We start from the raw sequence: 55,310 nt of genomic DNA, 5'->3' as shown, positions 1-55,310 counted from the left end.
GACAAGATGGGTCAATAGCAGGAACTGAATTACTGAGTGAAAGGCTGTCTGAGATTTCGATATTGATAGCTCACCAATAGCCTCCCACAAAGGCCAGGCCTGGTGACTCTCAGGCAGAGTGCCCGTTTCCCCACAGCCCTGCTGATACAGCGGTACCAAACGCAGAGTTCTTTGCCCATCTGATATGTGGTTTTAATTTGCACTTCACTTACTGTATTTCATCGAATGTATGATGTCACAAGAACTAGGATGAACCCTGATTATGTGGATGTTTGAATTAAATCTTTTGTGACTGGGTGTCACGCTGAGTTTAAAGAGTTTATGAGCCAGGCACTGGTGGTTCACGCCTGTAATCCTAGCTACTCAGGAGGCAGAGATCCATGTCACAGCCAGGTGTGGGGGTGCACTGTAGGCCCAGCCACTCTAGGCTGTAGTTGAAGGGTAATTTGAACCCACAAGTTCAAGATTAACCCAGGCAGCATACAGAGACCCAATGAAAGAAAGACAGAGAGAGAGAGGGAGAGAGAGATGGAGGGAAGGAGGGAAGGAAGGAAGGAAGAAAAGAAAGCGAGAAAGAAGAAACAAAAAGAAAGAAAGGAAGGAAGGAAGAAAGCAACCCAAATGCCAGTGGCTCACACCTTAATCCTAGCTACTCAGGAGGCAGAGATCCATGTCACAGCCAGGTGTGGGGGTGCACTGTAGGCCCAGCCACTCTAGGCTGTAGTTGAAGGGTAATTTGAACCCACAAGTTCAAGATTAACCCAGGCAGCATACAGAGACCCAATGAAAGAAAGACAGAGAGAGAGAGGGAGAGAGAGATGGAGGGAAGGAGGGAAGGAAGGAAGGAAGAAAAGAAAGCGAGAAAGAAGAAACAAAAAGAAAGAAAGGAAGGAAGGAAGAAAGCAACCCAAATGCCAGTGGCTCACACCTTAATCCTAGCTACTCAGGAGGCAGAGATCAGGAGGATCACGGTTCAAAGCCAGCCCAGGCAAATTGTTTCTGAGACCCTATTTCAAAAAAGTCCATCACAAAAAACGATTGGTGGAGTGGCTCAAGGAGTAGGCCCTGAGTTCAAGCCCCAGCACTGCAATAAATACATAAATAAATAGCTTAGGAAGTTCTCTAATTTTCTGGATGCCAGGGCAGTGGTGCTGTGCTGACAAATCTTGATTGTTACCTTGACTGGATTGAAGAGCCCAGGAGATGAGCAGAGCTCAGCTCTGGCTGTGTCTGAGGATGAGTCCAAAGGATTAACTAAGGGGGGAGGACCCGCCTGGATGTGGCCAGCACCTTCCCATAGGATGGGGGCCCACATGGAATAAAAGGGGAAATGGAGAAAACCCCAGGAGCACGGGCATATTCTCATTTATTCTTTCTCTCTCTCCCACTCCCTCCTGGCCACCATGCTCTTGTCAGGCACTCTGTCACAGTGACAAGGAGCTAATTAACACAAGTTAAGAGCTGGGGGTTAAATCCCAAATGTACTACTTATAAGCTTGTGACTTTGGGCAAGCTACTTAACCTGTGCTATGGTTATCTATCTTTTCGGTTTCCTCCCCCTCCTCCTCCATCTTTGGTTTTGAACTCAGGGCTTCATGCTTGCAAAGCAGTGCTTGAGCCACACGTCCAAAAGTAAGATGATACAAAACCCAGACAATGCAGAAATAAGTTGTACAGGAAGAAAGGCTGCAGTGTAGCTCAGTGGTAGCTGGAGTTCCATCCCTGAAATAAAAAATAAAAACATATACGGATGCCCATCCATAAAGAAGTGAATGAAATCTGCTATGAGTCCCTCCTGGGCTGTACATTTTAGCAATAAAAGCACATAGCCAGACACCGGTGGCTCACGTCTGTAATCTCAGCTACTTAGAAGGATTTAGTTTGAGGCTGAGGATGTAGTTTGAGGCTGACCCCAGCAAATAGTTCGTGAGAGCCCATCTCCAAAATAACCAGAGCAAAGGACTGAAGGTAAGAGAGCCTGCTTAACAGGAGCAAAAGCCCAAGTTCAAAGCTCAGTCCCACCAATAAAAGAAATTATAATCTTTTCCTAATAAACTCTGCTATCATCTTACTTATTTTGGCAGCACTAGGATTTGAACTCAGGGCGTCACACTTGCTAGGCAGGCCCTCTACCACTTGAGCCACTCCATCAGCCCTTTTATGTGGTGGATTTTTTCAAGATAGGGTCTCAAGAACTATTTGGCCAGGGTGATTTTGAACCTTGATCCTCCTGATTCTGCCTCCTGAACAGTTTAGGATTACAGGTGTGAGCCACCGGTACCGGCTTCATTAAAAAAAAAAAAATAGCAGCACACATTAAAATGTCTCAATTTTATGCTCAGACACATGTTGGGGGGGATGTGACTCCACATATGTGCCATAAAATGCTAGAAGCAAATGTGTCACACAGGCCATTAGCCACAGACCCCTTTTCCCTGCCGTGGATTTGTTCTGGGTGTCCACGGCCCTTGTTGAAATAGCCATCAGCTGGGCTTTCTGTACTTTGTACTGTGGAGGCTACTGAGGTTGGCTTTTCCCCTTAACTATAAACTGAGATCATCAGCGTGAAAGTATTGTCAATGAATAATTTTGTGTTTTGACATTTTGAATGTAACTTTTCAAATGACTTATATCTTTCATATCCAGAGATTCCTAAACAGCCCTCAGGAGTGTTTCCACCTTGTTAGAACAGAGGTCTTTTCTTTTCACCAGGGAAGCACTCTGTCACTGAGCTCCATCCCCAGTCCCAGAACAGTTTTTGGATGAATGCTGAATGCGGGGGAAGAGTCAAGTCTATACATCACCGGACTGACAGTCCCGGGTCTGTCAGCCATGCTTTTTTGGCTTGAGATAACAGAAACCTACCTTTGAGAGACACTCCCCATGTCATGTCTTAAGTGTGTAGAATCTGGGCTTGGTGGTGCACACCTATAATCCCAAAGCTAGGGAGGCTAAAGCAGGAGGATTGATGAAAGTTCGAGGTCAGCCTGGACTATATAATGAGACCCTGTCTCATTAAAAAAAAAAAAAAGTTTGTAGCTAAATGGTCCCAGAATTTCTTCTGCTGTACAACCACATCTCCCAGGACCCTATTGCTATCTTTCTGTGTTTGCATCTTGGAGTATAACCTGTGGGCCTCAGGCTTTGTGCCTCATGGTCTCATTGTGGTTACACAGTTCCAACCATCACTTCATTTGTACAAAGGAAACAAGACCAAAAAAAAAAGGCTTTCTTTCCCAGCTTTTAACAGGGAGGGAAATGATTTCCCCATGTGGGGATAGGTGACTACCTGGCATTCAACAGTATCTAACACACCTCTTCTCTGGACCCCACTTCCAATAGCTGCCCAATTCGGATCCACGTCCAGTCTCCTGGAGGCAGCCTGGCTACATTCCGCCTGAAACCTCCGAGGCTCCACCTCCCTCACCGCAGGGGGACCAGCAGGTGCCCAAAACTTGAAAGAAGTGGATTCCAAACCTGATTTTGTCCTTCCTCGTGGCGTGACCCTGGAAAGGCCATCTGTCTCCTCCGAGCTTCAGATTCCTTATCTGAGATGGTAATAGCCACTTTGCAAAGGTCAGAGGATTAAATAGCAATGTCAACTAATAACTATAGCACCTTCTCACTGCCAGACCTTCTTCTAAATTCTCTCGTTCTTTTAACCATTTTAATCTTAGGATTCTCTTATCCCATCAGCCGAATTGACCTGCTCTAGCGCAGAGCTGGATGAGGCTGAGACCGGGAGGAAGACGGCGCTGGGGACTGGCTATGACATCTGGGGAGGGGGCGGAGTCTCTTCAGGGGAGCGTGAGCGCGGGAGCACTACAACTCCCAGCAGGCCCCGCGACACAGCTGGACTACAATGCCCAGCATACTTCCGCCTCGCTTAACCTCCTCCTCTTGTGTTGCGCTCCGCACGGAAATTCGCATTCCCAGATTTGCCTGCAAGGTATTTCCAGTGAGAACCAAAGAATCTATGGAAGCAAAGATTTTATAAGCATGGGGAAAAAAGGCTGGTGTTTTAGCCCTCACTCTGAGTCTCTTTTGTCATCTTTGAAGTACATTATATACATGTAGGGAAATATCACAATAAACCACTTTGTACAATTGATTTGTTTATGAAAATAAAATAAAATGGGAATATTCCTAGGAGTGGCCGCATCGAGTTGTGAGCTGCAAAAAGCAGGATGTAATGACCTTGTAAAAGTCATCTCTTCCGGAGGCCTTTCCTCCCTATGCCATGGAGTGTTGTTAAAGTGTTTGCCTCCAGGGCAGTCTTATGGGGCCATACTATCTTCCCTCTTCAGAAAGGGGAAACTAGGACTGGAGCTTGGCTCAAGTGGTAGAGCGCCTGCCAGCAAGTGCAAAGCCCTGAGTTCAAACCCCAGTAACCACCAATAAAAATGGGGAGGGGGGAGGGGGGAGGGGGGAGGGGGGAGGGGGGAGGGGGAGCATGCCAGACAGAAAAGTGAGTAGTATAAAGATTCGAACCTAGAAGATTTTACTTGAAGTGAATCTACCTCAACAGCCCAAACACAAAAAGAAAAATATAAATGAATAAAAAAAAAGGAGCCCAAACGTTTCCACTTGCTGCTGATGCTTTAGTGACCCAAAGTCCAGAGAAGTATTTTCTGTGCTCCACAAGTCAAATTTGTATCTCATGACACACAAAATAAAGTCAAGTTGCATCACCTCAGAAACAATTGGAACACCTAGCACTTTGAGTCAATTACAGTTTCAGATGACCTGCTTGGAGAAATCATGGAAGACTTTCCTGAGGAGGTGATGGATGCTAGATCTGAGAATTGATGCGTGAGAACAATACAGCAGGCAACGGCCCTGAAAAGGAAAGTTATGTTCCAGAGCTTTGAAAAGAGCCAGTGTCTGCACTGGAGAGGTGCAGCATGTCAACCGAGCAAAGACTAGGGTGAGGCACACACTTTGAATCAGGACCTAAAGGAAAGCCCAGCCATGGGCGCAGGGTCTTGGAGTAAGGCAGCCATCATCCTAGTTTGCCTTGGGGAGACTTGGTTTCCACCCTTTGTCCTGGAGATTATAATAGGCTCCCCACAGTGTGATGCACACCCTCATTGGATAATGGTTCTATGGTTACTCAATTTGTGTATCTACTTTGTCCTGAAGCAATGGGGAGCTACTGAAGATGTTAGCTGGAGGGTGTTCCCATCTGGCCTATGGGGTGAAAACGAGGCAGCCAAGGTCATCCAGTGGAAGACAAGGCAGCCTCAAGTGGATGGAGAGATGCTTAGTTATCACTGCTGTCAGTTCTAGGTGAGGGCATCCAGCTTCCTTGGTCCTCTGTACTGAAAGTACTGATCCTCCTCTGCTGGGGTTTAGCACTGTGACCTTGAGTCAGTTCCTTGTCTTTCCCAGCCTCAGCTTCCCTACATATAAGGGCTTCATGAGAAAGGCGGTGCTTGTCAGGTTTATCGCTTATTTGGAAATATCTACGCAGGGCCTTTGCACATGCTGTTCCCGCTACCTCCTTTGCAACATTTAGGTTTCTGTTGAAATGCGACCACCTTAGGGGACTCTTCCCGACCATCCCCTGGTTTATTCTCTATCCTATACGTTCTCTGTCCTATTTGTCTGCTTGCTCCCTGTCTCCAACTAGTTTGCGAGCGGGGCCTTGTTTCTTCGGGGATGTATGTCCATCTCCAGCACATAGTGTGTGCACCCTGTCCCAAGCCTGTCTTGGCCAGGCAGCATCGATCCTGGGAAGCAAGACCATCTGGCCTGGGTTCAAAACCTGACTCAGCCACAAAACAGCTGAGTTTACATTAATAGCTTAATCCGTCTCAGTTTCATTTTCCAAATGAAGCCCGACCTGGTGGAGACGGTACGAAGACCCAACAGAGAGGAAATGGCCGAGGCCAAACAGGAGCTTTTGGCTCGGCAGCTCTTTGCTCCTGGTACGCGCCCTCGCAAGCCCAGTCACCCTGCCCCCGACGCCAAGCACCTCGATACGTCCCTGGCACCCGGGCGGGGGTGCCTTGCCGGTTGCTGGGCCCTCGCGCACGCAAACGCTTCCTGTCTCCGCAAGGGAAGAGCTGCCCTTCCCGGCCCAGGTCGCGGGCCCCGGGCGAGCGTCAGTGACGGCGTCTGCGCATGCGCGCGCCTGCGCGGTGCGGCCCGGGGACGCCGGGGGGGTGAAGAAGGGGCAGGCCTTCGAGCGACAGCGACGCAAGATGGCAGCCACCACGGGCTCGGGTGAGCGGGGGCGCCGGGTCCGGCGGGCAGAGGGTGTGCAGGCTGGGTCGGGGCCGGGAACCCACCGAGGTCTTTGCAGCGGGGCCGGCGTTTCCGAGCCACCTCCGGCCGCTGGGCTCCGCGGCCGCGACTCGCATGGCCCGGCGGGGGAGGAGGAGCAGGCGGTGGCCGGAAGCACGGGCGGGGGCCTGAGGGGCCCGTGGGCGGCGCGGCCGGGCCTGAAGGCTCCCCCGGCGGCCGAGCGCCCCGCGGAGGGGAGGAGCAGGGCGCCGCTGGGTCCCGGCTGGGCGAGGGCGAGGCCGGGGGTGCCTGGGGAGCCAAGGGCCCGGGGTCCCCTGAAAGAGGAGCAGACGTCCCGGGGCGGGTGAAGATTCCCCTGAGGGGCTGGGCCCGGGCGAGGGGGAGCTTGGGGATGCCTGTTAGAGGGGACACGGGAGACGCCTCGGCGTGGATTGGGGGTGGGGGGAGCGGGATCCGAGGGGCGACGGCTGGAGACCCCCGGGGCCCCGGGCTGTGTTGATTGCAGAGCAGGATGGTCGCAAGGTGGCCGAACCGGGGGGCATCTTTATACGAGGAGCGAGGGCAAAGGAGTCTTGCAGAGGCATCTGGCCGGGGCCACCGAGGAATGGGGTTGTGGGTGGGGGCGGTGGCGACGGATAGCTAGTGACCCCAACATTGCCAGGCCGTATCCGAGGTGTAAGATTGATTTCTCCACATTAGGTCCGAGGAGGCTGCTGGGAGTGGACAGAATACGGTGTGAGGAAGAGCCGGTGGACTGGAGCCCGGGCTGGGTGTTGGGGGGCGGTGTCCATTGGAGGGGAACCCGTACGTGGGGGAGACCCGGAGAGGTCAGGGGCCACAGATGCTTCTTTTAGAGCGAAAACTACCTCCTTTGCATTGTATGAGGGAAGCAGGCCCCCAAAGAGTCTGTGGTGTGGAGGCCACCCCTCCCTTCCAGTCCTTCTGACATGTGTGGTCCAGGCTCAGAATGAGTACCCTGGGGGTGATGGGGGGGACCTGCAAGAGGGAAAGGAGGGGTTCTCTTGGGGAGGGTCTCTTCCAGATCCCAGTAGGCAGAGCTCTGCCCCCAAAATGGGCAGAACCTGCAGGGTGCGTTTTAAGGATTGCACCTTGCAGTTGGAGGTCAGAGGAAAGATGGTCTGGAGCAGGTGGGGTGGACGTTGGCCAGGGAAGATCCCTCTGAGGGGCTGATGAGGACAGAGTCTGAGTCTGGAAGCACAGGATGTGAGAGAGACATGGGCCCCCTTTTAATGTGGAGGCTCTTAGGTGGGGTTCTCACAGTTCCCCACTATGGCCGCAGGGACACCAGTGCTGAAGTCCTGAGTCTATTTAAGACCACAGGAGGGGGCGAGAGGCAGTGGGGGAGAGATGGCCCAAACAATGTGTGCACATATGAATAAATGAATGAATTTTAAAAAAGCCACAGCGCAGCAGTGTTAGGTGGGGAACAGGGTGAGGGTTGAGATGTTGCTCCTCTGCTATCCCAGGGAGCCCTTCATGTCTGACGGGTGAGAATGAAAGAATTGGATACAGGGGACCTGTCTGAAGTGACCAGTCACAAACTGCCTTTTGCGTGTAAAGCCAGGGTCTTCCTGGAGCTAAGTGGAGTCCACACTTCCCTTACATGGATTTTGGTTCCAGCCAGCACAGTGCTGAGTCAGTTGTCTACACAACCCTGCCACTGGCACTCCCAGCAGGCCAGGCTGCTGAGGGAACCTCTCACCAGAGTGCCAGGGTGCTGTGAAGTAGGGTGCACAGTGTGCCTGTGGCACCAGTGTTGGGGTGGTGGGGTAGCTCAGTCGTGTTTGCAGTCACTTGAGATGGACTCCCTCCGGTCAGGTTTGACAGTTATTTAATTCTTAGTTGAAGAGTGCTTCACAGATGCTGGGCTGGTTGGCCAAAATGTTAGCAGCTGCTGTCTAGAGGACAGGAGCCTTTGGCATGGTTTAAATAGCACAGGACAGAGTTTGAGGTCCCCTAAAACAGGCTTCTCAAAACTTTTTGTCTTTATCCAACAGGTATTTATTGAGGGACTGTTTTGTCCTCTTGTGAATAGCAAACAAGACAGATGTGGCCCCTGTCCTTAAAATTCCCTTCAAGTCAAGGAGAGGCTATTGAGGGTGTGAAAAAGATGATTCCAGACAGCAGTAAGTGCTAGGAGGGAAATTGTGCGATGTGATAATGTCTGGAGATGAAATGGCTGTCAGGGTAGACTTCTGAGAAGGGAACCGTTGAACTGAGACATGATGGAAAGAGCCAGTCCTACAGCATATGTCATAAGCAGGAAGTAGGGCTAGGGGTGTGGCTCAAGTGGTATCACCCCAAAAAACATGCTAGGAGATGGGGGCGTGACTCAGTGGTAAAGTGCATGCTTAGTGTGCTGGGGATCCTGGCTTCAATCTCCAACACTAAAACAAATAAGGAGGAAGTGGGAGAGGATTGTCAGTGCAAAGGCCCTGTGGTATGACTGAGCTTGGCATGTTGAGCAGAATAAAAGCTGAGTGCCAGTTACTCACCTGTGATAATCCTAGCCACTTGGGAAACTGAGATCTGGAGGATCATGGTTTGAGGTCAGCCCATGCAAATAGTTTGTGAGATCCCTGTCCCAAAATAACCACAGCAAAATGGACTAGAGTATGGCTCAAGTGGTGGATACCAGCTTTACAAGTGCAAAGCTCTGAGTTCAAATTCTAGTCCCACCAAAAAAAAAAAATCCCCAGAAGTTCTTAGTGCATAAGGTAGACACACTTTTAAGGAGATGAGTTGGAGAGATTGAGCTTTGGATCTTATCAAGGGCAAGGGCAAATCATCGGATCAGTGTCTGGTTTGAAGTAGGTACTCAATAAATATTTGTTGAGTGAATGAATGAATGTCTTTAAAAGAGGGGAATAATAGAATCTAACCTGTGCCCAGAGGTAGTGTCAGGAATGCAGAGTGGACACAGAAAGACCTTAGTGGCTTAAACTGGAGGAAGTAGACAGGCCTCAGCTTCTCACCTTGAGGAGCGTTTCAGGTGTGTTCACGGGCCTGGACTCGGCTTTAGATGGAGCCTCTGGATGAATCTGTTCCCTTGTTGCCAGGAAGCAACCTTTGAGTTCCTGTAAGGCTGAACCGAGCTTGTGGTCACTGCTGTCAGCACTTGCTGATGCATTTTACCACTTCCCACGGTTCTACAGCGTGCAGTTCCTGCACAGGTCACAGAGAGTGAAACTGAAAAGCCCCATAGTCCCCAGGATGGCTTCATGGTGACAGGCGACTTCCTTCTGCCTTGTCCAGGATTCCTGGACCTCAGACAGTACCCTTAGCTGCCAGGTCCTTCCTCTCACAGCAGCCATGGCAGTTAACCATAAACCAAGTGGCAGCCAGTTGCCCTGCTGGGTGTGGTGCAAATTTGCATACATAGGAGTGGCCTTGCATACAGCCAGTTTATCAAAACAACTTCTGGGTGGTAGAGATTAGGTGGTCTTCTCTTCCATGCAAGGGTGTTCCCCAGAGAAAACTAGACCCTCTGTTCCTGTGGGAGCCATCCTGGGTGATTCACTAGATGCCTCATGTACCCCATGGGCCCTGCGTTCACGAGAGCGGTTCATATTGCGTCAGCCAAGGAGCCAGCAGTCAGCTGGTGGTGGAGCAGGACTGGCTTTGCTGGGCTAGCACGTGCTGTTGTGATGTTAAGGGGTGCCTAGGTTCATTGTGCTCATGATCCACCCCTTCACATGAACTTGAAAATCACCCTCCTTCCCCTCCATGTTCTGTTTCCTTCCTTATTCCTCCTCCCCCCACCCCAAACTACTGCAGTAGTTTGATGACAGTGGGGTACAAATGTCAGGAATCCTCTGCTCAGTCCAGAGGGCCCCAGTGAAGTACCGAGCAGTACTTATTGCTATTTTTACAGTATCTCTAGTGCTTCCCACTGTCCCAAGCTGACTACTTTGCCTGACTTCCTGGGCCAGCCCATCCAGCATTCCACAGCCCAGTGAGCTGCCCAGAGGAGGTGGCAGCCCCCCAGATTCTCCAGAGAAGAGCTACTTCAGGGAGATGAGTGGCTGGCTGAGGAATGCTGATGTTCACACGGGAGCCAGGTGCTTTGTCTCTAATGTCCCATCTCTGTCCCCGTTTCCCATCCCCAGAACCTTATAGGAAGAGAAGGCATGGATTTTGGCATAGCTCTTCCTGAGTCTTAGAGTGTTTCATCTTGGTGAGAGAAGCAGCTCTAGTGAGAACTGCCTGCCCCTCACTTCCAGAATTCTTTTTATAGCATCATTGGCCACTGTTACCCTTCTAGGTGATGTGCTATCCAGTGAGGGTGAGGTCTTTTTCCCCCATACTTTTTTTTTTTTTTTTTTTTTTGGTGTTACTGGGGTTTGAACTCAGGGCCTCACACTTATTAAGGCAGGCACTCTACTGCTTGAGCTGCTCCACCAGGCCTGTTTTTTTATGTTGGGTATTTTCAGGATAAGATCTCAGGAGCTATTTACCTGGGCTGGCTTCATACTGCAGTCCTCCTGATCTCTGCATCCCAAGTAGCTAGGATTATAGGCATGAGCCACTTGTGGCCTGGCCCAGCTTGCTTATGTATGTTTATATGTTGTGTTGCTGGGGATGGAGCCCAGGGCCTTGTGTATTCTAGGCAAGTGCTCTTGTTCTAGTACCTCTACCACAAAGCCACACAGCCATTTTTATGGATGTTGTTGTGCACACTTTATACTGAGTAACTCCCACCTGCTAGCCTCAGGCAGTGTGTGCCATGTGCAGAGCAGTCTTCGATCGAGTATAGATGCATACTATGTGCTGGATTCTGTTAACTGCATCGTCCTCTCACCTCTCACAGAACCCTTTGAGGCAGGTACCCGTTGTGAAGGAGAGGAAACTGAGGCCTGGCTCAGAGCCAGTGACTTGGAGAACTGGGACAGAGTCCCTCCAAGGACAAGTGCTCTTGGATAAATATAGATAGATATATAATACTTTTTTTTTTTCAGTACTGGGGATTAAACCCAGGGTATTGCACTTGCTATGCAAGCACTTTCCAACCTGAGCCACACCCCAGCTCTCTCTGTCTTTGGAGACAGGGTCTTGCTGTGCAGCACAGGCTGGTCTGAGTGGGTACTGCCATGCTGGGCTTCAGCAGTCTCTGGCGCTCAGCCTGTGTGTTGACATTTCACTCTGGGTAGATAGGAAGAACCCTCAGATGGGAGTCTTTCTTTGTGTCTATACCTACCATGTCACAAGTCCAGCAGGAGTGACCCCACAGAACTTGTCAAATCCTCCTCCCCTTCATCTCATCGCTGTCAGCCTAGTCTAACCAGAACGGTCTTGAGAAAGTCCTCTTGCTTTGTCAGTCTCGCCCTTTTCCAATCTACCTTCTGGGCAGGAGGCAGAATGTCAGACTGCCATGCCCCACAGAAAGCCTTTCCTGCTGTGCCATGTCCACAGCCCTGCCACATGTGTGGTGGTACACACACCCTTGTTCTGTGCTTCTCCAGCTGGAAGTCTGTCTCTAGAGCCATGTACCTGGCTGCTTTTTTTTTGTTTTTGCACTACTGGGGCTTAAACTCAGGGCTATACCTTGAGCCATTCCGATAGCCCTTTTTTATTTGCCCAGGCTGGCTTCAAACCGCGGTCCTTCTGATTTCTGCCTCCTGAATAGGTAGGATTACAGGCATGAGCCATCAGCACCCAACACCTGTCTGCTTCTTGTTCTTTAGGTGACAGTTCCCAGAAAGGCTGCCTCATCCATCCAGTCTTCTTGACCTCTGTCCCAGGTCCCTGTTTGGTCCTATTCTAAGCACAGCCTTTCCTGAAGTCATCTTACTGGTTTTCTTGCATGTTTTCTGTGTCTGTATATCAAGCAGGATCCTAGCATCCAGCATAGCCCCTGGCATAACAGTACTTGCTGAAAAAATTGCATTGCATTAATCTGGGGTCTCACTTTGATATGTCCAAATATCTAAATTTGATGTGTGAAGAAATAGTGAACCCCAGGCAGGCAGTCTTCACAAAGGGTCCCTGCTCGTTGTGGTGCTTCATCAGAGTACTTGTCCCCACACTTTACCCTTTCTCTCCACCCTTGCCAGAAAACCTCAACCTTGGCCTTGGCCACTGTCCCTACCAGCAGAGGCACCCACATTCAGGGCCCACCCTCGGCTTCAGGTTCTCTAGTTCCTAAATGAGGGTCAGACTGTGGGTCTGGGGACCACACTGGTGAACCATTGCTCTGGAGGAGAGGTCTCTCTGGGCAGCCTAGCCTGTGGAGCTGGTTGTCAGGAACAAAAATTAGTTCGTGTCCCGTTTTCAGGGACATTGCATGTCAGTCATTCCCTTTCAGCCTCTTACTTCCTGAAGTGGCACCCAAACCATTTAGCCAGCAGCCAGACAGAACCCCCAGTCCTGCCATTCATTGTAAATTGGGGCCAGGCCATGTCAGAGCTTTCACAACCCACAGGCTGCCTGCTGCTTTGTGACTGGGAGTTCCCCAGAAGAGTTTTAGAGGTCTTCAAAATTTTTTTTTTTTTTTTTTTTTTTCCTTAGGAGCCAGGATCTCACTTGGGCTTCATAGACCCTGCTGCCTGAGCCTCCTGGGTTCCAGGATTGGATTGCAGGCGTGTACCACCGCACCCAGCTTTCAAAACCCTTTTTACCACAAATATTTTAATGTGTTGCTGTTTCAAATTACTGCACTAAGAGTTTTACTGTGACATGGAATAACATCCTATCAGATGTTCATGCTTTTTCAGCCTAGCTGTCATATTTTTTCTTTGTAATATCCTGCAGTCAAGGCAGCACCTGGCTGACTTCTAATTCTGACACACATCCAGGAAAAATCCTCAAGAAAGAATTCTGAAATAGTAGGAGCAAATATTTAGTTTTAAACTCTTGAACTACTATATTTTAGCACCTTAGTGGTTACCTAAACATTTTCATAGTTAAATTTTTGTTTTGTTTTTGGTGTTACTGGGGTTTGATCTCAGCTTCACACTTGCAAAGCAGATGCTCTTGAGCCATACCTGCAGTCCATTTTGCTCTGGTTATCTTGGAGATGGGGGTCTCCTGAACTATTCTTCCAGACTGGCCTCAAACTAAGATCCTCCCGAACTCAACCTCCAAGTAGCTATGATTACAGGTGTGAGCCACTGGTGCCTGGCTTAGTTAATTTTTAATACTTACTGTCTATTAACTTATACTTATCATAGATTTCCCTAATACACTGCTAGGTCTTGTAGTACTTGTAGTTCTCCTAGTTTTGCAAGATTAGCACAAGTCCCCTTTTCTGTCCTCTCTGTCGTCTCTTGATGCTGTTCTTCCGGCTGTTTTTCAGGTGTCAGATTGACAAAGAAATGATGGGACTCTTACATTTTAGGTTGATTGGATTGGTTAAAGTGCCATAGGAATAGGAGGACATAGTTGCAGTATTCTGGGACTTCTGCTCTTTGACATGTGTGGACTTCCCTTTTCTTATATTCATTGTATCAAGAGTTTCGAGCCTACACACTCTTTGGGATGGACGAGTCTCCTGTGGCTGGTGCATCCTTAAGTCTTAGGGTCTCTGGACTGCACTGATTGGAGGATTTATGTCCCTAAAGTTCTAGAACCAGGGTGTGCTTGGGCCGTTTGGATCAAAATGCTCCGTCCCTTCATCAGCATTCTCTAATGAGGTGTTAACTACTGTGCAGTTTCTAAGTGGCTTGGAATATCACTAACATGCTTTTATACATGTTTTGCAAAACAAAGTTCATTTTATAGTGAAAAAATCCTTTCATTTTGTAGCTTGGTTGAAGAACCAGTTTTTCCTCAGTTTTTTAAAGTATGTGTCCATAAAGTTCTCAGTCATTAAAAATTTAGCAAGTTTTACTCATCTTAAAATAAAAAGCCTTCAGTGTCAAGTATATGGTCCCAGTGTCATTTTCTTGGTCCCAGTAGGCTTCTAGAGTTCACAGTAGAAAAGGAAGATTCTGCTGTTTCTTCATCCAGGAAGCATTGATTGAGCACCATGTGGCAGACATGGTGTGGGGGGGATTGGATGACTCACACTCTGCCTGGAGAAGCTCCGGGAGTAAGTCCCACAGCGAAAAAGGAAAAGAAAAGAAGAAAGGGAACAGAAAAAGTATACAGAGGCCATCTGTGGAGGTGGAGGTGTGTGGGGACAGAGCTCTCAGGGCCTCTGCTGTCTGCGGCTTATTAGGTAAGAGTGTTCAAGATCATTATATTTGCTGGGCACCAGTGGTGACTCACGCCTGTAATCCCAGCTACGTGGGAGGCTGAGATCAGGAGGATTGCAGTTCCAGGCCAGCCTGGGCAAAAAAGTTAGCAAGATCCCATCTCAAGCTGGGTGCCGGTGGCTCACCCCTGTAATCCTAGCTACTCAGGAGGTAGAGATCAGGAGGATCATGGTTCAAAATCAGCCCGGATAAATAGTTCTGTGAGACCCTATCTTGAAAAACCCTTCACAAAAATAGGGCTGGTGGAGTGGCTCAAGGTTAAGGCTCTGGGTTCAAGCCCCAGGACCACAAAAAAAAAAGACCCCATCTCAAGGGACAAAAGCTGGGTGTGGCGCATCTGCCTGTATCCCAGCAATGGCAGGACACGTAAAATAGGAGGACCGTGGGCTGAGCCAACCCAGGGAAAAAGCAAGACCCTATTCAAAAGTAACCAGAACAAAAAGGGCTGGAGGCTTGGCTCAAGCAGTAGAGCACCTGCTAGGAAGCGCAAAGCCCTGAGTTCAAACCTTAGTACCACCAATAAAACATTCAAAGTGTAATGTGTAATTTTTCTTCAAAATCCATACTAAGCCCTTTAATAGTCTTTCAATATTAGATTCCCTTTTAATGCTGCTGTGAATAGTTCCTGGTTGTATTTTCAGAAGTTAGAGTTAGAATTTGGTGGTGCTTAGCATTTTCTATACTGAAGTAATGACCCCAGCTGGCCCCAGTCTTTCAGTCAGCCGGTCACTGGGCAGGCATCCTTGTGCCTGCTGGGGGCTTATGTAGCTTCTGTGCAGGTAGGTGGAAGAGGCAGACAATCAGCAGCCAGGTGCAAATTCTCTATTGAGAATGTCAGGTGGTACGGTGCCATAAAGAGCAAACAAAGCAAGAGAAGAGGACAGGAAGCCAGCCTAGCTTGAGGAAGTAGGAATCGGAAGCATGAAGAAGGGCTGAAGACAGCAAAGCGGGGCGGGGGGGGGGAGGCATGGGAGCTTGGGTGGGGTGTGTTGTGGTTGCAGGGGCAGAACAGGTGAGGAAGGGTCCCACAGACCACAAGGCTGGTTAGGATGCTGACAGGGCAGGGACTGCAGCGCTCCTGTGGACATGGTGGTAAGTAGAGCTTTCTCGCCATGACTGCCAAATCAGGGGTGGGGAGGAGGTCTGTAGCGGGTGCTGTGGTTGGGGTTGGTTAGTTTGGAGAAGTGCAGGCAGTTGACTGAAGTGTGAATTGGGGAGTAAAATCACTTGGGCTGCGGGGCAGATCATGCCCTTGAGGAACAAGTTGGGGATTCTGCCCTGGAGGCCTCATGGAGGGACATCCTGGACATCAGGATCTGACCTGGGGACTTGGAGGATGGTGGGACCCCGTTGGAGGTGATTAGGTGGGAAAGCCTGTGTAGAACAGGTGCAAGGAGGGTGAAGAATCAAAGACGAGGAGGCCATAGACACAAATCTAGATGTCACTCTCTTTTATTTATTTTTTTTGGTGGTACTGGGGTTTGAACTCAGGGCCTCAGGCTTGCTGGGCAGGTGCTCTTATTGCTTGAGTCATTCCACCAGTCCTACCACCCTCCTCTACAAGGGCAGGCCAGAGTAACAGCTACACTATCTCCACAAATAAGCCCGAATATGCTTTAGAGAACATTCTATGATCTTTCTAGAGAGAGCTAGGATCACAGACCTCAGATCAAGTTCTGACTCCAAGACTTCTTTCTTCTTCTGTTCTTAGCTGCTGGAAGGAAGCCAGGGCCTGGCACATGTAGGTAGGTGCTCTGTCTCTGAGCTACATACACATCATTGGTGCAGTCTACACCTACAGGAGAACAGGAGCGACTTTGTGCTTGTCTTTAATACAGTGTAGCTTGCACACCTTTTTATTCCTTTTTGCTCTTTTTTTTTTTTTTTAATTTCAACCATTGTTTATCTGAGGCCTATTGTGCACAGGCCGGTGACATTCCTTCTGCATCTCATCAGCCAGGCCTATAAGTAAAGTTTGATAACAGATGTGTCATCACGAATCTGCTCCGAGCAAATGTGTCTGCTTAAACTGAGACATTAGCAGTGGCTTCCCCAAGCCAGTGTCTTGGCCTTCCAGTCCCAAACAGGACCAGGGGGACACTTTGCCGTTCTCTGTACAGCACCCACTGTTAGCTTTCAGGGAAACTCCACTCATATAGAAACAGGGCCCCAGCCTCTTAAAATTTCAGAGAGGTTGTGATCCCTCAAAAATTAAGAAGCACTGTCCTGTGGTGGTGGTACTTGTTTCTTAGGTTTTTCCTACTGTTTTGTTTCATTGAACTTTGTATATGTGTGTTTTGTTTCTGTACTGACTAGATATTCTGGCAGGGAGGCCCCTATTTTTATTTCCCTGTATTGTCCATCACAGTGCTGGGTAAGTGTTTGTTAATTATCATACTAAAAGACGGTATGTGAGCACATACGTTACTGAAAATGTGTAGGGAGATTTTGATGAGCAGGTAAAAAACCTAGCACACCTTTAATTGCAGTCCTGAGGTGTGTAGATGTTTTGGCTGATGGAGGGTGCAGGAGTCCAGGTTGCCACATGGGGAACAAGATGGACCCCTCCGTGAACTTCGTGTTCTCACCGCAGGAGAGTTCAGCCCATGAGCTAACTGGGCGGGAATTAGCCACGTCTGCTTAGATCTCAGGAAAGACTAAATGAATCACTCCATAATTTGTAAGTTTGTATAATTCCTGATGCTCCCAGACTTTGCTTTTGATTAATTTTTTAGTGCAAATTAAAGTTTGTGGCTCAAAGGCATGGTGTTTTCATGTACCTGTAATCCCAGCTGCTTGGGGGCCTTAGGTAGGAGATCATCTGATGTTAAGACCCTATCTGAAAAATAACTAAAGCCGAAAAGGGCTGTGGGGTTGGCAAGTGATAGAACAGCTTCCTAACTACCATCCAAAATAAAAAAAAGGTTTGTGGCTTAGAAAAAATGAATTAAGTCTGTGGGCACACCACCCTGGTGCCCCTGGTCTTATCTGACCTCTGGATCTGCTTGGGTTGGGCCTGGTTAGTTCTTGTATGGGAGAAAAAAGGAATTAAAAGTAACAGTCTACTTTAGGAGCTTTCTAGTCTGTAGACATAAATTCTTCATAAAATTAACTGTACTTCTCTGTCCAATGGCAACACTAAACAATCTTTTTGCCTTTTTGACAAAAGATTTTAAATATGGTCTGAGCCAAATGTTGGGGCATGTGAGCACAAAGGAATTTTTTAGCACAGTTATGCAACCCTGTGTTGCAAAGTGTGGACCATAAGCAGAGTCTGGCCTGCAAACATTAATCCAGATCAGGAGTGACCATCCCTCTAGATAGGACATGTGCTCCAGTTCATCACAGTTCTTCATACTCCACGTTGTAAACCAGACAGAAGAAGGCTTCAGGGCCATACCTTTCCTCCCACTGGTTCTCTTGTTCTTCAGAAAATGTTCTTCTACAAGATAGGCATGTAATGATTGTTGTGGTTAGCTAACAGAGTTTCTTAGTTTTACTTTTTTTGTTGGTGGTACTGAGGCTTGAACTCAGGGCCTTGAGCTTGCTCGGCAGGCGTTCCGCAGTTTCTCGGGTTTGGTTTCTAATTGGTGAATGTCAGTAGCTAGAGCCCATGTAACAAAGGTTCTTTGAGGTCATTGATTTTTAAAAGTGTGGAGGGGTCTTGAGACCAAAATGGAGCAAATGCTTATTTATTTTATATGCATTATTTTACACATGCATAGTTATTCTGATACTTTAACCTATAATGTCACAAACATCTTCTCGTTTCATGTTCATTTGAGGACACTTAATCCAGTAGAACTGAATAATCCAGTTGACTGTTCTTTAGATGAAAAATGCCAGTGTTTTCCAAACCAACAGGTCAAGTATGCTTTTAGATTTTTGCTGTTTTCTTTCAAGTACCATATTTGCTATTTAATGTTTTTCAATCAGCTGGTTCTTTTGTAAAAACTTTTATGAGGAAACTTATAAATGGGAAGCTAGAGATATTACTTGCCCTAAATACAAATGTGCGTGCGTGTGTGTGTGCGTTCACGCACACTTGTACCTGTGTTGCTGGAGGTGGAACTGACACATGCTAGGCAATTGCCCTCCCACTGAGCCACACCCTGGGCCGTAAGTAGTGATTCTTAACGATAAGCACACTATGAAATGAAGCACTCAATCACAGATATGTTGTCTGGTGTACCTTCAACAGCTCTGTCCTGCCAGTTTTCAGACCAGAACCCTGGCACAGGTGACCCCTCTTTCTCCCACACTTCGTAGGCCACCTGGCACCATGCACACCTCCACACCATCTCTGCTGGCACCTATCCTGGCCCAGGCCTGCACTGTCGTTTACAGGATTATTACAGCTGCTTCCACCTGTGCTGCCTTCTCTGCATTCTCCACACTGCAGTCAGAGGGAGCCTGAGTTATGTGACTCAGTTCAAAACTCCAGTGGCTTCTCTTGTCACTCAGGATCTGTGGGAGCCCCTAATCTGTCCACTCATCTTTCCTACTTGGTTTAGCTGCTTGTCAGCATGCTGTTCTTCCATGCTGGCCAAGGCCCTACCTCCAGACCTCTTTCCTTGCAGCCCTCTCTGCCTCAGAGCTTGCCTTCATCTCCCCCTAAGTTCCCCTCTTGCAGCTTCTTCACTAATGCTTCCCTTGATTCCACTTAAGGCTCTTGGCCTCAGGCTCCTGGGCAACAAGCTCTGTCATGTTGTACTTGTCCCTCTGCTAGGATGTAAGCTCCCTGGGGCGAGCATTGTGTTCCCTGCTGTTTTTCCAGTGCCTGTCATGGAGGAGGGGTCAGAGGTTTAGTCCAGTTGGATGATCACTGGCCCACTCTTTGCTGACACACTGGGAAACCCTCCCCAGTCCCGGGCCCTCTGCCTTCTCTTCAGAGTCCCAGTCATGTGGTGAGTGCTGCCTGCCTCACAGGGCCCAGGTTGGGACTCAGCAGTCTAGGCCTTCAGGCCTGTGACTTGTCTGAATCCTGAAGGTTTCCCAGAGGAAACAGTGCAAATGCCAGGGAAGGTGGGCAGGCATAGTGGTTGAGAGAACAAAGCTAAGAGTTATGCAGCGCCCAGGCCCAGGAAAAATTGTCTCCTCCCACTGCTGCCCTGCAGGCCTTGTGCCTGGGCTCTTTTCTGCCCAGTCCTCAGGCTTCACTCTGAAGTCAGACTGTGTGGCCATGTTGCTTTCTCGAGCTCCTTGCTGGGCTGTGGAGTTGTGGAAATCTGTAAATCAGAGAAGCAGCTCCCCTCCTCCAACATTGTCACAAATAAGGAAAGACTGTGCCCTCCACAGTGGAAAAGGGGTTGGAAAGGTGGAACCTTGGCCATTCAGCTACTGAAGAGGGTCCTCATCGGGTCCTTTGAGAGTCACTCCAGCAGATGGGCAAACCTTCAGCCTCAAAGATGTGTGGCAGTTAGGACAAAACAGAAGAAAGAGCCCTGCTCTTGCAAGGCACTCTGTATTGGTGGTGGTCTCACACTGGTGACCCCAAGCCAAGCAGCATGGAGACGTGGAAACACTTTGTGCCGCTTGTCAGAGGGCGGGGGGGGGGGTGGACTGTCCTCAGTTTCATTACCCAGCCCTGGCCACTTCACCTGTCACAGACCCATGTACCCCTTGTCTCTGGTCACCTGCAGCTTTGAGCAGCATGTTTGAGGTGTGGCCGTGCTCGGGAAGTACTTGCATGTTAGCGCCTGTGCCCCAGGCGGCGGCGGCAAGCAACGTGGCCTAGGCTGACAGGCCCCTGGAGTTGCGTATCTTGAATTTCTTTCCATTTATTTTAGGAGTAAAAGTCCCTCGCAATTTCCGACTGTTGGAAGAACTCGAAGAAGGCCAGAAAGGAGTAGGAGATGGCACAGTTAGCTGGGGTCTAGAAGATGACGAAGACATGACACTTACCAGATGGACAGGGATGATAATTGGGCCTCCAAGAGTAAGCGTCGAGCTACGGCTATAAATGTCAATCAATGTCTTACCCACACTGCCTCCTTTTAAAAACTTGCTAGCCTTATCACGGGAAACCTCACCATGGTACACTTGCTGAATTGTGGCTATTCTTTCTTGAGCGGTTTCAGTTTATTTATTTGAGCCTCCTGACGCTGTTTAATCCCACTGAATGGTAAGCAAATCTGCTTAGGCTCCCAGTGCGAATTTACATGACAGTGGAGACCAACTTGAGGTCATTATACCCCAGGTGTCATTTAAAACAAATAGCCGGGTTCCGATGCAGCCAGAGGTCCTGAAGTGGCTCCAGATGAATTTAAGAAAGCCTTCACAGGGCTGCTGGGCCTCAGTACCCTGATTCACTGGGCCATGGAGCTATGCTGCAGAGGTTTATTGCTTGCCCGTTAATGGGCAGCCCTGGTGGGTTCCAGGCCCAGGAGGCCCAGAGGCCTTTACAAAGAAGACCATGGGGGGTAGTAAATGGCTTCTTGTGAGGTTTGTGAAGTTCCTAGTCTTCATAATGCCAGGGGACCTTTTTTTGAGGGTCCATAGAGAACCCTCAAGCAGCGTCATTTAACTTCTCACTGGAACCTGTCACTGGCTGCTTCTGGTATCAGTGCATTCCATTCTGCAGATGAGAACAGACTCAGGAGTGAGATCATTTGCCCAAAGTCCACTCAGTTGATAACTTCCAAAACAGGCCTGGTATCTCAGAGACTGTGTCTTAACTGACCACTCAGCCAGTGTCTCCCTTGGGTCTGTAAGTCGAGTTTCCCTTTGTCACCACTGTAGAACTATCCAGGGTGTCAAGGACTGTAGTAGTTTGAGGTAGGGTTGAGGGACAGAGTCCCAGAATGTGACACTTGGTTTTGCCTGAATGTGGCAGGACCTGTCTTGTGTGTGCCCATTGCTTCCTGACACTGTGGGTGAGGCTCTGCACTCATACTGAGGGATAGAGGGACTTGCAAGGTATGACCCCAACTGAAGCAGGCAGGATCCCTTACTTACTACTGTCAGGACTCTGATGTCCTTCCTAGGTGTCATTGGCATTTGTGGTTGCTTTTTAAGTCATTTTTTGCTACTCCAGTTTTGTGGGGAGGCTTATGTACATTTAATCACTTTTGCTATTTCCTTATCCGTTTTTTCCCTATGAAAGCAAGAAAATTCTGGCTGTTCTGTAAGTCCTGAGGAAATCCAGAACTCTAGAAGTATGTTCCTTGAAGATCATTTTCTCTGCTGTCTCTGAAAGTCAGCATAGTCATACGCTGATGACTTCTTTCCTGCCCTTCTTTTCTTCCTAAGAGAGGTTCAAGGATGAGAGCTGTTCCTCCTCCTCCCCACAGCACCTGGACAAGACTCGGGATGGGACAGTGTTCAGAGATTCACTAGCCAACTCAAGGCTTTGCAGTTTCTATATGTTAAGAGTGGTCCAGGGTGCAGCATTGTAAATACACGAAAAAATACCACTGGGTTATATACTTACTTTCAAAGTCCAGAATGATGAGGCAGGGAGTTCTGTTGGAGATGCCCTGTTTTACCTAACACAGCTGGGGTTACCCTGGACTTCACGTTATCTCTTTGCAAAGGGAGATGGGTGTTAATGAGAAACTGCATTATGCCAGGGGCTTTCCCTGCACCAGTTTTTTTTGGGTGGGTGGGTGTGTGTGTGTGTGTGTGTGTGTTGCTGTGGATCAAACTCATTACTTCATGCATGCTAGGCAGACTTTTCCTCTGAGCTTCATCCCATATCTTTTCTGACGGAAGGTCTCACTTTTTTGCCCACCTAGGCTGGCCTTGAATTTGGAATCCTCCTGCCTTTGCCTCCCAAGTGCTGGGATTATAGGGGCACACCACCATACCTGGCCCATATCTTTTTTTAAGAGCTTTATTGAGGTTGGGTGCCAGTGGCTCACTCCTACAATCCTAGCTACTTGGAAGGCAGGAGCTACAGAGATCAGGAGGATTGCGGTTTGAAGCCAACCTGGGCAAATAGTCCCATGAGACCCTATCTCAAAAAAAACCCATCATAAAACAGGGCTGATGGAGGGGCTCAAGGTGTAGAACACCTGCCTAGCAAGTGTGAGATCCTGAGTTCAAACCCCAGTATTTCCCAAGACTGTATTGAATATAATTCCCATATGGTGAGATGCATCCTTCTACCTCATTCCCCATGATGAGGATGGAATCTAGGCTTTGTGTTTGCACATGCCGGGCAAGTGCTCTACCACTGAGCTCTACCCGGTGGTTGTTTCAGTGACAGTGTCACTATGTAGCTCAGACTGGCCTGGATTTCATGGTCCTCCTGCCTCTGCTTCCCAAGTGTTGCAATTGCAATCAGGTATTACCATGCCTGGCTTAGGCTACACACATTAAAATTTATGAGTCAGTGTTTTTTGTTTTTGTTTTTGTTTGTTTTTTTTTTTATCATATTCAGAGTTGTGGAACTATCACTAATCTCAGAACATTTTTGTCACCCCCAGAAGAAACTCCACATCATTGGTAGTCACTCTGGATTGCACCTCCCACCCCCTTCCCACTCTTGTGTCCAATCTGCTTCAAGCTCTATGAATTTGCCTCTTCTGGACGCTGCATATAAATGAAATCACACAGTATATTGTTTGTGTCTGGCTTCCTTTACTTAGCATATTTTGTCATAGCATCTATCTATACTTTGGTTTTTTTGTGGCCAAATAATATTCCAGTGTGGATGTACCTTATTTTGTGAATCTGTTCATTAGTTAATGGATGTCTTGGTTGTTTCACCTTTTTACTTTTATGAATGATTCCGCTGGGAACAGTGTGGACATGTGTTTTCAGCTCTCTTGGGTTTATACCTAGGAGCAGGCTTACTGAATCATGTGTAACTGTTTAACGTTCTGAGAGACCACAGGAGGCAGCTGTACTGTTACCTCCCCACTAGCAGCTGGCAGAAGGACTGGAACTTCTGCACATCCTCGATGACAGTTTCTCTTAGTGTCTGCCTTATTACCCAGTTTGATGAGCCTGACTCTCCTAAGGTTGAAAATAGTCACAAAAGGAACTGTCTGCCTTGGGCTTCCTGTGACCAATATTTTAGACTGGCATACAAGATACATGCCCTGCAGCTGGGGGTCAAACTCCTGAGTAACTCATCTTCCTCTTTATTTTCATTATTTTACTCAAGAGAAAACCTTCTACCAAGATGTAAAAAGCCTTCCCAGACCCAGTAGCTCATGCCTATAACCCTAATCACTTATAAGGCAGAGGAGGCAGGGAGGGTTGCTGTCCAGGCTGGCCCGGACATAAACACAAGACTATTTGAAAATGCCCGAAAGGAAAAGGGACTGGAGGCATGGCTCCAGTACAGCACCTGCCTAGCAAGTGCAATGCCCTGAGTTCAAACCCCAGTTCAGCCAAAAATAAAAAAAGAATGGTGTATACCAGTACATCTAAGAATTTTCTCTCTGGCCTTTCTTGAAGGCACTGCAAAAAGCAGTGTGCAGAGTTACTTCATGCAGCATTGGCAGTAGCTTAGTGTCTTGGAGTGGCCATATGTATACTGCTTAGTTATTGAGAAGACTGAGTTAGAGTTGTGCATGCTGAAATGGAATGTTCTCGATACTTAAGTGAAAAAATCTTAAGTTTTAAAGCAGCAGATACAGTGTGCTGCCACTGAGAGTCAGGGACCACAGGGCAGAGAGTCAGGGACCACAGGGCATGAGGAGTGCATCACAGCTACACTTGTGCTCTGTACCTTACGGCACCTTTGGAAGATTGTAGAAGGCGCTGGTGCCATTGGCTACCTTCAGAAGGAAGCCAGCTGGCTGGACCAGGTGAGGAGGACACTTGCTTTCTACCATACACCTTTTTAAAGGAAAGTAAGTCACCTGAACCCAAAAGTATAGCTTCCTGCTTAAGTACTTCTTGCAGAATTCTGGCAAACTCCAGACTGCCGAGCCCCTGGCGTGGCCAATTCTCCTCTGCTCACATGTGCTCACAGTGGTCAGTGAGAGCGCTTTCTCAGCCTCCCACTGCAGGACTGACCCCATGCTGGCTCCGTCCGTGATACATGTCATTGTGTGCATCACAAGCTGTCTGGCTGCATCCCTGGCCTCCACTCAGTGGATAACAGTAGCACTTCCCTTGACTGTGACAGCCATAAATAGCTCCAGAAATGCTGAATTCTCCCTCTCCCTGGCAGAGGTAGAAACAACCCTGGTCGAGAAGCTGGGTGAGGGCCTACACGTGTTGCTCACCCTGCTTCAGAGAAGCAGTATAGACTCTGGAGTTTGGGAAGGAGAGGAACGGCTCCTCCCACAGCTCACTATGGTCCCCACAGGATGAAGGCTGTGACATCAGTGTCGGGCGTTTCTGCCTGCTTTCCTGGTACCAGCACAGGCACTCTCTTAGGAAAACAAGGTCCTCTGTGCAGGACATTCTGCACCTTTTCTTTCACTTAGCAGACTGTGAGCACCTCTCTTGTGTCGGCACTGTGACCTGTCTAGCGAAGACATTGCAGTTATGTGGCTGGTACCTGTTTATATTCTTGTAAAGAATTTAAGTAATGCTCAGAATGCATTTAGTAAGGCTCAGAAGTGAGCCTCATTCCCCTTGACTCTTGTCAGTCAGTAAAAGGGAAATCGTATCAGATATTTCTTTTTTCCATCAGCTTTTAGATATAATTGGTCAGTAAAAATTGTATACATTCTGGGTGGATCAAGTGGTGGGGCACCTGTCTAGCAAGTGTGAGGCCTGGAGTTCAAGCCCCAGTACGGGGGCTGGGGGGGGTGCATAGATACAAGGTGCACAAGGTGATGATTTGATTACAGTGCACTGTACAATGATGCTATTTGTACCATATCTCGAAAAAAACCTTCACAAAAAAGGGGGTGGAGTTGGTGGAGAGGCTTGAGGTGTAGGTCCTGAGTTCAAACCCCAGTACTGCAAAAAATAAAGAATTCATCAAGACATCTGTCAGCACACTTGCTGTGTTTCTGTGGTGAAGACATTTAAGGTGACTTACACCTGTAATCCTGACTACTTAGGAAGCTGAGATCTAGAGGATCCAGATATGAGGCCAGCCTGGACAAATAATTTTCGAGACTTTCTCCAGAATAACCAGAGCAAAATGGACTGGAGGTGTGGCTCAGGCAGTAGACTGCATACTTTGCAAGTACGAAGCTGAGTTCAAACCCCAGTCCCACAAAAAATAAAAAGATATACTGTCTTAGAAATTTCAAGTAGGTAATTCAGTATTACTGTAGTCACCCATGTTCTACATTAGACTCTAGAATTCATTCCTCTTGAAACTGAGAGTTTGTGCCCTTTACCCCATCTCTCCCATGCTCCAGCCCGTTTTAGGTTAAGTGAAATCACATAGTGTTTGTCTGTGCCTGGCTTACTTAACTTACTATAATGTCTTCCATATTCACTCCTGTTACTGCAGATAGGATTTCTTCTCATTTATGACCAGCTGAGGCTCGTGTGTGTGTGTGTGTGTGTGTGTGTGTGTGTGTGTCTGTGTGTCTGTGTGTCTGTGTGTCTGTCTGCCTGCCTGCCTGCCTGTCTTTATCCTTTGGTTTGTCAACAGGCATGAGTTTGCTTCCATATCTCAGCTGTTGTGAACAGTGCTGCACTGAGCAAAGAAGGTCTGGTGTAGATCTTTGAGGAAGTGCAGAGAGCTGCCCATAGGGCGCGTCACTCGGCTCTGAGGCCTCAGTGTTCCTATGCTGTTCTTTGTTCTAGGACCCTGATAGCGGGTCTCGAGCTCCTTGTGGGTTTTGGGCATTTATTTTTGATGCTTTGGCTGTTTGAAGGGGTGTGCTGGTCAGGTACTTGGTAGAATGTCTCTTACTGGTATTCGTCAGTGGTTTTCGTTGTTAACCTGGGTTGTCTCATACATGCTTGTTAGGAAAAAGGCCAGTCACCTCTAGGTTCTGGGCCTGTTACATCTAGTGGGAGGACAATCTGTGTGCACCACCCAGACCCCACCCAGAGGTGGGAGGTGGTATGTGGCTGGGCTTTTTTTTCTTTTGTTTTTTGGCGGTACTGGAGTTTGAACTCAGGCTCTCACACTGACTAGGCAGGCACTCTATTGCTTGAGCCACTCACCCCCAGCCTTTTTTGTTCTTGTTATTTTGGAGGTGGGGTCTTGGTTTGCCCAGGCTGGCCTCAAACTTGAATCCTCCTGATCTCAGCCTCCCAGATATCTAGAATTGTAGGTATGAGTCACTGCACCAGGCTTGGTTTGGGTTTTGTCATTGTTGTTGTGTTTGTTTGTTTTGGTTGGTGGGGGGAATGGTACTGGGGTTTGAACTCAGGCCCTGTACTTGCTAGACAGGTGCTCTACCACTTGAGCCACTTGAGTGTGTGGCGTTTGGGGGCCTGTGCTAGGTATACATCTGTCATGATCTCCATGGATTTCTGTGTCAGTCACATCTTAGTTGCTTCCTACTTACTTTGTTTCTGAGGGAATTTTTTTTTTTTCTTGATGAAGCACCTTAATTGCTTCCTGTTGTGGGTGTTTTCCCTGTCCGAGCACCATCTTCAGTGGGGAGTAAGGACTTCTGAGAGGGGCGCAGCTGGGTTGGAGCCCCAGGATAGGGAGAACAGGCATGTTGGAAGAGAAACAAGGAACCAGGGGCGGGGCAGGTAAGAAGAGGGGCCTTACTGGGCCAGGCCAGTTGGCTTCTACCTCTACCCCAGAGAAGCCATTGGAGGAACTCAGCACAAGGGGCAGCTTGTGGGAGAGCAGGGGAGAGCAGAGGCCTTGGCCCCCCGGGTGAAAGATGAGGGCAGTGGGTGAATATGGGTCTTTAAGAAGTGGAAGCAGGGAGGCCTCACATGCTGCACCAGGAAGGTGGGTGAGGAAAAGCTGTCTGCTGCACCAGACCTGAACCTGGTAGACCATGGCACTACTTCCTAGGGAGGAGGGGAGGAGCAGAAGCAGGTGAGGCTCTTGTGGCAGAGTGCCTGCCTAGCAACTGTGAGGCCCTCATGCTTGCTCAAACCCAGATTTGAGCTTTGCGCAAATCCCTGAGGATGGGAATGGATTGTTGTACATTTGTTTGTTTGTTTAATATTTTTTTAGAATTTTACCAAGGATTTATTTTAGTATAACAAGATAAAGTATAGACAAGGTGGGGGAGGGGAGAAAAAAATTTCCTGTTCCCCTCATAGGAAATGGGACCAAAGACTCCTGTTGTAGGTGTATTTACTTACGCTTGCCAGGCAGGCACCCTACCACTTGAGCCACACCCTAGCCTTGTTCTGGCTTTTTATCAAAGGGCTGAACAGAACACCTTTTGTGATTATTCCTCTTCGACCACTAGGTGTCACCCTGTGCAGTTGCCATGAAGCAGGACTCCTAACTGGGAGTAGCTCTGCTCTTAGAGGCGAGGCCCCCTTCAGTGTGACTTCAGACACAGGTGATGAAAGTGTGACTTCATGTAGGACAGAGGCTAGAGACTGGGGGATGACATCTCTGGGGTTGTGGGTCATTCTGGGGAGGCTGGTGTTCTGGGCAGGAGGGACATCCTGACACTGCAGCATGTTTTGCTGCCCACCAGCTGGACCTCACAGTGAAGGGTCACTGACATGGGGTTTTGGACTTCTGTTTCTTGACAGAGGCACAGTTGGCATTTTAAGAAGTACTAGTGTCCTCACGCCTGTAATCCTAGCTGCTCAGGAGGATTTTGTTCAAAGCCAGCCAGGCGAACAGTTTGTGAGGCCCTATCTTGAAAAAAAACCCATCACAAAAAAAGACTGTTGGAGTGGCTCAAGGTATAAGCCCTGAGTTCAAATCCTAGTACTGGAAAAAAAAAGAATTAATAGCGTCTTCTATGCAAGCTGGGATCCTCGGCCTCCTACCTGACTCCCAGTGCCAGTAACCTCCCGGGTCATCCCTCATGACTAGCAAAGGGAAAGATGTCTGTAGGGTCTGTAGGGAGGGCAGCACACACAGTGGGGCCCCCGTTGGTGGTGCCCAGCCCCAGAGTCAGGAGAAGGGAGCCACTCAGGGCATAGTGGCCTGCGGTACACTTTGCACACGGTGGTGTTTAATGCAGGGCTGATGGTCCTGGAGTAGAGAATGCAGGGCAGAGAACTATACATGCCTCCTCTGCCCAGGTGTACTGTCATCCACAGTTTATATGGCCGTCTTACGTGTCTGTCTTCTGCTATTTCCTCAGGGCCCAGAATCCCACTGACCAGTGAGGGAGCTGGCTCCTGCTGGCTTAGCTGTGCTGAAGGGCTCTGTGCCAAGGCGGGCTCACTGTGGGTTTGGGACTTTTATAAGTGCTGCCCTTCTTCAGTTGTAATTGCCTGACATCTCTGCACTCTTTTTTTTTTCCAGACAATTTATGAAAACCGAATATACAGCCTTAAAATAGAATGTGGACCTAAATATCCAGAAGCACCCCCCTTTGTAAGATTTGTAACGAAAATTAATATGAATGGAGTTAATAGTTCTAATGGAGTGGTAAGTTGTGTGGTCCTGTGTGTGTGTGTGTGTGTGTGTGTATGCACATCCATCTCGGTCCTTTCCAATCCGCCCCCCCCCCCCCCCCCGCCCACACACACACCCCTGTTCCCCTCTGGGTAGAGAATAGTGTTACATCTCCCTTTGGGGGCTTTGTCCTGGGCCATTCCATGTGCTCTGGTTATCTGGTGGTAAATGGGTCACAGTGTGTCTAAGATTTAAGGCAGAACCTGTCTGCCAGATGTGTCCCTCTTCTACATGCTGTGCAAGCCCTGACAGCTGTGTGCTGTTGCTTTGAGACAAGAGCTCACTCAGTCCTCAGAACACCCGTGAGGATATGAGGAAACTGAGGCACGGAAGTGCAAGCTCTTGCCCACATCTGAGGTACGTAATCTTTTCATTTAATGACCATGCTTTTTAAACTTGTTTTTGTAAGCTGAGTGTCTCTAATGCAAAACCTGAAGTCCAGAAATGCTCCAGAATCTCAAAAGTCTTTAATACCTACCTACATAATGCTCAGATGAGGGACACTCACTCAGCCTTTAAAGTCTCACAAATCCTCCAAAATCTGAGCCACTTTTGGTCGTAAGCATTTTGGAGAGGTTTGTCCGGCCTACAATGCCATTTTCCACAGCCATAAAGGGAAACCAGCCTGGTTGCTGTGAGAAGTTAGCCATGGCAACAATTAATGTCATAAAACAGTCATGTTGTTTTTGTTTTGTGACGCTGTGATGGAACCCAGTGTGCAAGGCAAGTGTTATACCACTGAGCCATACCCCCTGCCTGATAAATCTTACCCCACATGCTGCTTGCCAAAGGTTTTCAACCTCAAGGCCTCCTCTCCTGTTCAGAGGGGAGATCAGCGAGTGTTGAGGGTGCTCTCCACCGTAACCCCACACAGGCCTTTGCTCTGAGGCTGAGGGAGGTGAGCTCTGGGGCTGTCAGCTCCATGTTCCTCATTGAATCTGAGTCCACCTGACGTCCCGAGTTCTGCCACACTTTGGGGAATTTCTTTTGAAAACACTGCACTAACTGAGAGACTCGTCACTGGAGCATGGGTCAGGCCACCATTACTCTTTTGTCCCTACTCCCCTGCCCAAGAACAGGTTGTGTCACAAGAGCTGGGTGCCTGTGGATGCCGCAGGTCAGGGTGGTGCTCTCAGGTATGGTTCTGTGACAGGCACTTGCAGCTTGGAAAATGCCCTTTACTCTGCCTGTGCCAGAGCTTTCCCCCAGCACACAGCTTCTCTGTGTGGAGCTTGATGGTCATGTGGTTTCGTTTGCCTTTGCAGGTGGACCCAAGAGCCATCTCCGTGCTAGCCAAGTGGCAGAATTCATACAGCATCAAAGTCATCCTGCAGGAGCTTCGGCGCTTGATGCTGTCTAAAGAGAACATGAAACTCCCCCAGCCACCCGAAGGACAGTGTTACAGCAATTAACTGGAGCCCAAGCCTGTTCCATTTTCCGGTCTTCATTTTCCACGTAGTCCACTTTCTAGAAACGTCTGTAGACTCAAAGTACTGGAAAGGAAGCTCCCAGTCAAAGGCGGTTTATCTTAAGATACTGTAAATGATACTAATTTTTGTCCATTTGAAATATATAAGTTGTGCTATAACAGGTCATTGTCAAGTGTAACCACTGTCCTCGTAGTTGAACTTCTGGGATCAAGAGAGTGTATTTAAATTGATTCCCATCATGCCTGGTGGGGCACGTCTAACTCAACTGTGAACAGACACATCACACAATCTCCTTGCTGCTGATGACACGGCCTGGGGTCTCTGCTTTCTCCCTCTCCACTCCCCCACCTCCAGTGTGGTGGCTCCTTAGAGTAGATGTGAAGGTTTCAGGTTGTGGCCTGGGTATGGGGTGCTTTGCCTGTACCCCTGGTTCCTTTCATAAGTCTTAATGATGCCCCTTCAAGCCATCATCCCGTCCCCTCTCCCTTACTCCCACCTTGGCCGAGGCATAGATTGTAACCCTCCACTCCCTCCAGTGGCCTTCGGTGAGGATTCAGGGCTTTCCCATCCCCCTCTCCCACTTTACCGAGGGGTGCTGCTTTTTCCCCTCCCCGCCCCATCACCACCCCACACTTCCAGCATGTCCCTGCTTGGGCCAAAAGCCGTTGGGTAAGGTTGGAAGAGTGGCCTCCCTTGTTCACTCACTGTCCTCCTGCCTGAGTCATGGCCCTGGCACGCTGCTGTCCCCAACAGCTGATGCATTCTCAGCTCCGGTTCTGAGGAGGTGGGCAGAGTGGCCACCCGGGTGACTCAGAGCCCTCGATTAGCCTGGAGAAGGCCACACGGAGACACTTGTAAGCACACAGTCTGCTGAGTTGTTTCCTTTTTTCTTAATTGCTTTGCTTTCAAATGTTGAAGGTTTGAACAGGGCTCTCGGTCACCCTTGCCGTCCAATCTAGTGTGGTCTAGTGTGGAATCTGACAACTGGAACAGGAAGAACCTGGCCTGGGCGGACTCTGGTTCGGTGCTGCTGCTCCTCAGGTCCTCAGCAGGGTCTAAGGAGACCGGTGTGCACAGCAGGTCCCAGGATTGGTCTGCCTTTCCACCTTCCGTTCTGGACCACTAAATGCTGAGATGTGGATGCATACCGAAATAAAGGCAATTCGTTGTGTTCCGAGGGCTTTTTTTTTTTTTTTTTAAAGAAAACAAAACTTAGTATTTGTGTAAAACCACCTTTTGAAGCAGCAGCAGCAATCAAGTCTTAAAAGCAATTGATGTTTCCATTCATCCTTTTCTGGGGAAAACCTTAGTTGTAAGGATTTATTATCCTATAGGTAAAGTTGAACATAACAGTATTCCATAAGCAGCCTTTTGTCACACCATTGCCTGATTTTAATATAATAAAGAGAAGTGTGCGTTAATACTTAACTGTGCTCTTCTTCCTCTTGGCATATTAGTTTAGGGACAGAATTATATATTTTAAGATGCTTTGGGAGCTGGGCACAGTAGTTCATGCCTGTAATCCTAGCTACTTAGGAGAATCATAGTTTTAAGACCAGCCTAGACAAATAGCACAACTCCATCAATAAAAAGCCAGGTGGGGTCAGTGGTTGCAGGTAGAAAGTGTGAGGGAGGATTGAGGTTCAAGCTGGCCTGGGCTAAAGCAAAACCCTATCTCAAAAATAATGCAATGTATTCCTAACTACCTAGAAGGCAGAGATCAGGAGGATTGCAGTTCAAAGCCATCCCCAGGGAAACGGTTCTTGAGATCCTGTCTCAAAAAAACCCATCACGTCAAAAGAGCTGGTAGAGTGGCTCAAGTAGTAGAGCACCTGCTTAGTAAGTGCAGAACCAATACTGAATTCAAACACAAAAAATACTCCCAAAAAGGAAAAGTGGCGTATCTTCCCCCTTCCCCTCCCCCCAGTACTGGAGTTTGAACTCAGGGCCTTCACCTTGAGCCACTCAAGATAGGGTCTCGTAAACTACTTGCCCAGTCTGGCTTCGAGCTGCCATCCTCCTGATCTCTGCCTCCTGAGTAGCTAGGATTATATGCATGAGCCATCGGTGTCTGGCTCGGTGTAGGCCCTGAATTCAAACCTCTGCACCCCAAAAATATTTTTTTTTAAAAAAGTACTTTCTGATTAAGAGGCAAAGTCAAGGCCTACCAAGGCCCTTATGTGTTAGTACAAGAGAAAAATTTCCAGATTTTTATTGGTGAAATTTAAAATAGAGTTCCATGTTTTACAGTGTTGCCAGCCTACTAAGGTGATGGTTTTGCTGAATTGGCCCAAAGTCACTGTTCCCTGTTGTCCAGTCCTTTGCATATACCCATCTGTGAGATCTGTTCTTTGGAGAGATAGATAAAAACACTGGGCTTATTTGGACCATGGACCACAGGACCATGGTTTGCCATCCCTTTCCCAAAAGATCATAGACTTCAAAAAGCTCTCCTCTGGTTTAGTTGCCTTGTGAGACTCCAGCTCTTGTCTCTACTAGAAGCCATTTATCGCCCAGACTCCTCAGAACTGGGAGCAAAAGGAGAGAGAAAAAACCAAAAAAGGTCACGTGTTTCTGACGTTTGATCTCATGACTGACATTTTGTTCATGGATTGGGCACTGAGGAGTGGAGACAGGTCTGTAGCTGGTTTTGTCCAGGATTTGAACTTCCTGCTGTGTGTGCAGTGCCTGTGGACACATAGGACCTGGGTGTCCTGCTGCAGGTTCAGGAAACCCCTTTCTGGGCCAGCTCAGGTGACCAGGAGAACTGGCTGCAAGGAACAGGCCAGGTTGTCCCCAGCAGGGCATCCTCCAGAAGGCCGCACTCGGCTGTCTGTGTCCTCTGGAGTGCACTCTGAATAGTGGAAGTAAATAGCTCTGAAATAGTGGAGCCAGGGATGTGAGGGTCCTTCACCCTCCGTCGAGGACAGCTGGGAATCCTCAAAGCAGTTTCGGAGTTAACTGTCCTGCTAAGTCCTCCAGAGAGGAAAAGAAGTTCAGTCCCAAATCCCCTCCTCATGCCGCACTTGGACCTGTGGTCTTAGAGTATTTTGCTTCCTAGCTAGTGACTTTGCAGGAGGGCCATCATTTTTGGCTGGGCTTAGGTCTAACTTCCTGGCACTGGAAGATGCTGCTTGAGACTCAGATGCCATCTTTGCCCTGGGTCCACCTCCAATCCCCAGCCCTTCAGGTTTTCTGATCTCAAGGGTTCACATACTACCGTTTTTTCACTGTGTAGAACCTGAGGGGGTGGCAGGCCACCACAGCAACCTGATCGCTGGGGGAGGCAGTGGGTTAGCCAATAGCAAACCAGCAGGTGTCCACTGCCCCAGGACTGGCCAGGTCCTGAGAGCGGCATCTCCACCCAGGGATTCTGCCCTTTGTTGGGCACTAGTGACTGTTGCACTGTGACCTTGACCTGTACAACATGGATGGTGGCAAGTGGACAGATGCACCTGCCACGTGTCTGCTCTTCTCTGCCAACAGATCCCTTCATAGCCTCCGGCCCTTCCCCACAGGGGAGCACTAGGACAGGGTACCCTCTCTTGGCCTTCCCTGCCTGTCACGGACCCACAGCTCAGGACTCCTCCTCGCTCAGCAGGGGCCATGCGAGACCAGAAGTACCTGCCTTCAGGAGAGAAGATGCGTGCGGACCGAGGGTACTGCAGTCTGCATTCAGAGCTGCCATCTGCTGAAATGGCCCCAGAGAGGGGACTTCAGGCTAGGGCCAGCCTTACTGCCGTTGCTGGCTCTGTCACTGTGACGGAGAAGGCATTGCAGACAGGTGGGCGTGAAGGTGTCACTCAGTACAAGGGACATGGCTCCATGATTGCCAGATCTTTCTGGGTGACGTCTACCAGCATTTGTGTGTTGATTAACAAACCCCCACCCCGTGGAGGGCAGAGTAAAGGTCCGCAGGTCACACCAGCTGTGGCCACACTTGCCACCTTGGCACATGGCACTTTCCCCGGTGCCTGTGACCTCCCAAGACAGTAAAGGTGTCCTTTGGCCTCCGGGAGGCCTGTAGTCCTGGAAGCTGTGCCCAGGGACGTGCTCTCTGGGGTAAGGCCACCATAGTTCAGTGGGGCTCTTTGGGGTCCCAATCTGCATGTGTCCGGCAGAAGATGCTGCCGGCAGAGTGCAGGACATGCATTGTGAGGAACAGTCCTGTTCCAGAAGTGCTTGCAAGTGAAAGCAGCCACTCTGAGCCGGGCAGAGCCGGTGTTTGCTCAGCAGGGAGTGAGGTGGCAGCTCCATGGCCAGGAAGTACGAGACCACAAGGCCCCACTAAAGTGCTCAGTGGCAAGTCCGAGCCGCAGATCCAGGGTGGTCTTTACTCAGGGACCATGTAAAGCTAGAGTCCTGCTCAGATTGGAGGGGTGCGGGGGTGGGCCTGCCACCACCCCGTCCTGTTACAAAACCAAACACGTAGGAGCTACTTCCCACACTGTTTCTTCTTGCACACGACTGGGACATGGCTTCTGTTCTTCCTGACCTTCTCCTGCAAGGTCCACAGAACCATGCTAGGTTCTGCCTGGGGTCCTGCATGGCTGCAGAGCACCCAGGGATGCCCCCCATCCTCTACCTTGGAGGCCTGGCCTCTCCTACATGTGCAGAGGTGTACCCAGCAGTCTGCGTGTGTACCTGCCCGTGGCCGTGGAGTGAAGCCTGCATGCAGACTTCTCCACCCAGGGACATGGGCTTTCAAATGTTGGCATTTTCAGTGCCGGGGTATAGTACAGCTCAGTGATAAAGCACATACCTAGCACACAAGGCTGGGAACTCAGTCTTTCTTCACAGAGAAGCCCCTTTTTGTTTTGTTTTGTTTTGTTTGGTGGGGGGGGGAGGCACTGGGATTTGAACTCAGGACCTCACACTTGCTGGGCAGGCACTCTACTTGAGCCACTCCGCCAGCCCTTTTTTGTATTGGTATTTTTGACATAGGGTTTCACAGACTATTTACCCAGGCTAGCCTTGAATGATGATCCTCCTGAACTCTGCCTCCCATGTAGCTAGGATTATAAGCATAAACCACCAGCACCTGGCTCCCTGTGTCCTTTGTTGGGCTCTGTCACTCTCCCTCTGATCTGTGTGTGCCTATGCAAGGGAGTTCCCATTGCCTGATTTTGCCATTTAGAGTCAGACAGTCACTCTCCTGTGGCTTGGCACCCCAGCTCTTGGATGTCCACCCTGACCAGCTGTGGTGGCCTGCAGCACTGGCAGGTCAGGACACGTATACAGCTCAGGTCAGAACTTCTCCCTGTTGGTTAGGTGAGGACGTTTTTGCTCCTCCCGTAGACACTGGAAGGTGGCCCCATCCTCTGGTAACAGTGAAGCATGTGACTGAGTGGCCAGAGTCCCCTGCCTTGTGGCGGTGTTTTGAAGAGCGCTAACCTCATACCTGTGGATGAGTCTCTGAGCTGGCACTGCTTTCCAAAGCCAGTTCTCACCTTCCCAGCCTAGTGTCCCCCCACCCCCACCCCAGCTCCTTTGTCTCCACAGAGCTGGAGGCTTCCGCCACTCCTCAGCCTCAGCCCACTCAGGCCTGCCCCTGCTACCTCTCTGCTGGATGCGCTCCCATTCACCTGTATCTGTGCCCTGGTCCCTCTCCGTCACATCCCGGGTAGCTGTTTCCTGGCAGGAGCTGGTCTCTAACAACCTGCCATGGTGAATTCTCCTTCCTGGTGCACCTGGTGCTCAGAGCCCAGCGTGGGAACGTGCCTGGCACAGCCAGGACCAATCAAATGAAGAATAAGTGACTCCAAGGGCCCAGCCAGGCCTTTCTCTCCTCCTGGCCATTCGCAGGGGACATAGAAAGGGTCCCTGTGCTCCTGGGGGCCTCCTGCTGCCCCTCCATGTGCTCACTGAAAGCTGGATGGTAGAAGGGTACCTGAGGCTGGGTGGAAGGACACACAGAAGGACTGGCTAAGAAGTGTAGCCATCCCCAACAGTTCTCAGAATCAGGCCTGTTGTTGGCACCAGGGCCAGACAGTCCCATGACCGTGTTGTCCTGGGAGGAGGTGGGAGAGTAAAGACAGAGGCCACTGCTGCCGACAGCAGGGAGGCTGCACCTCTGAGTTGTGAGTGTCCCCAGAAGAATCCAAAGCGGTGCCAGCCACAAAGGAGCCAGGGGGCCACAGGCACGCAGCCACAGAGGACACCTCTGTTCCCAACCTGGCCTCGGGGCACATTTGGGGGTTCCAGGGGCAGATTTAAGCTGTTGGAGCCAAAGACTCCAATGATGTCACCCCACCCTCAGGATACTGTCTGGTAGGTGACCCGTGACACCGAGTGGTAACGCTGTGGAGGGCCCTTGTAAGACACATTCAAAGTAAAAGCCGTTGTTTAAAAGCAAAGGACAAGTAAGTGCTCAGATGTGGCAAAAGACCACGTCGAGGTGGGTGTGTGACTGAAAGCAGGGACGCATTCAGGCTTATCGCTGGTCTCTGTCACAGCTGATAGTGACGTACTCTATTATCTGCCCCCACCCCACTGGAACGTCAGCCAAGAGGACGCTCGTTATGTCCCTGATCCTTCTCACACTGTCTGTATACAGTAGGTGCTCAATGAGCACTTGTGAGTGGTGAGTGGAAGGACACTCACTCTTGAGTGAACAAGGTGAGATCCTCACCACCTCACTGGGTCCCAGTGCGGGCCCCCAGCTCAGGCTCTTCTGCCCACCAGCTGTGTCCCCACCAGCTGTGTGACCCTGGCAAGTTCCTTACCCTCTCTGTGCCCTTTGGGATCCACTTCACTGGTTTATCCCAAGGAATAGGACTCCACAAATGCCGGTTAGCTGCAGTTTCTTGGCCCTTTTCACGGGAGGGAATGAGACCCCTGGTCCCTGACCCGGCCTCCCTGTTGGTCTGGGGCTGGAGCCAGCAGAGGGCACCCGTGTGCTGCGGACTGACCCCGGCCCCAGCCACCGGCGCTGAGCTGCAGGAAGGACGGATGGGGACTAATGTGGCCGCTGTGGGCAAGGGAGAGGCAGCGGTGCCTGGGTGGGCTGCAGGGGACCCACAGGGGAGTGTGCACAGTCGTCACACTTGTGCTGCTGCCCCATTTTGGGGGTTTTTTTTGAACCGAGGACCCCGAGCTGGGCCGGGCGTGCAGGGAGGATCAGGCTGCAAATGCCTGGTGGCCCCGGGCTGCAGAGTCAAGCTCAAAGGCCTCGAGGGCCGGATGGGCCTCGAGAAGGGGAAAGGTGACTGCCTCGCATCTGGACGCTGGCTCTGATGGCCCAACCTTTCACCGTCCACAGAGAAGCTGGACTCAAGTGGCCATTTCTAGGCTGTCAGGGAACCCAAGGTGGCTACTAAGCCCCAGCTGCGTCTGGGAACAGCCCTAACCCTGGCAGGAGGTGCTGGGGACCAAACCCATCTCCACCTGCCACCCCCATCAGGTCATGGGCCAGACCCCACCCCGAACAGCCCCAGAGGCCTCCCCTTCCTCCAACAAGCATTTACTGAGTGCCTGCTGATGTCAGGCTCTGTGCTGGGACCCCGGCCTCCCAGGAGCTGGGGTTTGAAAGGCAGAGGACCAGGCAAGAACATGGAGGCACAAAGTCACCTTCCAGGTGCTAAGCATTTACCGGGTGATGGAGTAGGGCGGTGCCAGACAGGTTCCCATCTGCAGAGGTGGCCCCAGTATGAGGAGGGACCTCTGACCACAAGCCCAGCGGGTAAGTGGGGCTGGGGGGATGTGCCGCCATACTGCCCAGAGCACAGCAAAGGAAGCCTCTGGGAGCAGATGGGGGAGGCGGCTCCTGAACCACACCCCAGCACAGTGTGGTCCCCTCCCCTGACCCCTGACCATAGGATCCGGAGTCGAGGCCTGGCTCCCCCCCCACCACTCACAGTTTGGGGGAATCTCCCCTGGCCTAGTCCAAAATCCCAGTGCTTCTGGGTCACCTGTCCCTCCGGTAGGGGCAGGGTCTGCCCAGGCCAGCCCTGCCCCTCGCCCCTGCCCTTTGGGCTCTGGCACCCACGCGTGGCTCTTTGGAGTCATTATTGTTCTTCCCAGATAATCCGGGCCAGAAGACTGGGCTGGCACAGGTCCCCGGGCACCACAGGAGCAGCACAGGAAGAAACCCCTGTCCTAAGAGAGTGGCACTCCAGGGCGGTGATAGGCAGGGATGGGACTGAGGTGCCACTGAAAACCGGAGAGGGCCAGGGAGGTGGCATTTGAGCAAAGACGTTGGGACACAGGGAGGTGGCACGCCGACATCTGGGGGAGAATGGTTGGGGCAGAGGACAGCCAGTGCAACGGCCCGGGCAGAGCGTGATGGGCTTGGAGAAATAGCCAGGAGGCCAGTGTGGCTGGAGGGGAGGGGGGAGGGGAGGGGGCAGGGGACAGGGAGGTGACTGCAGCCCTCCCCCAGCCAGGCTGGAATCCATCAGACTGGTGCCCGTGACATTCCACCCAAGCCGGAGCTCCCGATGAAATCATAAACTCATGAGCTAAGCCTGGCCGGCGGGGACCCCCAGGGCGTGCGGCCCAATGGAACACGCAGAGCCGGACCCCCACTGTGCGGTGGTCTCTGCGCCCACCGCGCCCTGCGGGGCTGTGTCCTAAAGCCAGCCCCTCCCGCTGGAACTCCAAACCCCAAACGGGCCCGGCTGCAGGGTCCGTTGCTGGGTATCGGCCAAGGACTCCAAGGCCCAGAGTGGGTGCCACTGCCCGAAGTCACAGAGCAGGCTAGTGACGGAGGGGGGCCCGAACCAGGGTCTGGGTGACAGGATTAGCTGCTCTCAGGGGACGCAAGCCACGCAGCTGCTGTGTCCCCGCCCTCTGCAGATGACGGGGGCGGGGGGGGGGGCTCCCAATCTGGGAGGGCAGCTGTGCGAGCATGTGCCTGTGCGCATGCGCTCGCATGTGTCTACTCGGCCTGTGACGCAGCGCGTGCGCAAACACGGCTCTGGAGCAAATGACCCGGGTTCAAATCCCAGCCCTGGACTTACCACCAGGTCCACGCCCGTGACAGCAGAACGGCTGTGGCCCTTTGTGCCGGGGGCTCGGTCACCCTGGGCTCCTGTGTCCCTGCGGCTGAGGGCTGGCCGTGAGCCTCTTCTTCCCCTCCCTCTCCCCTTCTTCTGTCCTCTTGAGCCTTCCTCCCTCTACAGGCCCCGGGGTCACAGGGTCAGACAGGGCCTGAAGAGCAGTGGGAGCTGACCTAGAGGCCCTGGGGTGACGCCCACAGCTCCAGATGTGGGAACACAACAGGGTTCCACAGGCTTGGGCCTTGAACCCATCACTCTCTGAGCCTCAGTTTCCCCTTCTGTGCCGTGGCAAAGAATGGTCTCCACTAGCCAGGAGGTGGCCCAGAGGGTGGGATGGGGCTGGGGTCCCCCTGCAGAGAAAGGGGAAGCTTTGGGGTCCTGGGAGTGCTGAGGGGATGCTCTGTGTGTCCCGGGCAAACCAGGACAGCTGCTGCCACCCTGTGGTGCCCAGGTGTGCCCACCGCACAGTGACTGGGGTCCAGAGCAACCCAGGCTGACACACCTGCTGGGGTCTGGGGAGCAGGGCACTGTCCTTTCCTCCCCTCAGTTCTCCACGTGGCCTGACAGGAAGCAACAGGTATGGACCAAACAGCCAGAAGGATGGGAGTTCAAGTCCCAGCCCTGCCCCCCACCTGCTGGGTGCCCCAGGCAAGTGTCCTTACCTCTCTGATCATCAGCTTCCAGCAGCGAGGTGTGCAGGGCCCACCTCAGCCCTGTGACAGGAGGGAGGCTAGGCACAGGGAGGGAGAAACTAAGGTCTATGTGAACTGAAGGGATACTATGTATCTCCATTTAGCAGATGTGTAAACCGAAACAGAGAGGTTAAGCAACCTGACTCTCGTCACACAGCAAGTTAAATGGCAGAGTAATATCCAGAGCGCTGGCTTCAGGGCCTGACTCCTTACACCCCAACCACAGGGCCCACCTCGCCTCTGATGCCAGGTAGAGTCGAGTTCCACCATTTGTCTGCTAACATTCAGGGATTTTCTCCCAGAAGTCTTCACTGGAACTCAGATTGTTGGTGAGATGGCAAGTGAGCTCTGCCCACCTCCTGCCTGACCTGGACACCCTGCCAGGACCCCAGTTTATGGCAGGTTCCATAGGAGGGGCCAAGACAACCAGGATTTCACGCCCCTCCTGCCTAGGGCTGACTTCAAAACCTTCCTCATCCAAGCCCTGCTTTGATTCTGGTTATTTTATGAGCATGAAATCCAACTGGGGTCCCTCTGAGGACATGAAGCTTGGGGGGCTGGAGGAGGCCTTGTGGGGCCACTGGATGGGTTGTTGGGTCCATGGAAAAGTCCAGACCCCTCCTCCAGGATGCTTCTCTCAGTGGACACCTACTGTGTGCTGGGCACTGGTCCGTGCTGGCTCCACTCTTCACAATGGCTTCTGCAGTTGTGTGGGTGATCTCCCCCAATGCAGGTGGGGAAACTGAGGCTTAGTGGGGAACAGTGACTGCACAGAGCCCCTGTATCCTGCTGCCTCCTGAACTCCAGAGTTGCAGCAAGAGGGACAAAGGGCAGATGGGAGGGGAACTGCCAGCTTGGGGCTACACCTGAAGGAGAGGACTGTCCAAGATTCAGAGTCACATGCAGACCACATCTTCTCTGCAAGGAAGGGACAGGCTGGTGTGGGCGTATGGACACGGGCTGCACTTCTGTGTCTGCAGACCCTGACATCCTCATCGCCTCAGCCAGGCCAGCCCTGGGAGCTCCTGACGGTGACACTCGCCCTGCCACGGATGGACTGCATGTGCAAGTGCCTGCTCCGCCCTCTGCCTCCACCATGGCTCCCACGGCCAGGTGAGGGCCGGTGTCTCTGCACAGAGGCCCCTGGTTCCTGCCTTTCCCCTCCTGCCTTGGGATTTTTAAAAAGGTCAACAAAAAGAATGCTTTCTTAAAAAAAATCAAGAAAAGTGATTGTTGACAGAAAAGTGGGCTCATTCCCAGTCCATACCCAAAAATCTGTCCTGGCAAGCAGTGCCCCACAGTCGTTGATATACAGTAGGTGTCTATAAATGCTTGAACACATCAGTGGCCCCTGCTGGACTCTGAGGCCAGGCATCACCACCCTGGCCCCCAGGAGCTCACTGGGGTGCACTTTCTCAGGTGCCTTGTCCAGAGTGGAGTACAGTCAGTGCTTCCTGATGCTCATGGTGGCTGCTGAGTTGCCTTTGGGATTCCCTCATTTTTGCTGCCATCCTGGGTAAGGGGCAGAGCCCAGGTGACCAGGGAGGGACACCTGGGCACCTGCGGGTCTCTTTGGTAGTCAACTCCTTGAAGCATCAACTTTCAGCATCCAGGTCCTCTGTCACCTGCCGCTGTCTAGACATCTGGGCTCTGGGGAAGGGGGTGATGGGTCAGTCCATTAGCACTTACCGAGTTCCTACTGTGTGCACTGCATGGCCGGCAGCAAGTCAGACCTGTCCTGCTCATGGCTCTGTGCTCTGGGTGGCACCACTGGCAGAGATGGCTCATGGAGAGGCGTTCAGTAGGGAGACTCGGGAGGCTTCCTGAAGGAGGCGGCATTTGAGGGAAGCTGTCATGAGCTGAGGCAGAGCCCATGATGTGGAGGTCAGGGAAAGGCCCCAGATGGGGGTCAGCTTTCGTGTCCCCAAGGAAGTGGGGACCAGGTTCTGGAGGAGGCCTGGGAAGAGGTGAGGACACATCCACAGGCCTGATGGCCAGTGTGAGGGCTTTGACCCATCTGGAAAGCCCCAAGCCCAGGAGGGACCTCGCTGATGCCATTTCACCTTGGCTGTGTGGCTGTGGGACCCAGGTCACTCTGCGGGGACCATCGTGCATTGCTGGGTCCCTGGGTCCACTTGCTGGATTTCAGCAATGTCCCCCGCTGCCCCAGGGAGAGAAGCTGAACCATTTCCGTGTGGCTGTGTGTTCCCAGTGGTGGGGCGCAGATGGCCCGGTGAGGACCCGGACTAACAGGACCCCTGTGGTGAGCAGACCATGAAGGGACCACGGGGCTGAGGCAGAAGGAAGTCAAGTCCAGCAAGGAGCTGCTGCCCATCCAGCCCGAGAGGAGGTGGCGGCAGGCAGCAGGGAGTGGCCCTTGGCCTGGAGCACGTTGGAAGGCGGAACCGACAGGAGGGCGAGAGGAACCCCAGAGGCCTGCGGGGGGGGGGTGGGGGGGGGGTTGGCCTGAGCCCTGCAGAGGGAGGTGTACCTGTGTGGGGTGGGACAGTCTAGATGGGGTGTCTAGGGACCAAGAACCAGAATAAAAAGCCAGTCTCACTGTGGGGCAGTGAATGTGGAAGTCCTGGGTTCAGCCATTTTTGTTGGGCCACCTCTGCCCCCAGGACCTCATTTGCTTTTGCAGCAGTCTTTGGGGGTTGGCAGCCCTGGAAGCCTCAGTTACAACTGAGGACACAAGGATTCAGAGACGGATTGACTGACTTGAGGTCACACAGCAAGTCAGGCTTGGGGACGGAGCAGACCCTTGGCAGCTCACCCACCCTGGGACCCAAATGCTGTCTTCGTTCAGTCCCTGGAGGGCTGGCCGGGCTTGTGTGGGATGGGACCAGTTTTTACTTTCAGAGCCAAGACAGGGTTACACGACTAGCCTTTTAGGAGTGATGCCTTGGAAGCTGACTCTCTTCCTCCATAGGCTTTGCTCCTGCACCGTGGCTTCCTTGTGGCTAGCACAGTGCTGGACAGGATCCATGGACACAGGCTTGGGGAGGGCCAAGTGGCCACGGCTCACGGAGGGGGAACACACTCATCCTATAACTGTGCCACTAAGACTCAGCCTAGAAGATGCTTTCTCGGCCCTCGAACACATGTGCACCAGGAGCCCTGCAGGCCGTCTGCAGTGTGAACCTCAGGTAACAACCCAGGCGCCCAGCACCAGGGGTCTGGGAAACAAAGCAGGACAAAATATATACATATAAACACACATATGGTCGTACACAGTGGAATACTATGCAGCTGTGAAAATGAATGAGCTACAAAGCGGCCTCCAGGTGTGTTGTTAAGTGAAAAGAGCCAGGTGCAGAGCAGTGTGCGTGCGTGCGTGCGTGTGCATGCGTGCGCGTGCATGCACAGTGCTGGGGATGGAACCCGTGCTTATGCTAGGCAATGCTCTACCACTGAGTCACATCCCTGCCCAACACAATGTCCACGTTGATACCTTTTATTCTTTTTTTTTTTTTTTTTTTTTTTTTTTTTTTGGGTACTGGGTTTTCAGGGCCTACTCCTTGAGCCACTCCACCGGTCTTTTTTTGTGTTGGATCTTTTTGAGATAGGGTCTCATGAACAATTTGCCAGGGCTGGCGTTGAACCGTGATCCTCCTGATCTCTGCCTCTTGAGCAGCTAGGATTACAGGCGTGAGCCACTGGTGCCTGACTCTTTGACACCATTTGCAAACCCAAAACCAAAGTAGTAAGGAGGAGCTCTGCTCACCGCCCTCAGCCGAGTCTAGAAAGAAGCAGGCGCAGCCTGAGGTTGGGGCGGGGGACTCGGTTCTCTTTTTTCGCTGGCTATTATTTATGATTGCAAAACAGCTGGGGCCACAGAGAAAACAAAGAGCAGCAGCCCACTCCCGCCTGAGAGCCGGCTCAGGGGACCTGCAGCGGTCCTCCGCAGCGTCCCCCTGACACTCGGGGACGTGGGACCGGGTTGTCTTCTCTGGCCCGGGAGCCGTGCGGTGGGCGCGGTGGTGGCGCGGGGCCAGGCGGCCTCCCGGCTTGTCGCAGCCGCTTTTGATAAAGCCCCTCTGTGCAGCCCGGGGCGGGGCGGCCGGCTGGAGCCAGCGCACATCTGGAGGCCAGCACGGCCCGGCGGCCGGCGCTGACAGCGGCGCCACCAGAGCCACGGCCCGGCCCTGGGTAAACACCCTGCGTCCACCCAGCCGCTCACCTTTCCCCACAAGGCCGCCTTTCTTCTGGGACCCCGGCCTCCTGACGGCTGCTGCAGGGGCCAGCCACCAGCTTGGGACTCCCTGCAGGGGGGCTTGTGGTCAAGGCTGGAGCTCTGGAGCCAGGCAGCCTGGGTTCGAATCCAGCTCCAGCTGAGAAAGTCACTCAGCATCTCCGGGCCTCGGTTCCCTCCTCTGTAAAATGGGGAGCGGGAGCCCCGCACTCTGGGTGGCCTGAGCTGCCCTAGTCGATTGCTGAGAACAGAGCCCCACCCAGAGCTCCTGACTGTGGCCACTGTCCTCCCGTGACCTGTCCCCCAGGCTCTCCTGAGGCTGCTCTGTCCCAGGCACAGGGTAAGGGAGCAAAACCCAGAGTGCAGGCTCTGGGGCTCAGGGCCATCCTTTCTCAGGGGAGTGGGGAGCATCCAGGTCTGGGGGACCTGGACAGCAGACCCCTTCCTCCCTGGCCTGCAGCTGGCCCCCCTGGAATGTGCTACTGCCCAACACCCAAATGACATCCTGGCCCCTCTGGAGCCAGCCCACTTCGGAGGCAGGCAGGCGTGGGGACAGGTGGTCAGGCCTGGCTTCTGTGTCCTTTCCCTGAGGAATCACAACCCAGTACCAGGAGACAGTGTGCCTGGGGGCCTATTTCCTGCACCAGCAAGTGGGTCCAGGGTAGGTGACAGGGGCAGGAGAGGCAGCCAGGTCTCCTAACTCCAGGCGAGGGTCTGAAACTCCAAGCGGCAGCTGTGGGCAAATCCCTGCCTTTCAGTGGCACCCCTGACAGGTCCCACTGACTCCCTGACTCCCTGACTCCCTGACTCCCGATGTCCTCATCTGCAGTGGGGACGATGGTGTCAGGATCCAGCTGTGCCTGGTGTTGGGGAGACTCGCTGGGAGAAGCCACAGAAGAAAGCAGTGTCAGGCACAGAGGAGAGCTCCGATGGCCCCCCAGGGTAGCTTCCTGGAGGAGGCCACTGTGCTGTCCGGAGAAGCTAGAACCGAAGGAGAGCCAGGAAGGGGACGAGGAGAGGGTGGGCTGAGCACCACACAGCAAGAGCCCTTTTCTAAGCAAAATCCTCAGCCTTTCCAGCAATCCTACAAGACCTGTATGCTAGCCATCCCCATTTTACAGGGGAGAAAACTGAGGCCCCGAGGAAGAGTCAGAGCCAGAACCCGAACCCAGGGGTGAGAATTCCTCCCCAGCTTTGTCCCTCCTCCAGTTCTTGCTGTGTCCCCACTGTGCACTAGATTCCCAGGGGAAGCAAACCCAGAACCCACCCTTGAAGAATCGCTCCTCACCTCTCTGTCCCCTGCCCCTTCTGGGCCTCAGTTTCCCTCCTCTGAGCAATGGGTTTGTTCTACAGCCCTTCCAGCCCAGCGTCCCTGACTTAGGGCCGGGTGGAAGCGAGAAGGCAGTGGAGGGCGGCTGGAGAGGGGTCCTCCACCTGCTGTCCCCCACCCGGTCCCCCCCCGTGAACCTGCTCGACAGGCTGGAGCCAGCCACCATCTGGAGCGCCGGGCTGTTTATGGAGCCAGGCGGCGGCGGCCCTGGCCCTGACCCGGCCAATCTGGAAGTGATTAGCAGCCGGCCTGGGGAGCATTTGGAGTTCTCATCAGCCCCTCACCGTCCAGAGCTGGGCCGCTCTGGGGGTCCCCGAGGAGCCCCCTTTCTTGCCAGGCCCTCCAGCTTGGACCTGCCCCAAAGCTCAGAGCAGCAGCACAGCCGCCACACACAGGCCAGGACTGCAATGGGGCCAGGACAACAGGGCTTCCCTGAGGAAGGGAAGCACAGGGCTTCTTTCTGGCAGTTGGTTAAGACAGAAAGCGATGAAACTCCAGCAGCTGAGAAGGGCAGAAAGGGCACAGAGTGGAGAGCGGAGTCCCCCCAAAGCCATTGTCACCAGTGCCTTGGGTCTCCTGCCATGGTGGGAGCTCACACACACACACATCCACTCTTCCTTCCTTCCTTCTTTCTTTCTTCCACTTTTTCTCCCTTTTTTTTGCAGTACTGGGGTTTGAACTCAGGGCCTACACCTTGAGCCACTCCACCAGCCCTTTTCTGTGATGGGTTTTTTCAAGATAGGGTCTTAAGAACTATTTGCCTGGGCTGCCCTCATACCACCATCCTCCTGATCTCTGCCTTCTGAGTAGCTGGAATTACAGGCGTGAGTCAGTGGCGCCCGGCTCCCTTTCTTCTTTCTTATGCCTGGGATGGAAACTCCTAGGGCCTTACCTGCCAGGAAAGCACTAAGCTACACCCCCAACCCTCAGTTGTTTGAGATAGTGTCTTGCTAGAATGGCCTCAAACTCTCAATCCTCCTGGCTCCATCTTTTGAATGCTGGGATTACAGGTGTGCACCACCATGCCTGGCTTGTTTCTGCCTTTTCCTAAGAGTGACAGCTCGCTTGGCCTACAGTTCTGCCCTGTCCTCTCTTCCTGACTAATCTGTGCTTGCACTCCTGTGACTGCTCACAAAAACACTGTCAGAAAGAGCAGCAGCAAAGGTTGTGATGGGGTTCACTTCACTTCACCCGCCCAGTTCTTTTTTTTCCTTTGTCCTTTTTTGAGGGGCAGTACTGGGGTTTTAACTTAGGACCTTGTGCTTGCTAGACAGGCACTCCACAGCTTGAGCTATGCCTCCAGCCCTTTTAGCTTTTGATTATTTTTGAGATGGGGTCTCACATTTATGCCCCCAACTGGGCCGGACCACAGTCCTATTTATGCTTCCTCATTGCTGCGATGACAGGCATGCGCCACCACACTCAGGGGTATGAAGTGTTCACGCCCAGAGCTTTCTATTGGTTGAGATGGGGTCTCTTGAGCTTTTTGCCCCAGCTGGCCTCAAACCTCCATCCTCCCCAATCTCTGCCTCCCAACCAAGTAGCTAGAATTACAGGCTTGAGCCACTGTGCCTGGTTGCACCCACCCAGTCCTGAATGCTCTCTGTGGATTCAGTTGTTAATCACGGAGGTGAGTGACCCCCTCATTTTGTAGAGGAAACAAGCACGCAGGTGAGGCACCTGCCCAGTGCCACACAGCAGTGACCGGCAGGCCAAGATTCCTCCCGTCAGGCTCCCAGGCCCGTGTTCTGAACCTTTGTGCCGCACTCCTCTCCCCAGGCCCCAGAACATGCTGGAGGGATCCTGGCTTGCTTTCTTCTCAGGTTGTCAGGAGCCGCAGGAGAGGACACCCTGGTGGGCCGTCAGCCCATGGTGGTGAAGGAGGCCATTCCCAGAAAGGACCTGGTCAGTCACAGCGGTGAGCAGCCTCTGGGCGGAGGGCCATTGCCCAATGTCACCCGTGGGAGGTGCTGCTGACGTCTGGCCCTGCCGTGGCTCTCACATCCTGGGCCTGCTTCCAGGAAACTCAGAGGGCCTGTAGCTCCCTCCCCACTCCATGCCAGCCCTTGTCCCTGGAGTGGACAAATCCTCCCACTTCCCACTTCTAGCCTGGCCTCCTGCCCTGCTGCAGCCCGGCGAAGCTCATAAAACCTCCATGCACCCCAGCCTCTCCCGGTTGTCCTCAGGATCCAGCCCAGCCCTGTTCTTCCCTGCATCTGGCTTGGGTCACTGTGCCCTAGAGACCCTACTTTTGTGATGATCATCTTCTCTGACAGGGTCAACTCCAGAGGAGGATGGAAATTCGTGCCCCTCCTTCAGCTCTGTGTTCCTAGAGCCTAGACCAGAGCCTGGTGCATTGTGGGTGTTCAAAATTCAACTGATGGATGAGGATGTCTCAAGCGGTACAGCACCTACCTAGCAAGCACAAAGCCTTGAGTTAAAATCCCAGAACCACAAATTTACAAAAAAAGAGTGTTGCCAGGCGTAGGGGGCACACCTGTAATCCTCCCTAGGCGGAAGGCAAGACAGGAGAGTAGTGATCTCAGGCTAGCCCAAGGCAAAAAAAAAAAAAAAAAAAACCCAGAGACCCTGACCTGAGAATAACTAAACCAAAAAAAGGGCTGAGGGAGTGACTCAAGTGGAAGGAACCTGCCTAGCAAGCGTAAGGCCCTGAGTTCAAACACCAGTACCGCCAAAGAATGCATGTGTTCATGAAAATATGCAAGACCAGCCTGGTACAGGTGGCTCACACCTGTGATCATAGCTACTTGAGAGCCTAAGATTGGGAGGATCTCGTTTTGAGGCCAGCCAGGGCAAATAGTTCACAAAAGCTATCTCCAAAATAACCAGAGCAAAATGGACTGGAGGTGTGACTCAAGCAGTAAAGTACCTATACAAAGCCCTGAGTTCAAACCCTGGTCCCACCAAAAAAAAAAGCTTGCAACATTTAAGAACCTGTGTAAGTACTGCAGTGTACCCCCACTCAGCATGACAGCAATGACAATAAAAAATGCTTGCAAAAAAAAAAAAATGCTTGCAAGAATGAAGGAATGAGGTGGTGGGGAGCCCAGCCTGACCCCTTGGGGGGCTCTGCAAGCACCAATGCCACCCTGAGAACCGAGGTTGCAGCCTCTCTGAGGGGAGGGGCAGAGGCAACTGAGGGGTTTGTAAAGAACCCACTGGGTGCAGCAGCCTTCTCCACCCCATAGTCAAGGAAGCAGCCCTCCTTCCAGACTCCCGGACTGGGGCAGAGGTGACCAGAGAGGACAAGCCTGGTCTAGGCACTAAAGCTGGTAGGGAAACAAAACTCGCAGTAGATGGAGGTGGAGAGAGCTGCCCAGAATCCCTGCCTCCATCCCCAACCCTGAACCCTGGCTCTGCCACCCTCGAGTCTGTTTGAAGCTCAAATCTTTCATGCACCAATGTCTGTCTGCCCATGCTGGGTGTCTAACGAGGACAGGGTGGTGGCTGCCAAGCCCCTACATATTCTCAGCACAACCCTCCCAAGCGGGGACTGTTATTCCATTTTACAGACTCGGAAACTGAGGCTTAGGGTGGAAGTAACTGGCCCAGGGATACACAAAAGTAGACTCAGGAAGGTAACACTAGTAAGTCACACACTGGGTCACGGACAGGATGACAAGTTCAGGATGAAGTCACCTTTGGAGGGAGGGAGCTCGGGAGTCCCCCACAGTGTCAGCCACAGTCTATCCTCTCTTGGAAGTGGGAGCCTGGTGCCTAAACACTGCTTCTGAATGTTTCTGCAAGTCAAAAATATTTAATCGTGTCAGCGGTCATGTGGCCACAGGACACAGTGACTAACAATGGGTACGGGGCAGGCCTGGGGCAACTCTGGGGCCTCCCAACCCCCCTCAGCCTCGGCCCTCCTGGCTCTCAGTGACGCAGCTGTGGTGGTGTTTGGCAACCGTGCTGCCGGCAGTCATGACAGCACGGAGCATCTGTCAGCTGGGGGGAGGGGTCCAGCCCGCCCCTGCGCCCTCCTCTGGGCAGCCCCGGGTGGAGGGCCCCAACACCCCCCTCTCCAGCCCCTCATCTTCCTTGCCTTCCCCGCCAGACATCAGAAAGTCAGCGTCCTGCGGGCCGGACCCTGTGTGTCCTTCACCTCCCCTCAACCAGCACACAGCTGGTGCTTAATAATATCACAGAACAAGCAAATGAAAACCCAAACAAATGAATTGCATGATTCATTCCACCCCTTCCACCCTCCCTTCTGCAGATCACCACAAAGCACTACCATGTGTCAGGGACCATGCTAGCCCTGGGATGCAGCAGTGAACAAGATAGACAGGTCCCCGTCACATGGAGCCCAGGCCCAGCCCCACCGAGCAGGTGTCCAAGTGCAGCTGCAGAGGAGCGGGTGCCCCTGGAGGCCATGTCTCCAAGAAGGCATCCACAGTGGCTTCTTCACACTTGGCTAGGGCAAGTGATGCACCAGTAAGACAGCAAAGCTTGTGAGGCTGTCTCCAGGGACAGGGCACCTTCAGAGGCGCAGGACACTCATCATGAGAGCGGAAGCCCTTGGGCACTGAGCAAGTGCTCAGCCAGGAAGATGGCTGAGGAAGTGACGTGTGTGTGCTGAGTGATCCTCAGTCACCCAGAGGAAGCATGTTCCCGGCAGGGGCACAGCTGGGGCAAAGGCAGGAAGACCGTCACCACCCCTGGAAGCTGGGGACAGGGACGGAACGCCCTCTTGGCCTTGGTTCTCTGCCTTCTCATGGGAAGGGAGCTAAGCCTCCCAGGCAGGGATGCCGGAAATTTCTCTGGGAGCCCTGGAGGCCCCTCCGGGCTGCTTGCCTTTCCCCTGTCCGTCTGGTCCCTGCTCCTCCCAGGCCTGGCGGCACACGCAGGTGCTCAGGGGGACGGACGTGTCTGCAGAGCTCCGCTCACGGGGTGCCTCGGTTTCCACATCTGCACCTCCAGGCCGCAGGTCAGGCCTCTGGACTCCTCAGTCCCCGGAAGTCACCCTCTCTGGCTTAGGCTAAGGATGGAGGACAGGACAGAGTGGGCTGGACAGAGTTCCCAGCTCCAGACTTCGAGGCTGGGGACCCCAAGGCTTGGAAGGAAACGACCATGAACCTGCTTTACAATGGAAGGAAGGAGGGCTGCATAGAGCAGCAAGCCAGGCACTGTGCTAAGCCCTTTGACCCCAGTTACTGCATGTAACCTTTCAACAGTCCGAGCAGGAAGCTGACACTACGACCCCATCTTACAGGTGAAGAAGTAAACACAGACCTGGAGCAAAGTCAAGGCCACACCACCAGTTACTGGGGAGCAGGGTGGTGATTTGAGATGGACCTCAGATCCCAGAGGCACAGACCTGGTACTCTGTAGGGTAGGGGTGAAAGGCTGCACACGAGTGGGATGGACAGAACCCTCATCTGGGGACCGAGGGATCTGCAGAAATGAGGGGGTCTTTATAACATAGGTGATCCAGGGAACCTTGATTTTTTTTTTTTTCAGTACCAGGGCTTGAACTCAGAGCCTCATACTTGCTAGGCAGGTGCTCTACCACTTGAGCTCAGGGTACTTTGAGAAACCCCAATGTCTAGCCCACCCCAGCAGCTCAGAGTTTATTCTTTTCATTCATTCATTCATTCATTCATCTAGTCAGTCAGCTGGCAGAAAACCCAAGACAGATGACACAGGGCCAAACATATCATTTAAACAATAAATGTAAATGTGTTAAACAAGTCTATTAAAAGAAGACTTTCATATTAGATAAAAGCCAGGGCTGGGGTGGAGGAGTGACTCGAGTGGTAGAGCTCCTGCCTAGCAAGCAAAGGCCCTGAGTTCAAATCCCATTAGCACACACACAGAACAATGTCAGGACAGGGAGTGCAGCTCAGTGGTGAGCACTTGCCTAGCAAGCACAAGGTCCCAGGTTTTATCTCCAGCACTGCACAAACAAACAAGATCAAAATACATTCACTTATTTATCAGACAAATATTTAGCAAGTGTCTAAAGTGTTCTAGGTCCTGTTTTAGATTCTAAAGATAGAAGACAAAATAAAAGCCGTTAACAAGGGAAAGTAGGGGTAAGGGAGGGCATCTCGGGGATAGAAACCCCAGGTGCACAGGTGTAGGCTAGAAGGGGCTTGGGACATGGAGGAGCTAAAAGGGGCTGCATGGTTGGGTAATAACGGGGTGGATGGGAAAGCTGGGCAGGGCTAAACACCCTAGAGCATAAACAAGTAGGGGCTGGAAGAGTCAAAATGTAGCTGAACTGGCTCTCCAGCAAGCCCTACTGGGCTGGTGCCTGTTCTCCTGCCTCAGTGGACCTAAGATGGCAGACTACAGCCTCCTCCTCTGGGAGGATCTGCCATGCATTGCTGGGTGCCTGCTGTGCCCCGGAGGCTGACGTGCGTAACTAGCTCATGGAGTTGAGTATCAAGCAAACTTTCTTCCCACTCTGCAGATGTGAAAACTGAGGTTTTGAACAGAGAGGTGGAGTGGCTTGCCAAGACCACACAGCCAGTGAGTGGCAGGGCTGGGTTGGGCTCAGTGTGTTGGACACTGGAATGTGGCCTCTGGCACAGCACAGCATGGTGAGACTTCGGGCAGTGTGTGTCCTCACACAGGTCCCCTCCTCTGGGGCCTTGGTTCTCCTACTGGGAAAAGGCACCATGGGAGGTCAGGGTCAGGACCTTGGTGACCCCTCTGTTGGGGCAGTGGAAGTGGGACTTCTTTCATCCTCACAATGACCGGTTGACAGGAGGGGAAACTGAGGTGCATGGTCGTGGCTCTCCTGACTGCTCACTGAGTGGTGAGCTCACAGAATGGAGAAACCCAAGGATCCAGGGATTCTGGGGCGGGGGTGGGGACAGGAGAAGACAATGTCACTGCATCGCGCTGCTTCCTGAGAGCTGGGGCATGGGAAGTCCTTGTGTCCCTCTCAGGCCTTGCCTTGGTGGGGCCCAGGGCCCCAGCAGGATCGCCTGACCTCCTGGGAAGCCCTCAGGCTCTGCCACCTTGTGGCTGTGTGGCCTCAGGCAGTGGCTGTCCCTTTCTGAAACCCACCCCTCTCTTCTGCAAAATGACAGTGCACACAAGCCTGCTTTACCCCCAGTTGCCCCAGCGAGGATGGGCGGGAAGGCTGGCCTTCTGAGAAGGACATCCTGCCTTCCTGCGCTCAGGACCACTACATGGCTCCTGCCTCAGTTTCCCTCTCCAGAAAAGAGGTAAAGCCGTGGCCCTGGCTGCATCCGGGTTATTGTACTGACATCACCGGGGGTGGCAGAGGTGAGGCAGTGGGGGAGGCGACATGTCAGATGGACTTAGGCTCCAGGCTTGGAGACTCAGCTCCTGATTACTGGTTTCTTTGCTGGTGGGAAAGGGCAGGCAGGAGAAGGCGGGGGAAGGGGGCTGGCGGCCAAGACTGGATGCTGTCTCTTGGGGCTTGCAGAGTGCTGGAGGGGTGGTGCGGGCGGGAGGCTTGGTTCCCTCCTCGTGGTCCAGGAAGCTGCAGGCCATCTATGAGTGATTCTCACACCTCCCCAGCAAAGCAAGCCACAACCCCATGGAGGTAGCTGAGCCTGGAAGATCAGAGAGACACAGCAATTTGCTCGAGGCCACACAGCAAAGTGACCACCACTCTCTCCAGCCTCTCTGGGAACAGCTGAAGTCTCAGGTGTGAATAGGAAGGAAGCCACCGTTGGTCCCATCCTGGGGGGCAGCATGGGCCCCAGGCCCCACCCCCTAGAGGCTTGGGGAAAGTCAGACACCTGAGAGGCTCCTTTGAGGCACCAAGTGAGCAGTGAAAGGCTTCTGTGTTTGGGCCTGTCTGTCCCCAGGGCTGAAAGGTGGGCTTGGCTCACCCTCTGCTTCTGGGCTGTAGTGTGATTGAATGTGTGCTGGATGCGGGAGACAGCATATCTACTATGGCAGAGAGCTGTGGCCTTGGTCTCCTCATCTGTAAACCGGAATAACAGTCCCTCAGAAAGTCCCTCTGAGGACTCACAGCTGTCTCCTGCAAAGCACCTGCCCAGTGCCTGGCTTTCTTCTTTCATTATGCCAACAGGCAGAACACTGCCTGCCATGTAGTACACACTCACTCTATCTTAGGCATTCTTCTTTTATTTTTTGGTTGCACAGGGATTTGAACTCAGGGCCTCACACTTGCTAGGCAGGTGCTCTACCTTTTGTGATGGGTTTTCTTCAGATAGGGTCTCAAAAACTATTTGCCTGGGGCTGACTTTGAACCGAGATCCTCCTGATCTCTGCCTCCTGAGTAGCTAGAATTACAGGTGCGAACTCTTTCCTTGTTTCTTTTCTGTCCTTCCCCTACTCCTTTCCTCCTCCCTGCCTCCTTTCCTCTTTCTGCCCTTCTTTCCTATCCTTTCTTTTTTTTTGGAAGATGCTGGGGTTTGAACTCCGGGCCTCATTCTTGCTAGGCATGTGCTCTACCACTTGAGCCACTCCTCCAGCCCTCCAGGGCATTCTTATTCTTATCAGGGTCCTGACTCCACCTCTCAGTGCTGCACCTGCCTCCCACCATGCTCGGCCTCCCCCCGCGGAGCCATCCTGAAATAGCACCGCCCCTTCCACCTGGAGGGCCTCTCCTGCCTCCCACAAATACCCACTGGGTGCCTGTGTCTTGGCAGCTGAGGACTAAACAGAAACCAAGACTATGGGCCATGGGTTCACTGGTGTGAAAGTGGGGGGCACATTGGCTATGGTGGGCTTGGGGCTTTCTAGATGAGGCAGGAGTGTGGAGGAGAAAAGTGGTCTGTCTTGGGTTCTATGCCAAGCGTGGACTGAAAGGGGAGGGGAGGGGGCCCAGGACAAACAGCAAGGGTCCCAGCACGGTGGGGGGCTCTCCTGGGTCCTCAGATCATACTCTGACACATCCCCTTCCCCACTTAGCTGCTAAGAAGCAGAGGCTCAGAGAGCCATTAATAAATTGTGACTATAAATCATAATGCTAAAATTCCGTGGCCAGAGGCTGTCCAAGTAGGGACTGTCCCTGTCGCCATTTTACAGCTGAGAACAGCCAGGGTGGGGGAGGGGTGTCATCGCCTGAGGTCCCATGGTGACTTGATAGGGTTTGCAGCCCCCAGACCTCCAGTCCAAAGGCCAAGCTCTGGCCAAAGATGTGGCAAGATGGCACAGCCTCCACCCAGCCCCATTGCAAGATGAGTGGAGAAGCTGAGGCCGCCTCGGGGACCTGTCCCTAGACTGAGACCGAAGCCAGTCTGGGCTCCCCAGTCTCCCCCGAGCTGGGGGCTCCTGGGCTCCAGTTCCTACAGGAAGCGGCCTGGCTGGGACAGGACTGCTGCTTTGATCAACTTTACGAGCCCTGGCTGTTTATGGAGCGCCTGGCCCCCACCCCGCCACTCGGGCTGTGTCTTGTCACTGGCACTCGGAATATTAGCTGTCCTGGGACAGTCTGCCTGCTGGGCCTTGGCCCCATTTCCTCCAGCCTGGCCCGCACCCTGCCCCTTGGCCTCAGCCCCTGGGAACAAGGAGGGGCGGGCAGGAGGCCAGAGGCCCCTCAGGCCAGGTCCCTGGGGGGTCCTGAGCAACAGATGCAAATGCAGATTGGGTACCTCAGGGCTCTCGCCCTTGCTGTGCTGCCCACCCCCTTCCCCTCGGCTGCTCCCTGACCCCTCCTCCAGAGCAGCCCCTACCCTGTCCCCTCCAGAACATTTGTAATTCTGTTCATTCATTCTGTCTAGAATGTTCTCACTCGTGTTCTTCCTATGGATTCTCAGACCTCATCCATCTGCCTCATTCCTCTGTCTGGTT

The 55,310-nt window shown here is 52.1% G+C and overlaps 1 protein-coding gene across 3 annotated transcripts; it reads left to right on the top strand.

Moving 5' to 3' along the window:
* Positions 1 to 5,846: 5,846 nt before the first annotated feature.
* Positions 5,847 to 31,757, top strand: Ube2v1 (ubiquitin conjugating enzyme E2 V1). 3 transcript variants are annotated; one of them, XM_020173333.2, is made up of 4 exons: positions 5,847 to 6,228; positions 20,255 to 20,403; positions 28,747 to 28,872; positions 30,165 to 31,757. In XM_020173333.2, exons 1-4 carry the CDS (start codon positions 6,207 to 6,209, stop codon positions 30,309 to 30,311), a joined length of 444 nt encoding a protein of 147 aa, XP_020028922.1. In that variant the 5' UTR covers positions 5,847 to 6,206; the 3' UTR covers positions 30,312 to 31,757. The 3 variants fall into 3 exon arrangements, with proteins under 3 accessions (XP_020028922.1, XP_020028920.1, XP_020028921.1); XM_020173331.2 differs by lacking the exon at positions 5,847 to 6,228 and adding an exon at positions 15,500 to 15,557; XM_020173332.2 differs by lacking the exon at positions 5,847 to 6,228 and adding an exon at positions 18,245 to 18,329.
* Positions 31,758 to 55,310: the final 23,553 nt, after the last annotated feature.

The sequence above is a fragment of the Castor canadensis genome, chromosome 5 (assembly GCF_047511655.1).
Source record: "Castor canadensis chromosome 5, mCasCan1.hap1v2, whole genome shotgun sequence".
NCBI lineage: Eukaryota > Metazoa > Chordata > Mammalia > Rodentia > Castoridae > Castor > Castor canadensis.
Note: the sequence above shows the minus strand (reverse complement) of the source record. Positions and strands in the feature narration are given on the sequence as shown.

Coding starts and splice junctions, on each gene's coding strand:
- Ube2v1 (XM_020173331.2), top strand. CDS start 15,515: ATGCTGACAGGGCAGGGACTGCAGCGCTCCTGTGGACATGGTG. Junction 15,558..20,254: donor GCGCTCCTGTGGACATGGTG/GTAAGTAGAGCT, acceptor CATTTATTTTAG/GAGTAAAAGTCCCTCGCAAT. Junction 20,404..28,746: donor TGATAATTGGGCCTCCAAGA/GTAAGCGTCGAG, acceptor TTTTTTTTCCAG/ACAATTTATGAAAACCGAAT.